Genomic DNA, 72,089 nt, shown 5'->3' with positions numbered 1-72,089 from the left:
ATGTGAAAGGCTGAAATCAGGCCCCCTACCACCATCTACGAGACAAGACCTTAGCACACTTGCCTCTCGACTTTCCAGACGAGGAGGCTTGATTTCAGTGGAATTTTCGTTTCCTTTCTCTTATCAGATCGTTCAGATAAGGGAACCATTGCTCACTTCTTTCATTAGGCTCTACAATGGATAGTATGTAGTAACGGACCCTACCAAGGATTTGATTACTTCCGTCCTTCCCCTTTTGCACACCCTATCCAAGAATTCTAAGGAATGTAGCTTTCAAACCAATGATGCAAGACAACTGGCTTTCTGCTCTGTTCTCGGGTGATTAAATTATGATTTTGCAGCCCCCTATAAACTTTTTTCCATATAAAACAATCAAACCGAACATTGTTTTATAAGTGTATGTGGTACAGTTACGGCTACCGGCCACTAGGTGTCATAACAGAGAGTTACGCAGGAGGGTGAGCTGGGTTTGTGTTCAGGCCCTTCAGCCCCTTTCACTTCAACAGCTTGGTGATCTCCTCTGAGTTTCCAAGAAAGCTTCCCAACGGAGCTTTATGGGAAGATGAACATATGTACTTATCACTCTGGACTATTTGCATTTATCTCAAATTGTTGAAATGTCTGTTCTCTGTTAATAAACCAGAAGCAAGAGGAGGCGTGTTTCAGGGCAGAAAAGAGATTTGACACCTTTCAATCGTTCATCCTTCAGGCAAGACTTGCCGTTACATTCAGTTTCATACTTCTGTTTTGGTAGCCTTGTATAATGTTGTAGTGTAGAAACTTAGTGTAAGTAAGCTTGTAAATTCAGTGTATAAAGAAAAAGTCTAGTTTCCAAAGTCTGTACCTCTAAGGCACATATAGGAATGTAAATCATCAGTAAAACATAAGTATGAAATGTGAGTTGAAGTGGAAACGATGTAATTATACCACATTTACCCCTTATCTTACTTTTAATAAAGCAACCCCCTTTTATCATAAAATGTCCTTCATCCTTTTTGAAACTCAAGTGAGATACGTGTATACGGTTGGATCCTTTGACTCGACTCCACATATTAGCTTTATTCTGCAATAAACGTCTATGTTCTTGTCTTACCTGTTGAAAAAGGCAAAAGTAGGCGAGCTCCAAACCCATATAGCGCAGCTAACCCTCCGCCCTGAGCTCCCGAACACAAATATGGCCCTCAGTTCCCTGTAGTTCACGTGCTGTCAGTGCAGCAATAAACTAATAGAACTGCCAACTGATCTAACTTCAAAACCAGATGATTATCACTTGTACTTTACAAAGTTGTGAATTCAAGATTTTTAATCTCACGTGATCTTTAAAATCTTAACTATAAATTTCATGAATAAAGTTTAAAGTTATAGATGTGGCAGCGCCTGGGTGGCTCCGTTGGTTAAGCGTCCAACTCCTGATTTTGGCTCAGGTCATGATCTCTTTCAGCTCATGTCATGACCTCATAGTTCGGGAGATCGAGCCCCACGTCGGGCTCTGCACTGACAGTGTGGAGCCTACTTGGGATTCTCTCTTCTTCTCTTTCTGCCCCCCAATAAATAAAGATTTTTAAAATGCTCTAAAAAAAAAATAAAGTCATAGATGTGGGTGAGGCTATAGATACAGATGATACTGATTAGGTGTAGATGTAATTTCTTCCAAAAAAAACCAAACAATTTGTAAGGGGAAAGATGAGAGAAAAATGGAGTTTAGTGGTTTTGATTATACACTCCAGTCAACCAGCCCTTTCATGGGAACTGCAAGAATGTAAAGTCTGAGGCTGGATCACAAAACAGCGCTGTTCAGTAATTACCGCCTAGAACTTGAAAAAGACTGCTCAGCTGTTTGCTACCTAAGATTCAACTTTGAGACTTTTACTAACACTCAGCCTACATAGAAAGAAAAAAAGAATTTGTGATTGGAATTATTCACAATGATTACCTTGGTAGTTTCTATGTTGCTCAAGGCTATTGGTTATATTGTTCTAAAGCACAAGAACTGAAGTATTCGTTCTCAAGTACTCAAGGAAAATATTAAATAAGAAAATTTTGAGTAATTCAATATACTTTAGTAAAGATGAGAAAGGAAAGAGGAGGATAATTAGTGTAACTATTGGTATTAGTTCTATCTCTTCAACCTGGCCTCCTCGGGGAATGAGGCATTCTACACAAGTGGGTAAAACATTACTTACTAAAAATTTTAGGGCAAATTTTATATTTAATGGAGAAAAATAGATGCTTCCCTTGAAGATCGCAAAGTACCTTCTATCACTGATCCTGTCTCACTCAGTACTGGAGGTCGTAGCCAACATTACAAGGAAAGAAAGAGAAATAGAGACAAAGAATAAAAAAGTCATCATCTACAGCTGATCACCTACCTAGAGAAATGGACATAATAAGAAAGTTTAGCAAGGTTGCTGGATACAGGATCAAATTACAATAAACTATGCTATGTCTTTATGTCAATCCTATCCAACTATATAGCTAATTGTATCCAAGTTACCATTCACAATGACAACAAAAATATAGATATCTAGAGATTAATTTAACCAGTAATATATAAGATCTCTAAGGAGAAGTTTGTAAAACTCCACGACATAAAAGATGATCGGAATAAACAGAAACACATTCCATGTTCTAAGCAAGGGCAACTTGTTATTATAAAGACATTAATTCTTCCCCAGAGTAATCTATTAATGGAATTCAAATTCTGACAGGATTTTTTTTAAGGAAGTCAACAGACTCACTCTGAAATTTAATAGCTAAACCTACCTTGAAAGTCCCAGGGAAATTTTGGGGTATTTACCAGAGATTGTCCCCTTTGGGGCCCTAAACTTTATCCCCACGGATTTGTTTTTTTCCCTTTTTTTCTTTCCCTGCCCCACGAATCCAATAAACACTTTGCTCAGCTTTTCCAGCCTCTCAGCTCCGTCTTCCACAATCAGCAGAGCCTGAGAGGGGAAATATGGCACCATAGTCTGAGCTCTCTGGGGGCCCCTTCGCTTTTGGATCTTGGCTCAGCAAATCCTCACCGTCACGATAACTCTCCGATCTAACAGATTAGTAATACTTTGTCCAGCTCTCAGAGGGAGGTTTGGTTTCATAGGAGAAATTCCTTTGTTCTTTTTGACACCTTTGCATCATTTCAAAAAGTGCTCTACAAACCCCAAGTATGTAACCTTGGGTTTTACTGTCTGCTGGGCACATTCCGATCGCTACCTGCTTCTTGTCATTGCTATAACATGGTTCTCATGATGGCACAGATTCTCTTACTGCTTGCTCCAAGGCACCCTTGCTCTTTTCTATTTCCATGGTTTAACTGGTGGAAAAACCATCTCTTGACATCTCATGCTGCTCAAGTCAACATTTTCTCCCTTCCATAATGTTTGATTTATAGACCCTTAACCTAGATTTCCAAATCCTGTTCACTCATTACTTCTTAAGATCATGAGGATTATGTGTATTTTGTTTACCACAGTTTCTCCAGTACCTGGCAAGGAGCCTAGATGAGTGATCAATTGTTGATATTCGATAACTATCTGCTGAGAATATACCTACGAGCGAAATAGCAACAAAAATGTATTGAGACCTACTTAGTGTGAGGTACTCTTCTTTAAAAAATAAAAAAAAAGGTTTATTTATTTTTGATAGAGGGTGAGGGAGCATGAATGGGGAGGGACAGAGAGAGGAGAGAGAGGGAATCCCAAGCAGGCTCTGTGCTGTCAGTGCAGAGTCCAACTCGGGGCTCAATCTCACAAACCGTGAGATCATGGTTTCAGCTGATCATGATTTCAGTCCAAATCAAGAGTTGGATGCTTAGCAGACTGAGCCACCCAGGCGCCCCTGTGGAAGGTATTCTTCTAAGCAATTTACAGTGAATCCTCCCAACAACCTTCCGAGGAAGGATATTCTCTTACCTCACTTTATAGGTAGGACGTAAAGACGTTCAACAACTTGACCTTGTTACTCAGCTAGCAAATGGTTGAGACAGGACTTCGATATAGTTATTGTGACTCCAAAGCTGGCCTTCTCTCTCTTTTCCCCCCCCCCAACTTTACTGAGCTGTAGTTGACACTTAACACTGTTAAAGTTTCAGGTGTGTAACATAACGACTTGCCATATGGTACATATCACAAAATGATCATCACGATAATTTCACCTAATGTATCCATCACCTTGGGAAGCCAGGCTTCTTTTTATTTTTTTATTTTTTATTTTTTATTTTTTAATTTGAGAGAGAGAGAGTGTGCACGCATGATCTGGGGAGAGGAGGTGAGGGGGTAAGGGACAGAGGGTAGAGGCAGAAAGAATGAGTCTTAAGCAGCCTCCATGCTCAGCCAGATGTGGGGCTCGATCTCATGACCCTGAGATCATGACCTGAGCCTGAATCAAGAGTTGGAGGCTTCATCAGCTGAGCCACCCAGGTGTCCCCAGGGAAGCCAGGCTTCTTAATTTCCTTTCTCAATATATGACCTCTTAGAAGGCGCTGGAGTTCTTTCTCCTCCTCCCTTCCTATACTCATTTCCGTTTCCTCCCTTTCTTATATAACGCTGGATATTTCCATGTCAATATGTATTTGCTTTTAAGATAAGAGCTTGAAGTTTTACCCTTACCCAAATCACAGGGGCCACCAAGACCGCAGGCAGTCCAGTGCCTGAGAATGGCTTTGTGAGAATCCCTTGCCTCTCATAGGTCCCCAGCATGTTGCACAACTCTGACCTGCTCACACCCTTTGATGAGTTATAACAGCAGGGCTGAGAACAGCCTTCTCAGACTTTGCTCCTGGATCTCATTTGGTTATGCTGCTGATCTGGGCCAGGGCCTGTATGGGACTCATGCTGCTGATCTGGGCAGGGCCTGTATGGGATTCTGCTTCTCATCAGCATCTGCTGCTTGCTGTGAATTCCCTGACTGGGGCCTGGGTGTGGTTTTCCTTCTGCCTGATTGTTCTTCCTCATGCAGGCCTTATCCTGGTGACCCATTGCTTGTCCTTTCTTGCCTTGGAATGCTCAGATTCAGAAGTTGGCCTTGCTTTTTATAATAAGATTATGTGCCCTATTTATGTTTGTGAACATCCTGGCCTTGAACCCATATGTCATCTCCAGGCCATGTGAACAAGTTAGGCTCTCAATTTTGGTCATTTAATATACCTCTGGGGCTTCCCTACAACCTGAGGCTGACTTGTTTACCCTAAGTTTTGCTCGTTTTCCCACTTATTAAAGAACAGCCCCTAGTGTATTCCCTCAACTCTTTCCTTTCTTCCTCTTCTTGCTCATATTTCTCAGCTTATCTCCACCCTGTGATCGCTGGTTTCATGAGAGAACCAGATGTGCATGTGAGAAACCTTCCTCATTTTTCCCCGAGAACTTCTGCAGAGGAGGTGTGACAAAGCCATTTACGCTAACAGTATGATGTGGTGTAGAGGTGGGGATAATGGAGGCTTGCCAGGTCTGACCTTGAAGAATATTCCAGAAAACTCCAGAAACTGTATGAAAGAGGCCACAGAAATAAAGGCAGAAGCAAACAAACAAATTGTGACCAGAAACTATTCGGTGGGAAATAACATAAATTAAAATAAGATCTAATCGACTCCATTCTGTATGCCTTTCTGTTGTACTGTGTGTGTGTGTGTGCGCGCGCATGTGTGTGTCCGAGAACCTGCTGGGACCATCTGTTAAATGTTTATTTCCATTGTTACTTCGGAGGTGCCAGAAAAGCCTGTGAAGGAAAGAAAGAGGAAAATAGCTTTTTAAGATCATTGGAAGATGATCAAGAAAGGGAAAAGCCAGGAGCCAAATTCAGCCTCAAGTTCTGTCCATCTTTTTATAACCAGAAAGTTCTAGAATAGGCAAGTCTACCTTTTCAAGGAATTATTACCTCCATCTCTGCTTGTTTCCTCGTTGTTGATACCACTCTTTCATGGTAGAGGAAGTGGAGTACTTAGGAGGGAGACATTTTGTCATTTGTCAATACTTCTTTGCAAGAACAGAGGAAATGGAGCAAAGGCAGGAAACAAACCATTTTACTTTACTTGTTAGCTCTTCTGGAAAATAGTTTGAGAATAAGGATGAAGTCTTCAGCCAAAATAAGGTACAAGAGCTTGTCTGTACAATTTAATTATTCATGCTTTCCCTTCCTACAATTAGTCTGGATAATCAAATACTGAGTGACCCAGAAAGACTGAAAGACAATGGAACATTTTCCAGTGGCCTCACATGCTCCTGAGGTTTAATCCTTCTTGCTGACAGCCAAGAATAGCTTCATCGTGGAAAAATTGAAGAAGAAAGTAATTAGCATCCCTGAACAAACCTTGAAGTTGGTGTTTACATTGGATTAAATTCATAAAAGGAAAAATTGGGTTTTTCTGCTCTCCGAACTATAAAAATTTGGGCAGACAATACTTAAAGTGCCAGCAGCTTCAGAGTCAATTACCTTAAACCTTGTTGCCAAAAACTAATTTTATTTGGTGAAAAGCAAAGTGAGAGTCTACTGGTTTGGCCCAAACCTCAAATTAGCTTGCAAATGACAAATTCTCATTTTTTTCCATCAAAATAAAATAGCTCCACTTAGACATTGTGTATTTCTAGGAGATTGAAACCAACATATAGAACTTACCTTTAAATACTGTAACCACTTAACAAAGGCCTGGGGGCACTTTTGGCTAGAATACAACAGAGCAGAGTCTGGTAAAAAGTCCATCTGTTTAAGGAAAGTTATAGTGAGATTTCTGTATTTTATGGAAAAAATTACTTTAGGTTCATCCTATGGAAGTAAAGGATTGTAGTGCTTTACATGAACTCTCATTTCATCCTCACAGCCCAATAAGGCAGGTATTTTTATCCATAGGTTATGGAAGGTAGAAATAGTAACTTTCCCATCGTCTTTTTTTTAATTTAAAAGTTCTTAATGTTTCCTTTTTTTGAGAGAGAGAGAGACAGAGCATGAGCAGGGGAAGGGCAGGAGAGAGAGACACAGAATCCAAAGCAGACTCCAGTGCCCAACGCAGGGCTCAAACCCACAAACCATGAGATCATGACCTAAGCCAAAGTCAGATGCTTAACTGACCAAGCCACCCAGGTGCCCCTCCTTTCCTAGAGTCTTAAAGGTGGTGATGAGTCCAGGACCTGCCTGCAGGTGGCTTAGCCTCAGAACTGTCTCTATTAAGCATAGGGGAAAAGTTTTTCCCCTCTAACATATTACAAAGTTTGCAAGATATAAGAAAACATTTAAATTATGGAATTAGAGCTTACCACCCACATAAAAATAAAGGTGATAGTTCTAATGATTGGTAGAATGCTCTCATCAAAAGCTCATAGACACTACTGATCACGAATTCCTCTTTTTTTTCAGAGAGATTGATTCTGGACTTGAGACAATATGCTTAAGCTTTTTGCGGATCATTTTGGCTTTGCAAAGACATGGCCTTTAGGATCATTTTGATTGTTCCACCAGGAGATATTCCATTTCCCTGTGGAAGAGAAAATAGCCAGATTGAGTTATAATAATTAACAAAAATCTCTTACATAAAATTTGTTGAGCATTGCCTCCACATCCTCTTAGTTTTTTCCTCCAATCCTTTAGATGCTCACACAAAAAAAGTACTGAGAAAATGACCAAGGCTTTAATCAATGCTAAAGCAAACCAAAGACTGATTTAAACAATTTCTGGAAATAATGTTTGATTTATAAAATCATTTTCATTGATAAGAGTTCTATTTGTGATATGTTTATACTTTTTATGCTAATATACTATATTTTAGAAATATTTAAAGCTGAAATGAAACTCATTTTCCTCATTATTACAACTTATATTTTCAACATCATTATGTTCTTATTCTCATATTATTTTCCCACAAAATGAGAAGGGATAGAAATCTAGCTCTCAAAAGAAATGCTCCAGAGGCGCTGGCTAGCTCAGTCAGAGGAGCATGAGACTCTTAGTCTTGGGGTTATGGGTTCGAGCCCCACGCTGGGTGTGGAGATTACTAAAAAATAAATAAACTTAAAAAAAATAAAGAAAGGAAAGCTCCAGGGCAAGATGAGTCATGTAGTAAAAATACACTGGAGGAAACCAATAGGTCCTAGTCTCACGCTACTATTTCCACTAGCTTCTGATATGGCTAAGTGGCTAATATCAGACCACCTCACCTAGGAATACGAATTATAAATTTAGGTAACATACAAATACAACAGCCATTTAAAGGCAATGAAGAGCAAATAGGCATAAACTCAAGGGGATTAAATTCTCGAAATAAGAGAACTGTACTGTCTATAATCCATATTTATTCAACTTTTCCCTGAGAGCATTCTTCAGACTGTAAGGCATGAATGGACACAACTCAATCAAGAAGTAGCCATTTTATTAGCCTAAGAAGTCAGAGATGGAATTAGGAGCTACTAGAGAGGTTAGAAATTGGGGAAGCAGATTCCAGGTAAAAGGGGAACCTATGACAGAGATAAGCCCTCAAATCTAAGCATACCCTACCTTTAAATACTTGGTTGACCCCGGAATAGAACATGTGCAAGGCATGACTCCAAGGATGCCTGAGGAAAAACAGTGGCTGGACACTGCAAAGAGCAGAGATTTTCGCAGCTGTCTGCTACAGAGAAGACAAAGGGGATTAAAGATCAGAAATGTTAAAGGAGCTTGAAAAACACTCAGAACATTTCAATGAAAAGCCAGAAGAGCCACACTGTCAACGTGAAATTCAAATCCCAGTTCGAAAGGATTTGCCTTGGAACTCGGAGAAAAAACTAAAATAGACCTACACTAATAAAGCCTAGAACCAAACTTCTACAAGTTCAAGATGACTGGCAAGCAATTTACCTGCCTGCTACAAAAAAAAAACTTGACATTCTTCAAAGGAAGATAATAGAATTCAGGATCTTTACAGTAATTTATCCAATATACCTGGTATGTAATAAACACTTAGTAGACATGAGAAGAAATAGGAAAATGTGACCCATAATTAAGAGAAATATCAACCAATACAAACAGTCCCACAGATGACCCAGATGTTGAAATTAGCAAAGACTTTAAAATAACTCTGATAAATATGTCTTAAAATTTACTGAAAAATATAATCATAATGCAAAGAGAGATGGGGACTTTTAGGAGAAAAATGGGAAGTATGAAAAAGGATCAAATGGAACCCCAAAATATAACATCTGAAATTAAAAGTATATTAGATGTTATTAACAGCAGGTTAGACACCATGGAAGTAAAGGATTAAGACCTTAAAAACCAATGCAGCCATTGTAAAAAAATATTGTATACAGGCAAAAAGATGTTACATAAGGAGGAACAAGGATGGGAAAATGTATGAATGATAACTGATTCTAATTAGAAATTGAACAAATTAAAAATTTATTTTAATTAGAACATAAATAGGCTTTCACACAATTCTATTGATATGAAAACATAACTGATGATATTTCAAACTAATTCCACTACATTTATTGTTATTTAATTTCAGTGGTTTTGAGATATTCTGGAGCAAAAAGGTTTATAATTGACTAAAAGCGACTGGAAGTAGTGCTGTTTCTTTTTTTTAATATCAAAAAGGAACATATAAGGTCAAAATGATACAAAATGGAGTAAAAAAATATTGCTACGTGTAACATATACTTTAAATTATTTTGAAATACACAGAAAAGTAAAGGTGGTAATGATCATTACATTAAGGTGGTGGGATTATAAGTGATTATTTTTCTCTTCTCAAATTTCCAAGTTTTATACCAATGGCCTATTCTTCCTTAATATTTCAGTATGTATTTCTGAAACACAATGACACTCTCATACATAACAATAGCACAACCCTCAAAATCAGGAATTTAATACTGATATGCTACCACCATATAATCCAAACATTTCTCTCAAATTTTGCTGATTGTTCTAAGAATGCCATTTATAGATCTACAATTAAGTCCAGATCCTGCATTGCATTTTTATCTCCTTGTACTCTTCAATCTTGAACAGTTTTTAGATGATTCTTTAATTTTCATGACCTTGAAGTTTTTTATACTTTATATGCTGAACTAATTTTAGACTAACAGAAAACTTTCAAAGAGTGCAGGAATTCCTATATGCTTTGCATTCAGATTCTTCAAATCTTAACCATTTTAACACATTTTCTTTATTTCTTTTTTCCAAAGTATTGCAGAGAAAAATGCAGCGATGATCACTCCTTACTTCTAAAAAATATCAGTATGAATTTCCTATTAACAAGGACTTTTCCTTATGATACCAAGGCACAATTATTAAACTCAGAAAATTAACATTGATAGAATACTTTTATCTAACCCACATTCAAATTTTGTCAACTAACCCACAAATGTTCTTTTTATCAAAAGAAAAAATGATGTCTGGTTCAGGATCCAACCCAAGATCACAGGTTGCATTTAGCTGTTACATCTGTTTAGTGTCCTTTAACCTGGGACAGTTCTATAGTCTTTTTATCTTTCACAATCTTGGAACTTTTATTTATTTATTTTTTAAAGTTTATTTTGAGAGGGAGAGGGGGAGAGAGAGAGAGAGAGAGAGAGAGAGAGAGAGAGAGAGAGAATGCATGAGCTGGGAAGGGGCAGATAGAGAGGGAGAGAGGATTCCATGCAGGAGCCCAACTCTGGGTTCAAACTCAGGAACTGTGAGATCAAGACCTGAGCTAAAACCAAGGGTCGGATACTTAACCAACTGACCCATCCAGGCACCCCTGGGAATTTTTGAACAGTACAGAAGCTATCTTGTAGATTTCCCTCCAAAAAATGGGAAACATCAGCAGAGAAATGAAAACAATGAAAAGAACCAAACGGAAGACTTGGAATATAATAACTGATATAAGAAAATCACTGGAGGAACTCATGAAAATAATGGAGGTGCAGAGGAAAATGTCAGTGAACTTGATGGCAGATCAATAAAAATGATCAAAAGGGAAGAATAGAGGGGAAAAAAAACACTGCAGAAAAGAACAGAGAAAATAGTGACAGAGCTTCAGGAACCTATGTGACATCATGAAAATGTGTAACATACATGACAATGGACTCCTAGACCGAGAAGAGGGATGTTGGGACAGAAAAAAATATTTGACAAAATAATAGCCAAATGCTTCCCTTATCTGGTGAAAGGCATAGGTTTATAGATTCAAGAAGTTTAGCAAACTCTGAACAGAATAAATTCAAAGAAAGCTTTGGCTAGACCTACCATAATCTAACCTGCTAGAAATAAAAAACACAGAAAAGCCCTGAAAACAGCTAAAGGAAAAGGATAGATCACATCAGGAGAAACAATGATCCAAATTACTGCAGTTTCTCATTAAAACCATGGAAATCATAAGACAGCAGAATAGCTTCTTTTCTGAAGGACAGCCTCAGAATTGTTAGTGTTTATAACCCTCATCTCAAAATTACACCCCTAGTAATTTGGTATAAATAAGTGATCAAAAAACACCTAAAATGCTCATTCTGGTATTGCTTAAAACAGCAAAAACTATATAAGTAAGTAAGTAAATAAATAAATAAATACATAAATAAATAATTGATAAATACTTCAAAAAAGGGATTAAATATATAATTGTACACCTTTATACAGTTCTATTCAGTCATTTAAAATTCTATTCATAGACTTATTGACATGGGCAGGTATCTACCATCTTGTCAAATTTGGAAATCAAGCTATTTAAAAGGTATGCATGGCATATTTTCCGAACTTACGTACACAAGTTCTCACCAAAGTAAGGAAGACAGTATCACAACTTTGTCTAAGGAAGAAAGAACAAAAGGTTTAACTGCCGTTGGTTTCAAATATTATTATTTTCAACATTATTTTATCTTAGTGTTAAAATTCTCAAATCATGACCAAGAAACTATGTCTTCCTGGTTTACATGAGTTCCTTTTAAAAAGAGGAACTTCAGGGGCACCTGGGTGGCTCAGTCGGTTAAGCATCTGACTTTGGCTCAGGTCATGATCTCACGCTTTGTGAGTTTGAGCCCCGCGACATTGGGCTCTGTGCTGACAGCTCAGAGCCTGGAGCCTGCTTTTGGTTCTGTGTCTCCCTCTGTCTCTGCCCCTCCTCCACTCACGTGCGCTCGCTCTCTCTCTCTCTCTCTCTCTCTCTCTCTCTCTCTCAAATATAAATAAACTTTAAAAAAAGAGGAACTTTAATTTTAAGAGGAACATTTAATATAACTGTGGTACATGGTTTAAAAGGGTCCTCGATGAACCGTGCCTCCCCAGGTCCACACCCCCTTCCCATGTCACTTTGCTATTCTTCCCGTTGAGAGGAGGCACACACTTCTCCTGAATCAAACTAGCCATGTGGCTTGCTTTGACCAACAGAATGAGAGGAAGTGGTGCTTTTGGGTTTTGGAGCCTATATCTTAGGTACCCTGCTAGCTTCTGCTTCTGCTTTTGGAATGAGCAGCCATGTAAAGGCTATCTTACTGGGAAGAGGAATCACATGAGGAGGGAGGCCCAGAGGGATAGAAGACCGAGGCGAATGGAGGCACCACATCTAATAGCCAGCCCCAACGCCCAGAATTGGAAGTAAAGTTTTTTGGGATCCTGGAGGTCTAGTGACATTGTCCCAGCTCATACCACATGAAACAAGGATGAGCCATTTCCACTGAGTGTTACCTGAGCTCCTAATCCACAGGATAGGTAGCAAAGGGTGGTTGTGGCACTCCCTCGTCATGCATAGGTAACTGAAACAATACCACTCAGTTACAACTCTCCACATCAACTTAAGGGTGCCCAGGTGGCTCAGTTGGCTAAGCTACAGACTCTTGATTTCAGCTCAAGTCATGAGCTCATGGTTCCTGGGATTGAGCCCTGCGTCAGGTTCTGTGCTGATAGTGTAGAGCCTGCTTGGGATTCTCTCTCTCCTTCTCTCTCTATCTGCCCCTTCCTCGCTCATGCTCTCTCTCAAAATAAATAAATAAAAACATTAAAAAAAATCTCAACACAGACTTAAATATTGCTTACAGCTAGAGAATAAGAAAATGTCAGGAACATAACATGGTGACCATTTTGAGTGAACATGCCAGAGCAAAACAGTCCCTATTAAAAAGAGAAAATTTGGGTATTCGAGCAAAGCTTGATGAATTTGCTTTCTAAGTAGGCATCACTCACCAAGATCCTATTATAAAAAACATTTTTCAAGCTTTTGATTCTGGCATTTAGAATTGTTATGTAGCATTAAATTCATTTCACAAAGGTATATTTGAAAATTCACAGCACCAGGGTAAATAATTTAAAACAATGTTCTGCTAAAATGACTATCAAAATTCCTGGCATTGAAAGCTTTGAATTAATTTAGAGACACCTGCTATGCAAACAAATTGCCAAAGGGATGTCAATGATTCTCAGTATACACATTGTTATTTAAATAAGTCTTGCTACCTTTGACAACTATGGAACCTTTCTCAATCCAAATACTAAGCAAGCAGTGTAGGTCTAGGTCATTCTATATAGCTGACATTTGAAAAATAGATACGATTCAAAAGCTATTTAATAAAACACAATTTGAAACAAAAGTGTGCATTTGAAATCATATTCATCCATTCTATTCCAGTATCAATAATCGGCATTCATTTCAGATATCAACCTAATAACAGTATTAGAAAGATTCTTCTTGAATATGTTAAAATAATTCCAAAAGTGATTTTAAAATGACTACTAAAGAAATCTCTGATTTTCTAAGATAAGCTCTTTCAAAATTTAAGACAGTAATAGTAACAGCACCCATAAGAATAATGTCACGTATTCTTGTAAAAATCTCCTCACACACATTATTTTATTAGAGCCCCATAACAGATGTGTATCGATTGTATAGATTAAGAAACAGAGGCCTTTGCATGTGAGAAAGGTGCTCACTGTTGCTGTAAAAAGAGTATCTTTTAAATCATACACCTAAGTTCTCTAAGAGTTAATTTCCTAACTCATGTATTATTATCAGTGAATGTCACAAAATTTATATACAGGTAGCACCATAACTCAGATAGGGAAATGGGGACACCACCCCGCTCCATGTCTATTGAAAGCATAAATTTCATGAGAATCTTTGAGACAGCTATCAAACTTCTGTCATTTTTCCAGATAACCAAAAAAAATTTAAAAAACAGCTCATTTTATAAGGGAAACTATCATTTTCTATGATACCTTACCCTAGATTAAATAAATAAACAAACAAAACAAAGACAGATATTGGACAAAATGGCACCCACAGAGAATCTGAAGTGTCCTATAATATTTTGTACCTTGGAAATGACTGCAAGTTAAAATGTTCCATTACATAAGAAAACTGCCCAATAATTGAGTGTGGGTTACATTTTATTGCCAGTTATCAGAATGAAGTCTATCAAGAAGTCAATTAACTAAAAATGTATTAACAACTGATACTGTGGCAGGTACCAAAAAATTTAGACTTCTAAAGAGAGTTATATTTAAATTGTAAAAATGGGGTGCCTGGGTGGCTCAGTTGGTTGAGCATCCGACTTCGGCTCAGGTGGTGATCTCACAGTTTGTGGAATCGAGCCCCACATCAGGCTCTGTGCTGACAGCTTGCTCAGAGCCTGCAGCGTGCTTCAGATTCTGTGTCTCCTTCTCTCTTTCTCTGCCCCTCCCCTGCTCGTGCTCTGTCTCTGTCTCTCAAAAATAAATAAATGTTAAAAAAAAATTAAAAAAAAATTAAAAAAAATAAATTGTAAAAATGATAAGTATTTATAAGAAAGATATCTGGGAGGTTAGCAAGTTAACTCTAGGAATCAGAAACAGCATATAACTAATAAAGCTAAAAAGAGCAGGCATGGTGGATGCTGGGGGAACAATGAAATAAAGTAAATCCTGAAAATGTTGATAAATAGATGGGCAGGGTTTATGAAGTCATTTCTAGTAAAACAATATAAGGAGGAAAGAAGAGCAAGAAAGGTTTGGAAGTTAGGGGAAACATAGAAATTGCATTTATTTGGAGGTAAAACTTTTGAAAATTCCTGTATGCTTTCATTAATGACTGAGGTATTTTCCTTCTCTTCTTTGAAGAGGGTTTGGAGACTATTTGAAGATGCAGTGGGAAATAAAAGTGCAAATTAAATGTTCAGTGAGTTGGGCATGTGAAACAGTCCACATCTGCTCCCTACTCACGCATCATCAACTCTGCACGTCTTTCTATATTCTTGATCTTTGTGAATGGTAAAACCATCCATCCAGTTTATAAACCAGAATCCCTCTCTATGCCCTTCTCATTGAATCTGTCACCAGATCCTATAAAGTGACTTCCCAATTTTTCTTGAAACTGCTCACTTTCCACCTCCTCAGTCCATACTCTGGACTCCTAATTGGAGGCCCTCGAGGCCCTTCCCTCCACCCCTCCCACTCCCAATCCCCAGCTAGCATGATCTTTCCAGCATGATCATACTAGCCTGACAGTTCTAAAACAAAGAGTTGATTATGGTATTCCGCTTAAGATCCCTCAGCGACACATCATAGCTTCAAAAATTATAAACTCATGGATCCTGCCTGCTTTTCTAGCTTCATCTTTATAACCTCACATTTACACAGTTTGTTCCAGGCGAACTGAACAATACATACTGTACTTCAGGACATGTTGTTTCCCACTGCCCACCAATTTACCTATGTAAATGTCACTTAACCTTTATTTTTAATTAAAAGTTTTTTTTGTTTTTATTTATTTATTTTGAGTGACAGAATGCAAGCAGGGGAGGGGCAAAGAGAGAAGGAGAAAGAGAGAATACCAAGCAGGCTCCACACTGCCAATGCAGAGCCCAACACAGGGCTCGAACCCACAAACCATGAGATCCCAACCTGAGCTGAGATCAAGAGTCAGACACTTAACTGACTGAGCCACCCAGGCACCCCTTGACTTTTAATCTTTGACTCATATGTGGTCATCTCCTCCAGAATACCTTCTTTAGTCCCTCACTCTCAAGTCTGTCTCTCTTCTTGGTTCCCGACGCATAGTTTCAGGTCTGAAACATGATCATGGCTTGAAGTGGGTTAGGGAAGCATTAGCCAGGCAATTGTTCAGTACACCAATCTTCAAGAAGACTTAACCTTAATCAGGAAGACTGCTGAGAGAGAAAATTTGTGTTTATCAATACTATACGTGGTTAAAAGGATTACTTTGATAGGCTCCTAGGAAATCAGAAGCCTGAGAAGACCCAAGAATATGCTTGAATAGTAATAAATGATTTCTAAACTGCCTTTCAAAGAGGGAGCATTTGGTTAGTTCCCATATTTTTACTTTGCTGGTTAGGGTGTGCAGGTTTGGAGTCAGAGCAAAGCTGTTTGGAACAATATAGGAGAGGGCATCCTCTGCCAACAAACATCCTTCCCTGCACTGTGCTTGTGGTGTGGTGGTCTGTGCAAAACTGTGGTTTCTTTCCAAAAGAAAAGTGGGTCAGATACTTAAGGAACATCAATTTCAAGGGAAAATAAAGACCTAATTAGCTTTCTCAGGACACACCATGTTTCTCTCTGGTCCTGCTCATAATATTTATCACATGATCTTGTAATAAGTTAAATGACTTATCGAAGTTCTCCATAAGTTTCCCAAGTGCTGAGACTATGACTTTTTTGTTTTGTAACAAGTCCCTAAAAGGAACACGTTCACCCAAATGTGCTATCTTGAAGTATAGTGAACTGACACCCAAAGATCAGAATTTAGCAGTGGGTCCAGACAGCAGGACTATCCAGAGAAGAATGACCTTGAGTCAAGCAGGTAAGAATACTATGTTCACTAAAGAGACTTTCTTTTCATGGGATAGACACAGAAGATTGTGAGGGAAAATATCCCTTAAAACTATACTTTCTTTGGTTTGACCTCATGTTTACCAAGTAAACTACTGACTGCCTATTTCCTACTTTCATGTAAGGGATGGAGGGTCCTGGATGGAGAAAACCAAATCTATGGTCCCTAGAAAAACGTGTCTACCATTATCAATCAATAAATTTGCATTCTAGTTTATACATTATTCTCCTAAAAGTGTGAGTAGTAGAATATAAGATCTCTAAATCTGATTGACTGTGTGTATGTGGACAAATCATAATTTCTGAACCTCTCATTCTGCTGACCACATCAACCTATCTGAGGTTTGGGGTAAATCAAATAAAATAATATGTGTGTAACCATTTTGAAAATTATAAAGTTCCCACATGTATTTTTTTCCTCTTCGACAAGAATGGCCTACATATGTCAAAGGATATTTTAACTTTGGTTATTTTTTCCCTAAAATTTTATTTCATTTTGGTACTACTTTTGCCCAGTAGAAATTTTATGCTCTTGACCTGATTTAAACTAATATTTTCCTTCTTTCCACTGCCAGTAAAATATTGTTATATTCAACTTTTCTCAGGAGCAAGACGATCTGTATTTCTTCATACTAGACTACCACATTGAAAAGAAAAAGGGGTACCTCTTGACCTGATGACTCTTCATCTGGAAAATATACAAAATACTGTGAAAAAACAAGCTATTAGGATCTTTTAGGATTAAGTTACATTGCTTTATTAGACAAGAAACCACACAGATGTGGAATTTACAAGAAATGATGTATTTTCTGGTAATGACCCATACTGATTTGGCAGTTGTTTAAATATTATGTCAACCAATTATATTTAAAATCTCAACCAGATCGGAGAGATAATCTGCTTGGAAATTGGAGAGGAAGAAAGTACTATCAAGGGCAAGTAAAACTGTTTTTTGAAAACTGCTACTTGACTTGAGCCTTGCAAAACTCAAAACAAATACGAATAATCTTAAATTTTGTCAAATCAGGATATTAAATCATTTATTTAAACCACTCGACCCAGTAGAAATGCTATTTTCTTGCATATATTTTCTGCTCTATTAGAGAACTGTGCTAAAATGAGCAGGTTCATAATCCCTTATCCAAAACCCATAGGGTAAATGTGTTTTGGAATTAAAACTTCTTCAGATTTTAGAAAAGTGATATTATATGTTTGCCATATAATCAGTGCAGTAGTAGTAAAAGGCTCTCTGAAAAAAAAGTGGGTGTTTGTTATACCTTTACTGAGTAAATGATGTATAGCAAAATTATAAACAATAATAAAATATATAATATTCTTTTCTGTAATTATATATGACCGATTTTCACAGAATGCTTTAGTTAATTTTTGTCTAACTCTTATATCCATAGCCAATCTATGGTTATGATTAATGAAGGCAGGTAATTCAGTCATGAGTGTTGGTTGGTATTTTCCTTAATTCTTAAGTCTTTTGTGGGGAGTTATAAGTTCTTTTTCTAGCATATATATACATATACACACATATATGCATACATGTACATGTACATACATATTAAATGCATTGCAAGCCTTACATGTCTGACTTCCACTGTAACTTCATCCCTATAAATTTTATGTTGTACTCATTATTGTCTAGTTTTCATTTTATTTTCAAATAGGTTGGATTAAATTGTTTCCTTACTTAAAAAAAAATGATGTAGAGGCACTACTTTAAGATCCATGAAACTTCTTCAAAGTCCTCAGCCTTTATTTCCCTATTCTAACACTTTTTGAAGTATGTCCTGCAAAATATTTATAATTTTCCTTTCAATTGACAAATCAATTTGAGAAGAAAGGGTTAAACATAGTTGAAACAGGTTTCCTTAAAACAGGAATAATGTGCCAATATGTGTACCAGGAAGGAATTTAGCATGTCTGACTCCATGTTGCATCTATTTCCCTTGCTGCTGTGATCTATACTTTAGAAACTTCTGCTTAGCCCTGCAAGTAGGCATGTTACAGCTAGGATTTGCAAAAAGTGCTTTTTACCCCAAATCTACTTCACCTGAGGAGAGAAGTACATACAGAAATGACTATGCTATGTTTAAGATTTACAGGAGTGACATGAACAGATTCCTGTATGCAAAGATCAACTGACTAAGGACAAAGAAGTTACTCAACCTTCTTCAAAGTCTACAGATATCAGTCACCTTTTGACTTCAACTCCCTCCTCCTTCCTTTACTTCCTAACATAAAACAGGATTGGGACGGCATCTGGGTGGCTTAGTCAGTTGGGGGTCCGACATTGATTGTGGCTCAGGTCATGATCTCTCAGTTTGTGGGATCCAACTCTGCGTTGGGCTCTGCCCTGACAGAGTTGTCTGCTTGGATTCTCTCTCTTCCTCTCTTTCTGCCCCTCCCCTGCTCACTCTGCCTCTCAAAATAAATTAACAAACATTAAAAAAAAAAAAAAGCTCAAACCTCAGGATACTGGAGATGTTTTTTGGGGGACAATAGTCTGCCATCTCCTCAGCTTTTCAAAACTGTTTGACTTTTAAAAGTAAGTATATGTATAGCTCTGTTTTTAAAAGCACAATTTAAAACTAATACAAGCCCCCATTGGTGGGAATAGGAAATGGTGTAGCTGCTATGAAAAACAATATGGCAGTTCCCCCCCCCAAATTATATAAATAGAATTACACCATCTAGCAACTCCATTTCTGGAAATACATTCAAGAAACTTGAAAGTGGTGTTTTGGAGAGGTATTTGTACCCATGTTTATAGCAGCTGTATCTACAATAGCCAAAATGTACAAGCAATGTAGGTGACCATCAGTGGATGAACAGACAGACAAAATGTGGTACAACGTGGATGGAAACTTGAGGACATTGTCCTAAGTGAGGTAAGCAGTTACAAAAGGACAAATACTGTATGATTCTATTTATATGAGATAACTAGAGTAGTCAAATCGTAGGAAGAGAAAGTAGAATGGTGGTTGCCAGGGCCTGGCAGGAAAGGGAAATGGGGAGGTGTTTAATGTGTATAGAGTTTCAGTTTTGCAAGACGAAAAGAGTTCTGGAGATTGGTTGCACAACAAGTGAATATACCTAACAGTCCTGTACACTTAAAAACAGAGATGTACACTTAAAAAAGGTTAATGTGGTAAGTTTGTTATCTGCATGTTCCCATGATTATAAATAATTTTTTGAAATACGAGTTTCTAGGGGCACCTGGGTGGCTCAGTCAGTTAAGCGTCTGACTTCAGCTCACAGTTTGATCTCACAGTTTGTGGGTTCGAGCCCCACGTTGGGCTCTGGGCTGGCAGCTCAGAGCCTGGAGCCTGCCTCGGATTCTGTGTCTCCCTCTCTCTCTGCCCCTCCCCCTTTCACGCTCTGTCTCTGTCTCTCAAAAATAAATAAACGTTAAAAAAATTTTTTTAATAAATAAATAATAATCATATAATACGAGTTTCTAGGTCTTACTCCTGACTTGATGGGCCAGAACCCAAGCCTGAACCTAAGGAATCAGTATTTTTAACAAGGACCCAAGTTAATTCTTTTTTTTATTACATACTTTTTAATTTTTTATTTACTTATTTATTTTTAATTTACACCCAAATTAGCATATAGTGCAATAATGATTTCAGGAATAGATTCCAGTGATTCATCCCCTGTGTATAACACCAAGTGCTCATCCCAACAAGTGTCTTTCATACCCAAGTTCATTCTGATGTTCATTATAGTTTGAAATCTACTGCCCTGGGAATAAACCACCTACCTTCCGAATATATCAGACTACCATTTTCAGTAATTCATTAGAGCATTCCTGATCAAGGGCATATACTCCCAGTTGAGGAATTAATTCCCAAGTCACTATAGAGCATTTATATAGAAATTATTTATATAGCAGTTTAACTCCAAAGAGGGTGCGCTTAGTTATTTACTAATCTCAGTGACATTGTTCTTCAAAGAGTGGGGCAAATTATAAGTATTATCCATCTATAACACATAGAGAAACTGAGGCAAAAGGAGATCAATTGTCCAGAAAAGACCAAATTTAAGTAAGACACAGTATCTTTTGGTAAACATTTACTAATCACTACATTGTGTTTACTACAGTAGAAATTTAAAGATGAATTTCCCTCTCCGCCAAGAGTTCATCTATCAGTACTGACTGACACCCCCCTAACCTATGGAGATGAGAAACTTCCTCTTGCCAGCTAATCTCACCCTGCAACACACCTCCACCTCTGAGCCCAAGGGCAGCTTATTTAGCCCTCTCTTTCCACAATTCCTAATTTATAGACCCAATTTTAAAATATTATGCAGTTTATCAATGTTTATAATCAATATTATTTTACCAGAGACTGGCAGTCATTAAAAATAGGTAAAAGAAATGTCAATCCAATTCTGAGACCCATGAAGGGAAAACAGGTATCCTTGACGAATTATGTTTTTGGAACCCAAATCAAAATAAAACCTTATATCAACTTCAGGTCCTACCAGATGAGTCGCCATTTTATTTGGCCAAAGAGAAGATATCTTAGGTAACAGGTGAGAATATTCAAGTTCTTTCTTCAAAGCACTAAAATTAAAACTTTAAATCTTACCCAAGAATTTGTTTTCCAAAATACTAGTTATTCAATAAGAACAAGAGACAATGAATGCTGTACACAAAACGCTTTGAAACACAGAAGTCCTCTAATTTTAAAGAAAAAGATGTACTATCACATGGATTACCACCCTGGGGCACATGTTGCCAAGTGTACCCAAAACAGTATTTTTTACATGGCTTTGAAAGAAACCCATTGTTGAGCACATAATTAAATTTTAATATTACTATGAGTACAAATAAGCCTAGTTTAACCTGAAATACAATTAAATAATTAAAAATCAACATGTGTTAATATTTGTGTCATAGAGTGCCAAGCAGATGCCTTTTCGTCAAAAGGTATTAACTTCATTAACTTCAAACTGTTCAAATGGCTTCTGGAGGTTTCTCTTATTTTAGCATTTCTCATGAACTCCGGAGAATGGATCTCAAAGTTTCCATTTTGAAAAAACAACAAAGCATTTGTTCAAAAAGCCTTGTAAGGATACCATTACACTTGCTATGAGATGATATTAAATTGACTAATTTTAGAACTCATTCACCAAATATGACAATTTATTTAAAACAATTCATTATGGATTTAAGTAAGTTAAATTATAAGCTCTCCTATTATTAATAAATGAAATTTAACCTGCCATTTTAACTCTGCATATTATAAGCCACTAAACTCTCAATAAAGTCTATTATGATAACCTAATTAGTGACACATCTGCACATGTAACTTCAGTGCAGTCACTCCTCAAGACGATTGTTATCACCACTTGGAAGAAGAAAGTCCTAAGAACTCAGAAATAAAAGAGTTTTAAAAGAAAAATAGCTAGATTGACTAATGCAGCCTTCTATTGGAAGCAAATTCAACTTTTTGATGTAGAGCTCTGGTGAAAAAAATGCCAATGGATCAGAGTATTGTTAGACATGCTGATTCGGTTTCCTGTCTTTGACAGGTCACTTTTGTATGACACTGGAAACTTTCTTGGCTCTGCTGTTTTGACTCAGAGGAGCTTATGCTAACTTTGATTTTGAAAGAGACTATTTGTTTTAAAGTTTGAAGAGATGAAACTACTGATTTTAATGATTGGAGCACACACTCAGGGTCCACGCAAATAAATATTTCATATGTAGATTTTATTCATGTTCCTGGACAGGGGCAAAAACTATACTATTTATGTTTTCATGGGTTTGAGGTTCACATGAAAACGGCCTTTAAAAAAAAACTAACATTAAGTAGTGTGAATTACATAAAGTTTATAAATTATTTAAAGGAGTGAAACAGTATTTGCATAAGTGATTCTTTTTAAAAGTGATTTGCTATTCCAATCTGACAAAAACCTCAAACGAAATAATTTATTGCCTTCTAAACTCTATTTTGATGGAAACATATTTTATGATTTTCTATTAATATGTAATATTAATTTTTCCTCATAAATATTATTTGCACTATAGTTATGGCATTATAAAATAATTTCAAAGATAGTTAAAGCTAGAAATTATAATCATAGCCAGAAGTTTGATAATAAATTTTCATTTCATAAAGCATTTTTATTTTAATAATGCCAAGATATGATATCGATTTTTACATGTTATTAGAAAGAAGCACAAACGTTTGAAAGTTCATATTCACTAACCTTCAACACAAATTTTACAAAAGTGTACCTACTGCATATAAGAACAGATAAAACTTAAACAATCTAGATGTCCACTAACTGGTAATGGATAGACGGTGGTATTCATACAATGGACTATTATACAGTAATAAAAATTAGTAACTGTGGCTCCATTCATCTGCATGGATGAATTTTAAAGTTTTTGAGCAAGAGAAAGTCATGTAAAAATACATGCAGTGTGAGTGTATTTACATAAAATTCAAAAAGAGGAAAAACTAAACAGTGAAAAGCTATAAAAACAAACCAGGGAATGATGAATAGAAAATTTAGGATATAGTTACCTCTGGGGGAGAGAAGTGCACGTGATCAAAGAGAAGACAGTGTGGCTATCAGAGATGTGAGTAATGTTCTACTTTCAAAGCAAGGTGGTGAGTACATGGGTATTTGTTTTATTATTCATTCTTAAACTGTGCATATACTTGACAAAGTGGAGAAAATGAGAGGCAAGAAAATGGTGACTGTACATGTAGACAACTCTTTTTGAAGAGCATTCATCTTGAGTATAAAGAAATAAAAGAGTAGATAGGAAGAAATATGAATGTTTACAGAGATTTTGCTTTGCTCTTGTGCTTTCTAAGATATGGAGAGCATCTGAATGACACAGAACATTTCCATCAAAGGGGAGAGAGGGGAGAAACAACAGGGATGACTAATTAGGCAAGGCACACTTGAAGAGGTTCGCCTCTGAACTGAGGGGGAGCACGACTAATCCAGCCAAAGGGCAGTAAGGAAGGATAGAAACAGGCACAGATTCATACAGTCTCTGTAAACGCAAGTCCATCATATATGGTAACTTGCTCCTCTTGAATGAGGCAAGGTTATCAGCTGAGAGGGAAAGGACAGAGCTGGCTTTGAGAAGTGAAGGCATGAGTAACAGGTTGGGGCAGTGAGAACAAACGGACTACAGATAAATAAATGCCAGCGTTCTCTTGCGCATTTCACCTTAATTCGTTTCCCTTCCCTCTGCCTGGAATGTATTTCCCCTTCCTTTTCACCTAGAAAATCTTCCCATCCTTCAAGACTCACCCCAGATTCTACGTCCTGGGTGAAACGTTTTCTGACTATTCCATGGCAACCCTTGCCTCTTTTAATCCTTACAACACTTAGCTGTATCACTAATATTTTACTTACTCATCAACTATCTTACAGTAACTCCTTTGTGTTGTACATGATTTTTTTGCCTCCCTAACTACGGTTCTCAAGGACATAAATCATGTCTTAAAAAAAAACAAACAAAAACTTTTGCCCTCCTTTTAGAAATAGTGCATTCTTATACACACAGCAAACATTTAGCTGCATTTTCTAAATATGCCATCTACTTAAACCAGATATTCTTAAAAAAAATAAGATATGCAAAAAAATAAGTAAACAAAGTAAGAACACATGAGTAAGTGAACTTTGAGTCCTCCATTATTTTGTCACTGCTTCTGATTTTCAATTTTTGGTTTTAGAGCTTTGTAGAAACAAGCCAGAGATCTAATGTTAACATAAAACTGGTTTGAATTTTTATATTTTTTAAACAAATTGTTTCTGCTCATTCAGCTAATTTTTTTTTTTTTTTTACAACTTTTAAGATGCTTCTTCATAGAGGTAGGTCTCTTAGGAAATGAAGCAGAACGTTATCAGCAAAGACAAATTATGTTAGGAATGCCATCTTGTGGCTGAGAGTAGTCCATTACACTATAGATCCTTTTAGTGGCAATCTTTAATTCAGAAATAAAATATCCAGGAAATTCACAAATATAAATCATGGTTAAAATTATAGTTACTACCAAGAAAAGAAAGCTAAATGTGTGTGTATGATTGTGTGTGATTTCAGTTGCCAAAAGAGACAATGTTCACTGTAAAGAGAAATAATAGGCAAATTATATAGGAATGGATTCCAAATAATACGGAAAAACTGCCACCTATAACTATAAGCATACTTCTATTAAGACGATTCAAATACTCTGAATTTTGGGAAAACTTTTCTCATGAAAGAGATAAGTAATTTTACTTCTATATCCACTACTAAGTAGTTCCGTTGATAATTACATCCTAGATTTTAATCATGTGTCTTGATTTTCAAACTGCATCACCCTAACTATAGCTATCCAAAGGGATGTGAAGGACAAAGCACTTATCTAATTTGGATCATGTAGGATACATACCATTAACTGTAGTCCAAAATGTGGAGTTTGAGGAGAGTTAAAAACACTGGCCCTATCTTAAGAGATGGGCTTACTACTTCTTCCATACAAGTTTGCCATTTGAATGATAAATTCTCTTTCTAGTCAATACAAACCTAGTAATGGTTACAGATGTATTACAAAACGACTGTTTAAATATTTTAATTGCCAGGGTGAATAGCAGACATTTTGGTCCATTTAAAAGTGGGATGAGGGAGTGGAAATTGACATATCCCTAATGAGTGCAAAGCACTGCACAACGGCACAAAGGTCCATGCACTATGCTACCCTTTTGTCACTTCTAGATGATAAGGTTCCAAGCAGCATGTGCAGGTACAATGTTCAGTCACCGAGATTAGGTTATTGAAATTCCAAAAGGTAACAGGCCTACGTATAGATGTATTTACAAAAAAAATGAAAATACTATTGTACTCCAAATCAATGTTTGTGATTTATTATCGCATGCTTATCACCAGAAAAAAATATTTTACTCAAAACATTTTTATATGAATTGATTTTGTATTAGTTTTTCCACATGATTCTTTAGGACGTCCACATCAGCTGCACAGACCTGGTACTCCATCTTCTCTTGCTGCTTCATTCTTTCTAATAAAGCTTCATGAGGTGGAGGTAATGCGTTGTATGAACTCAGTAAATAAAGCTGACTTGATGAAGTATGGTTGATTTCTTTAATCTTTAAAGCCTGCATGATAGCAGGTGCAAACTTTGAGTAATGAGCTGTAGATGAGACAATCACTGGGCAAGTTTTGTCTTGCATTCTGTCCGCAACCACTTTTGCAACCGCAGTGTGTGGATCCAGAATATACCCTGAAGTACTGTAGGTGGAATGAATAGCTGCAAGGCACTCTCTCTCAGAGCACCAGTCGGCTACAAAATCCTGCTGAAGTTTCTCGACTAGCATCTTGTCTATCTGGAAGTGCTGCTGCTCTTCTAGTTGATTAAATAATTTTGCCATTAACCCTCCATCTTTATTAGCCATCATGTGTAAATGTCGTTCCAGGTTTGAAGCTTTAAGAATATCTATTGATGGTGAAAAGGTAGGAGTTATTTTTCTTTCCCTCAGATCATAATGTCCTGTTTTTATAAAATCAGTCAGAACATGGTTCTGATTAGAGGCACAAATAAATTTTCGAATAGGGATTCCCATCATTTTGGCATACACTGCTGCTAAAATGTTACCAAAGTTTCCTGTGGGAATACAGACATCCACTGGGCTTCCAAAAGAAATAAATCCTTGGCTAACAAGATCAAGATATGCAGAAGCATGATAAACTACTTGGGGAAGCAGTCGGCCCCAGTTGATGGAATTAGCTGAACTTAAGATAGTTCCATGTTCCATAATAAGAAAGCCAGTAAAGTCAGAATCTTTAAAAATTCTTTTTATAGCTGTCTGGCAAAAATCAAAATCTGACTTGACACCCACTGCCCACCCATTTTCTTTCTGGCTGCCAATTATTTGTGCTTTTTGAAAATCACTTACTCCATTTTCAGGGAAAAATGTGGCCACGGCTATTCTTTGCTTGTGATTCTTATTAATACGACTAAAACCATTTAAGACTGCGCTGCCCGTGTCTCCTGACGTAGCTACAAGTATCATATAATTGCAGCTTGGTGGAATACAGTGTGCAAACAGATGAGGCAGAAGCTGTAAAGACAAATCTTTAAATGATCCTGTTGGTCCATGGAACAGCTCCAGGATGAACTGGTTGCCTGAAAGGTGCCTGACAGGGGCGATTTTTGAGCAGGCAAAGTTTTCCCCATAAGCAGTTTCAATCATTTCTCCCAATCTGGCAGCAGGTATGTCAGCAGGATGTATACACTTTTCCAATAGTATTTGTGCTCTTTCTATGTAGGTTGCTCCTACTAGGCTTTTCCACTCCCTACAGTTTAATTTTGGAAACTCCTTCTCAGGAACGAAGAGTCCACCATCAGAAGCTAACCCCTCAATCACTGCTTCACTAAAGAATTTTGTTGAGACCTTCTGCTTGCAGTCTTTAGGCCAATTGTGTCTTGTTGAAATGAACGTTTCTGAGTCCACATCTTGGTATCTTTTAACTGCATTAAGCACTTTGTCAGCTACCTCCTCTGGGGAAGCCCCACTTTCACAAAAAACACGGGTATCGTACCATTTCTTATAATACTGTCTTCTAAATTTAAGTAAGTCTTTCATAGATGTGCCAGCATTCTGACCTACAATCCTATCTACTTTCATGAATTTTAAACGACTGACTAGATCTATTAGAGGTACGTCCAGGTATACAATTATCCCATTTTTCTTCAGATGCCACATGCTAGCATCATGCATTGGATTGGACCCAGTAAGGGAAATCACACTTCCAGATGCAGAGAAGTTTAACACAGCTTTTCCTTCCTCTTCTAAAAATTGCTCATTACCAACATCCTGTAATTTTTCAGACACACTCATATTCCAGGTTTTTTCAAGGATATCATCATCCACGTCTATGACACAACAACCTAGTTTCTGACCTATTATTCTGCCTACTGTTGTTTTCCCAGCACCAGGAGGTCCCATCAGGATAATATTTTTGTCTCCGACAAGAGAGTGGGTTGAGTGCCATGACTTCCTGAATTCTGCAAGTGCAAAGGTTCTTGAAAGAAACAGCTGCACATGTTTATCCGTTCTAACATGTACACTAGGAAAACATTTCTGGGCTATTTGTTTCAGATGCGGACACCGGTTAAAGTGGAGCATTCTCTTTTCACTTTTCTGCCCAAGTCAACCTAAAAACTGGCTTTAGCCCTTTTCAAAACATAAAAACAAAAAAGACATTTGGTTACTAATTTCAACGGACTTAAAGTCCCAACAGGACTGAAAATAACCATGTCCACTGTACATAAACTGTTTAGAAATCTTTCAAATGTATGGGACATTTAAAAAGCACTTAAACCCAAATTCTCAAATATTACAGATATCCTCTTAATAATCTTTTCGATCTCAAGACTGAATCATCAAAACTTTAGAAATTTGTAACTATAAGCAACACTTTATCCAGAAAATGCCTTATCATAGAGGCTTTAAAACACACACACACACACACACACACACACACACACAAAATCAGAGTAGTAGTTCTTTTCCTGTAATGAAAATTGTTTCTTGGTTTACAACCCATATAAACAAGGATTATTTGGAATGCTATTTACTTGCAATTCACAAAAGCTGAATATTCTTCATATTTCTCTTTAGTCGTATGAACATGCAGACAGACTTATAAGTTTCTTATAAAACTCACAACAGGAAAGCAGGCTAAAATATTTGCTTACAAAACACTTAAATAACTTCCCAAATGATAGGGCAAAGGTATGACATTTTTTTGTCTTATGTGTCTTTTATAGGCATATTGTAAAAGATCATTCTTACATACTTTTCATATTGAAGACTTTTAAAAAGCTAAAATGAAAGGTATAATATTATGCAAACAGTTAAGAAAAAATTGATAATTAACAGCACAGTCAAAGGCTATGTATCTATAACCTTATCTGCATGAAACTGTCACTTTTGTTTCTGTCCTCTAAACGTGATCAGTGGAGAGACTTAACTCAAATTCCAGACTCTACAGTGATAGCAAAAAAAAAAAAAAAAAAAAAGCCTCAGGAATGCTTCCAGTGATGAGAGAAAATAATTATTCTGGCATGCAGAGCAGCTCTGCAATTCCCCACGCTAGTCAGATCCCTGTCTTTGGAAATATACTCACCATTAAAACATGAATGTAAGCCATACAAGTCAAATTCTTAGTCGTGTGCAAAATGCAATTTAGGAACTGCTGCAATGTTCATGTAAATTCACTACAGGAGTTCTACATACATGTAGCGGGGCTTTTCACACGTTCCACAACTAAGCCATATTAAATATTAGGTGGTATGTTTAACTATGTTCTGAAAACTTTCAATCATTTACTACTCTGATTATCTGTAATACTGTGTTCTGTAATTAAACATTTAAACCACTTTAAACTAACACCGAATTTAACTTACAAGTTAAATTAGAACTGTCAAGGGAAGGATTACATTTCCTTATTTGGCTTTTCAGCTTGTATGTGCTGACTTGTAATTTCCACTGACTTGTAAATATATGACACACAGGAACCAATCTTAGATGAAGAGTTTGTTGATGCTGAGGCAAAGTCAATCTTAGCAAAAAAACGGAGTCTATAATAGAAAAATTTTCAAGTTAATCATCACTGCATATAATATTATAAAATTCCACACATAGACTGGTCTATTATTAAAATATCTACCTAAAAATTTTAAAGTATAGGCAAATAATCAATTGACCCCTTTCCTGTTTCCCCAAATCTATTATTAAAAGATTAAGATACTTTTTTTCAATATCTGTGTCTTACAAAAGAAATTTTATTAAACCGTACTGAAGGAATTTTTTCCACCAAGCAATATGAAAGAGTAATATTACCAAATAATAACAAATGTACAATCTTTCACAATGACACCTAAAATTTTCATTTCTTAACTGGATGTTTAGTGATGACAGAAAAATTTAAATCTGTGGCCTAAAGCTATAAAATGAGTGTTTGAATTTCTCTTGTCGGTTGTTTTATCCATCTGAATCACTACATGATTTGTACGTAATGATAACCTACAGTAAAAAGTGCAAATACAGTGTCGGCCACATACAGGTACCTCCTGGCTACTTAACTGAGCTTATAATAAATTCAAAGCACATCTCACAGTGGCTGGCACGTAAGAATATTCTCATATATGGTAATATTAATTACTGCCATGCAGCAACAGTGGACCAAAATCATTTAATTTGAATCAGAATACCTAGACTCAAGGCTAAGTATATTTTTTTTACGGTCTGGTTAGTTTATAAACCTTCAGACAAAATAATGGTACTTATCCATGAATCAAGAACTGTTTTGCTATGCAGTCTAATTCTCTTCCTGTAGTAAACCAAGGACCAGAGAACGGTACACTTGAGCCATTTCAGCAATCTCTTTTATTGAACTGTATTCTAGTAAAGTACTTAACACTAGTTATTTTTCCTGGAGGAGAGAACACTAGGTATTTTGAAGGCACTTTATAAAATAACCTGATTAACCTCCTATTCAGGAGGCTTTGGCTTATAACATCACAGTGTGTGTTCTTTTTTTTACTTCCCAATGTGTAATTTTCTGATGTCCGTATTAGCAATCATTCTAATATTACCTGAGTAGCTGGTTTGTTTTTATGAACATCAAATCTTTTAACTGATCTCCACTTTGTGTTGGTTACTACAATGCTCACCATCAACTATTAAAAGTAGAAGACTGTAACACAAACATTATGCATCATTCACCTTATCTTTTGTAACCTGAGTTTTCCTTTACTTTATATGAATTAAAAATAGAAAATTATGGCAGTTCAATTTAATTCTGTATCAGTATTATTTACCAATAAAAAGCTTCCTGAGAAATAGCAGAAGGGAGTTGTTAAGGGCTATAATATGTAAACAAATAGTATTACTGTTAAAGAAAAATAAAGACGATGAATTCTATTTTAAGTAACATACTGAATTTTGTTTTAAAACATTTTAGCCTCAAATTAATTTTAGGGCTTCAACATCCATTGTAAGCAAACCAAAAGACAAGATGAATAATACCCACACTATGTAACTTCCATCTGGAAATTAGGTTTACTTAAGAGTAATATAGTCAATTCTTGTTATTCATGGTAGTTATATTCTATAAAGTCACCGTGAGTACGAAATTAGTGAATATTGAATATTCTCATTGCTCCTAGGGGAAATACAGGGTTAGGTTCCTGTGAGTCTCTAGTCACCTTTTTGCCAACTGATCAATATATAACCTTGTTTTATGTCTCTGTTTAGACATTTTATATATTTTTTGACATTTTATATATTTTTTATATTTTTAATATGAAATTTGTACATATATATGCTTGATTCAATACCATTGAACAGCCAATAGTACTCTAACTTATGCCTGAATGAAGCCTATCTAACGCACATTTTATCTGTAGGTGCATCATAGCCTTATTGCCTTAGGAACACTAAGCACACTTCAGCCCTCTGGCGGCCATTGTAAACATCAAAATCACTAACTAGAGGCACAGAAATGTGAAAAATGTGGCACTAAATAGAATGGGAGAAGGACACTTGTTGGCCGTATTTGAGCTGAAACCAGAAGGCAGACAGCATCACCTTGCTTGACCTCAGCTTGGAGCACGCGCATCAGGAGACTCCTATCTTTCGCCACAGTGCGTGTGTCCATGAACAAATGCACAGGTTCTGCAGGGAATTACCTTGGGGTTATAAATAAATTCTAGCGAGCAGAATTCACAAATGTCGAACCTGTGAAAAGTGAGGATCAACTGCCTATCATCCTCCTTTATGACTCAAAGCCATGTTGTGACACTGAAAAGGCAATTTTCCTTTAGCCACAAAACAATTTCCAATTAAATGGAAGTCAACTACAAGAGTCAGAAAACAAAAGCGATATTTAGACCAAATCACTTGGCTATAAAGTACTCAGGTTTTACTATCCCAATATCCTGAAGTATTTTTTGCAGAGCCACGTTCCTCATGAAAATATTTTAGTCCTACTAACTCCTCAGAGGATGGAAGACCAGCACATTATACAGTAATACTTTTTAAGTAGGTTTTCCTACTAATCACTTAGAGTGGGGCTTTTTGATCCACTAATTCCATTGGTTACTTTCTAGACATAATAGACACCTGCCATTCAAACAGACAAATGAAAAGGCAGTAATGTGTCAGTGTCACAGCAAGAACTTTAAAATACAAAAACACAATGTCCCCATGGACATAATGATTCACGTACTCTTTGATCTCAAGACACAAAATTTAACAATTTTACTGTGGCAAGCTGATCAAAACTGAATAAAGAATTCAAGGGAAAAAAAGTAAAGAAATCACTTTTTAAATCACTTTCAAATTATTTCCCATAAATGCTAATAAGCTTACATTTTTTAAACCAAAAACCATATTAATTTTCAGCAACCTATGTACAGTGAAGTTTTCCTAAGGTCACACTAGATGACTGCTCATCAATTAAAATCATACCCATTATCAATTTTTACTTCCAGAATGGTTGAGAAGAATTTTTCAATTCCATTATAAAATTACCTAGTTTCCAATTCCTCTGGGAAATCATCAAAATCCTATTTAGTCAGGATGATTTAGCATTTCTCACTCATTTAAAACATAGTATTCCAAAATAAAACATAAGACACAGCACTTTAAAAATTATTTTATGATGAGAACTGGCTATAGTTCAATAAACTTCTGAAAATATTCATGTCTTGAGTATGCTTGTCACCCTATATTAATGCAATCTAAATTTCTCAGAAGAATGACTAATCCAGTCCATTGTCTTAAGACATCCTGATTTTTAAAAATTCTTAAAAATGACTGCATTTTTACAGCAATAAATCGTTTCTCAATACATAATTTAAAAAATGCAAATATACTGAGACATAAACTAATCACAGGGGGTAAAATTCCGCTCTGGAACACTGAGCAAAAATCTTCTCATAACAAGCCTTTGTATCAGTCAACTCCTAACTTACCTAGAAATAGCAAGGTGGAAAGGGTGGAAGGAACATACACTCCGGTGCCATGTTGTAATCACAGGGCTCTTATAATCAAAAGTAGAATTTACAAGTTCAACCCTCATCCTTGCCCCTATTTAGTATCAAAGCTGATTAAGCCTTTCCTGTGGCTACTCTTTTGCTGTTGGATATCCTCTTTTTTTTTTTTTAATTTTTTTTTTCAATGTTTATTTATTTTTGGGACAGAGAGAGACAGAGTATGAACGGGGGAGGGGCAGAGAGAGAGGGAGACACAGAATCGAAACAGGCTCCAGGCTCTGAGCCATCAGCCCAGAGCCCAATGCGGGGCTCGAACTCCCGGACCGCGAGATCGTGACCTGGCTGAAGTCGGACGCTCAACCGACTGCGCCACCTAGGCGCCCCGTTGGATATCCTCTTAGTGGTCGTGAGTATTTAATTCAAGACTTCCTAAGTATCCTTTTAAACTCTGTAACTTAGAAATATTACAAAGAGTATCTCTTACACAGGGTTTATTTTCCTCCTCCTTGTCTTATTTATATTCCCACCTATGCCCATTTTATTCATCTAAGTAAATTAGATTAATCTTTAGCAAAAAAACTCAAATTTGTATGTACAAGCATTTATAGCAGGGGTCTGTGCAAACCACAACCCACAGGCCAAATCTGTGCAAAACCTGGATAATCACCCTTTTTGTAAATTAAGTTTTATGGGAACACAACTTTGCTTATTTATTTGTTCACCTGTTTATTATTGTCTTTGGCTGTTTTTGAGCTACAACAGTGGAGTTGAGCAGTTTTGACCAAAACCATTCAGCATGCAAAGGCCTAAAATATTACATAGCCCTTTATGGAAAAGGTTCATGACCTCTGACAATATATCAATACTAATTCCTAGCGGGCATATTGGACACAGATATTTTCTTTAACAGTATTGCTTTTTTATGTTTTTTTTTTTGAGGGAATTATAAAAAAATAGAAATATATTCTTTGTAAATATGTTTTCAAAAGGCAAGCAGAATTATAGACCAAGGATCTAAGGGAAAAAAGTTCCTTTCTAAATGATTTAACAATTTCATCAAGACTGTAAACTAAATATACTATAGTGAGATCATAAATTGTTTGGTATTTTTAAAACCACAATAAATACATTGTCATCAGTGAAATTACTGTATTTGGTAACACCAAAGAGTCAGGACTGTAGCTAAGGTCGGTTGGTACTAACTGGAGGTAACAGGCTTTACACTTACTGGCTCTTTTAGGAACTGAATAACAAAAAACATCCCAAAGTGTTTCTTCATTAGAATATTTATAAGCTTTAGGCCAATGACCATCCATTGGCTAATAGTGTTATCATTAGGAGTCTCTTTATACATGCTAAGCAAAAAGAACCCCCCCCCCCAAAAAAAACATAAAGGGGAAAGGAAAAGGACAAAGTGGTATACAGACACAGAAAAAAAAGTTTTAAAAAGTAGAAAATCTGATGTGAACAGGAGCATCATTTCCAACGTGTCACCCATCTGAAATAAAATGTTAAACACACGGGATAAAGATAAAAATCTGATTAACTGGATAAGAAAAAACTAAATGTATTCTTAGCTAATGAAATTCACTAAAAGTCCCAAATGATCAGCACCTACATATTCTGCATAGCCTTTTAAGTAGTAATTAAAAGGTTAATGAAGCAATCGTGCTGTTTTTCTCTCTCCACCGAGCACCCTGGCAGTGAGCCGACCCATACTGGTGTTGTCTTTTATCTCTGACCGTCTTTATTCCCTGTGGGCAGTGGCCTCTGTAAGTTTGGTTCCAACCAAATAACTTATTTCCCAAACCTTGCCAAAATGCCTTTTAGAGACTCGGGGTGGCAAAGGCTTCTATATGAATTTCTTTCAGCAATCTTACGTGAATAGGCTTATGGAAGACCAGGCGGTTCAAAACGGAATAAAACCTTTTCTGAGAAGACAAGATCAAAAAAGGGACAGCAACCAATCAAACAAACAAAATAAGCAAAAATTCAAGGGCCCCTTTAAAAAAGCTTCTCCTTCTGGTTTAGGCTGCTCTTTTTAAAAACAGCCAGTCCACACGTCGGTGGAGTAATACCTAAGAGGAGGGACCCGACTAAGAGGTAAACGGGCGGAGCAGAGAAGCAGCGAGGCGCAGGAGAAAGAGGGAGGACGCAGAGGACCGCAGCGCGACAGGTGGATGGGCGTAAGGCGGGACGTGGGCGCGCACTCCCGCAGGTGGCGAGCAGGGCAGCCGAGCGAGCTCCGGGCAGCCCAGGCAGAAGCAGCGGGGAAAATGCGCGCAGACACAGTTGAGATCACAACGGAGTAGCGGAAAGGGGAAGAAACGAAAAGGGGAAAGGCATGCGATGGGAACGGACCGGTTTCTACAGTTTCCCTTTCTTTCTCCTCAAATCACTCACCAAGAAAATCACACTGAGAAGACTAGGGGGAAAGGAAAGAAAATGGGAAGGAGCGTCCAGGAGCCGCCACTGCCGCCTCGGGACGGACTCCCACACCTCGGGGCCTCTCCCCGGCTCGCCCACGGCCCAGGCCCGAGGCCCTCGCTAGGCCTGATCCGCCCCCAGCCCCGCGCTGCGGTCTCTGCGCCTGCGTCCGTCAGGGAGGGCCTGCGCGCCGGCGCGCCACACCCACGCCCCGAGCAACCTCACGCCGAACACGTGACTAGCAGTCCGCGCTCCACCTATGGGAGTCCTCCCTGCTCCTCAGGCTCCTCCCCACCCCGTCCAGCTCTTGGCAAAGGCCCTACGTCAGCCTGGCCTCAGCGGCTCGCCCCACCGCCGCCGAGATTGGCGCCTGCGCACGAGAGCCTTATTGTGTGACGCCTGCGCAGGAGCTACGCTTCCCTACGGTCTGCAGTTGAGTGTGTCTTCCTCTCCAAATATGCAGACAGAAACGAGCAGTGTGTTTAAGTAAGGGGACGCCATTCAACTCATTATTCCCAAAGGCACATATAAACGGTGGTTTCCATATTGAACTTCTCAAGCGGAAGAACTGCAGAGGGAAGAAAAATCTAGTTTACAGGGCTGCTTTCTACTTCCACGTAGCCTAGCAACTGTTTCCCAGGCAACCACGCCGTCAACAACGCGAAGCAACCCCTAGAGAATTAGAAGGGCTATTTTATTTTCTTCCCAAGAGAGGACTGCTAACAGGTCAAAGGGGAATTAGGTGAAAGAGAGAAACCTTAGTTCCGTGAGAAGTCAAGAGTAGGAAAGGAAACGGGAACCAGTGAAGAAAGGGACAGACATACTGGTATAGTGAGAAAAAAGTTGACCATATTTAAGGAGTCATTTTGGTGGCCATGGATACAACTTGCTTTTCTGAGAGCATTTATAACCTCATACCCAGTGACCGGAAGGAGCCTCCCCAGCCTCCTAGGTATGTGGGTAAACAAAAGATTATCACTTGAAACAAGAATAAGGAATAATGATGCCATTTCAAGATTAACTAAGCAACATACGACTTTTAAAAAGAAATTACATATATTTTTGTCTTAATGAAGTAGACTTGGATGCCAGCTTTTTAAGGAAGTGGCTGCAAAACCTGGGTATTTAACATCTATCTCACAATTCACGGAGAGGACGGTCCAGTGCTGTGAGAGGGCCATTTTATTGTTAGCCACCTGTTAATATAGTATGTAATTGTTTTGTAATTTAATTGTTCGTACATGATGTGGCATACAAAATAGCGTGAAATTTCTTGTTACTGAAAAAAGAAAATCACAGTTTTATTGTCCTGTGTTAGGATACTTCCTACTTGGTTTCAGGGGTTCGTTGTTTTATTTCTGACTGCACTACTGCTCCCTCTCTAAAGGGATAGTAGTTATTTCTGAGATTGTTGTCAAATATACATTCCTGTTTGTTTCTGAGGCTCAGTTTTTTGACTGGTAAGACAAAATAGATTCGTTTCTAGTCTTTTTCAGATCTGATAGTTGGATAGAAAGAAGAATAGATGGGTAGAGACCCAAAAATATATAATTGAGTTAAAAATTTTACATGGGTGTTAGGACCCCTTAAGTTCCCCCACATTTCAAAAAGGTAACCCTGAAGTAAATATCTCAGTTAGTCTCCTGTGTATAAACTTAGAACTTATGTAAATCTATGGAGAGAAAAGAAGGTAACTAGTGCAGAAGATCTTATTCCTCCTAGAATTCGAAATATTTGCTGTTCTTTACCTTTCTTCTTTTCCTGATGCATGTCAAAACCACATTGAAAGTGCGATGGGCTTTAAAAAAAAAAAGACTCTGCAACTAACTGGTTTGGGAATCATGAATAAATTTTCATTTATTTTCTTATCTATAAGACAAACTAAATGATCCGGATCATCTTTAAGGTTCCTTTCAGATCTAATGGTCAATTATTTATACTAGTAATTCCTTGGGGTATATAACATCAACAAGTGGGCAAACCCTTCCATTGTAAGCCCAAGAATCTGGTTTCAATAAGAGCAGTACCTATATTATTTTCCATTAGTTTCTCAGAATCTAGCAGAGAATGGAAAGAGGAATGTAAAGTAAGATGTGATGGACTTGTAGAATTTATGACGAATGTTCAAATTAACTATTGCTGAATGAACTTTTGGTCAAAAAATCCGGTATGTTGTACAAGATAAAGTTCCTCTTCTCTGAAACCCACTGGTAGGCTGTATTTTCTAGAGAGTACTGAACTTGAAAGTTAAGATATTTTATTAGATAGGTGTTCTGTTCATTGATAAATTAAAAAGAGGCATCTTTACTGCATATAAGTAATGTTTTTCAAGAAATTTTATAGGAACAGTCTAGTCTGTTCATTTGACAAGCAATAACTGAGCCCCTATTTATGTGTATAACATTGCCTTTGGAGAATGTTCTTGGGAAATGTTGGAAGTGATAGCACAAACTCCTTGGTTGACTCTGAAGGAATAAGTAAGAAAAAGGAACTTAGGGTGAAGGGAATAGAAGGTATCAATTGTGGTGCCAGAGAACTCTCTGTTAGGGTGAGACTGTCCACAACATCCTACACTGTCTGCAACAACCTGGGGAGGTTTTACTTTGATAAAGGTGCCATACAGGCAAACCACTAATATGTAAAAACAGAGCATAATAACACATTTAACAAATTCCTCCTCACCACACTGACACTAACTTGCCCTGACCCAATCCCCCTGTTAGTGGTGTTACGGAACCAGGCTGGAACACTGGCGGAAAAACCAAGCGGCATTCAGAGATCTTGGTGGATCGGAGATTTATTTAACACCGGTGGGCTCAGGGGAGACCATTTCTCCAAAGATCTGAGCCCTGAATGCAAGCAGGAAGCGTAATTTATAGTTGTCTGCCTCCGTATTTGGGGGGGGGGGGGGAGGGGGGTTGAGTGCATGGCAAACAGGGCAAGAAGAACCTGGAAGAGGGGTTTCTAAGCCAGAGACCAGAGCTTGTTTTAGTCCTCGTGGCCATCTTATGGTGTAAAACTTTATTCATTTTCCCAACAGTGGTAAGAATTAATCGTAAGAAGGAAACATAGGGGCACCTGGGTGGCTCAGTTAGTGAAGCCTCTGACTCCTGATTTTGGCTCAGGTCATTATTTCACGGTTTTGTGGGTTCCAGCCCTGCGCTGGGCTCTGCACACTGACCATGAGGAGCCTGCTTGGGATTCTCCCTCTCTCCCTTTCTCTCTGCCCCTCCCCGTCTTGTGCTCTTTTTGTCTCTCTCTCGAAGGAAGGAAGGAAAGGCAGGAAGGCAGGGAGGCAGGGAGGCAGGAAAGAAAGGAAGGAAGGAAGGAAGGAAGGAAGGAAGGAAGGAAGGAAGGAAGGAAGGAAGGAAGGAAGGAAAAGGAAGGAAGAGAAAGAAAGAAAGAAAGAAAGAAAGAAAGAAAGAAAGAAAGAGAAAGAAAGAAAGAAATCTATTTGCATTACTGAGTTACAAACCCAGCTTCAAGAAAGCTCACTGTGGCTCTTTGCAAGACTAGCAAGATTACTGTCCAGCTTTCACATCCTCTTGCAGTTGAACTTAATGAGCTGGGATTTAAGATCTAACAATGTTAAAGTCAATGGGAAGCCATGAATCAGTTTTCAAAATTTCAATTGCTCATGACACATGAGATGGTTTCAAAGATGTTTACCAAATTTGTCACCCTTCTGTTGATGGCTCCAGTTACTTAAAATCTCCAACCATTCTCTCTTTCCCTTTTGTTTAAGGTAATATTCCAGATATGTACCAAAAAGTTTATGGAACCATTATCTTTAACACAATACCTCCATTAATGAATTCATTAGCATTTTGACACTCATGTCCCACCATTGCCTCACATTGAAATGCCCACATGACTTATAGCTAAGGTCAGTCTCTCTCATCCTATAATTAATGTAACTGATTTTTTAAAAATCTAAACTCATCATTGATCTACGGAGATAGTTTTGCACTTTAAATCTTTCATACACTGTCTCAACCGTCCCTCCCAGCTTTGTGTCATTTGTAAATCTAATAAGTATGTCTTGTATATCTCCATCTGTCATTGAATAGGGCAAATATTTTGCTTAGTAGACTAAAGGACACTTCTTTCTAGGCTGACAGCCATTCAATGTTTGAGGGTTCAGTCAGTCATCCATGTGCATACATTAATCAATTCATATCTCTCTTATCAGTAAGGATAAGAGTCTCTGCTAACATAAAGGTGTATATTATGTCTAAGGTATTTGCCTGATTTATGAGTCAAATAATCTTTTTTAAAAAATGATATTCATTTCAGGGAATTGAAACTCCAAATGGCTCATTTAATCGTTGCTTCTCTACAGGTTTTTAGATGCTCTCTAAAATTTACATCAGATTTACCAGCATGGAGTTTCTGGATGCATGCTTATTTAATGTGGGAATATTTAATGTCTAAGCACTCACTAGTTGGCTGTTTGGTTTCTTTTAAGGCTTTCTGGTTTTCACTGGCATCAACTGTGACATGGAGTCTGAATTTCATTTTCAGAGCTTTTCATTTTTCTTGGACTATCTTTCATTTTCTTTATTTTCCATACTACTGTATTTTCTGAGGTTTTATAACATCTCTTCGTTTAAAGTCTAGTTATGTATCTGACTTTGCTAAGTAGTCTTGACTATTATGAAATCTTAGATAACATATTTATTTTCTCCTGAGGTTCTTATCTACTTTGCTGACAATTTGTATCCAATAATTCAACTGGGGAAAGCAGTAGTCCTTTTAAATGAACTTATATTCAAAGAAAGCCAGGAATATTCCAAAGTGCTTGTTTATAGAATTTTATGTTAAAATTCTCATTGCTGCCATATGTGGTCTCAGAGTTTTATGATTAGTGTTAGAAATTGTTATTCAGATTTTAATATAGCTGTCCAGTCTCTGCAGACTTCCACAATAATAACATTTTTCTTCATCTCTTGTAAAGAAAAGAAACTTTGCATGTACTAATATGGAAAGAAATCACATTATATTAAGTTTTAAAAAACAAGGTATATTTCATACATAAATAGAAACATAGAAAACGAAATTTATTTGGAAAATGGATTGAGGAGATAGAGTAAAACTAGATTTTTATTCCTTTTTAAAATTGATATATAATTAGTATATAGCATTATGATAGTTTCATCATTTTTTATTTTTGTAATTTGGAAAAATAAAAAATTATTCATAAAGTATAAAATATATTGTTTTGTATAACAAATGGGTAAGCTTTCAGCTCACAAAATAATGTATTGAATCACAAGATAGCAAATTAAAAAGAAGTGAGAGCATATACACTCTTTTCTTACCACAGGGGAAGTTATTTTATTAATCAAGAGATATCTGCCAATTCCAACTTCTGTAGGAAACTTAAGGCACAAATTTAGATTGAACATTATTTTATAAAGGTATCTAATAAACTCATTCTTTTTAGACCATAATTAATCCCCAACCATTGAATTCAAGATTGAGGAAAGGCCTCTAAAAGCAAGAAACAATTTAATGTTTTTCCAAGCAAACTTATCAGCATACATAAGAAAATAATACAAGTGGGTGCCTGGGTGGCTCAGTTGGTTGAGCATCAGACTTCAGCTGAGGTCATGATCTCACAGTTTGTGAGTTCAATCCCCACATCAATCTCACTACTGTCAGCACAGAGCCTTCTTCAGATCCTCTGTGCTCCTCTCTCCGTCCCTCCCCTGCTTGCACTCTCTCTCTCTCTCAAAAATAAATAGACCTTAAAAAGAGAGAGAGAGAATACAAGTTGTTAAAAGTGGCATAGCTAAACTTCTGCTCCCAATCAAGGATGAAATTTATCGTCTCACCTTAAACAACTAAAACATCTGAAAACAAAGTGTAAAACAATAGTTTTTCATACACTGGCCAATAGACAGCACAGAGCAGTCACCCCTAAGAAAGGAGAAACAAGCCGTACAATTGCCCCAACATTCTCCCTAGAGAGTTTCCAGGCCAAAGCTCAAGTAAGAGGAATTTAAACAAAACTCAGCAGTTCCCTTCTAGACATAAAGGATACCATGCCTAAAATGAAAATAGTCTACTAGGTGGGATTAACAGTAGCTAAAACACTGAAGAAAATATTGTTGACCTTGAAGACACAGTAATAGAACAATACAAAATGAAACAAGAAAAAAAAAGCTGAAAAGGAAAACCGTGAATCAGTGAATTGTAGACAACATCAAGCAGCCTAACATAAGTATAATTAGAATTACATAAGAAGAGAAGAGAGATGGGTAAACAAAAAATATTTGAGTAATGTCCAAAATTTTGACAAATTTAATGAAATTTCTAAATACACAAATCCAAAAACCACAATGAATGCCAAGCAGGAAGAAGAAAAAGAAGGAGAAGGAGGAGGGGAAGAAGACCATACCAAGGGACATTACAATCAAATTTCTTAAAACCAGTGATAAAGGGAAAAGTCTTAAAAACAGCCAAAGATACAAGAAACATTAAATACAAAGAAGAGAGCAAATATCTCATCAGAAACAATGGAATCAGATGTTAAAAAGTCCTTAATGCACAAGAAAGGATACAAGTTGGAAATTTGGATCTGCATAATGAAATAAATAACACTGGAAATGGCAAATACATGGGTAAATATTAGAAATTATTTTTTTCTCTTTAAATTTCTTTAAAATATAGTTGGCTTTTTAAGGGGAAAAATCACAATGAATTATGGGTTTTATAGCACATGGAAGTAAAATATATTACAACACTAGGACAAAGGTGGGATGATGGGTAAATGCAAGTATTCTTTTGTTAAGGTTTTTACACTCTATATGAAATGGTATAATGTTACTTGAAGGTAGACTATAAGTTAAACATGTATATGATAAACTTCAGAACTTACATAAAATAAAACAAAGTCAAAAAATAAAAATAAGGCAAATAAAAAGAAGAAGAATGAACAAAGTGGTATGTAGAAAACAAATAGCAAGATGGAAAATTTAAACACAGATGGAGTTTTATTCATTTTTTATTTTTACTTTTTAAATTTTTTGTTTATTTTTATATTTTCTTTTTTTCTTTTTTTGAGGGAGGAGGGGCCGAGGGAAAAGGAAAGAGAAACTCTTTAAAAACATGTTTTTAATGCTTATTTTTATTTTTGATAGAGAGAGAGAGAGAGAGAGAGACAGAATGTGAGCAGGGGAGGGGCAGAGACAGAGGGAGACACAGAATCCAAAGCAGGCTCCAGGCTCTGTGCTGACAGCTCAAAGCCTGACATGGAGCTCAAACTCACGGACCATGAAATCACGACCTGAGCTGAAGTTGGACACTTCACCAACTGAGCCACCCGGGCACCCTTGGAGAGAGAAAATCTTAAGCAGGCTCCACGTCTAGCATAGAGCCTGACTCCAGGCTCAATCTCACGACTGTGAGACCATGACCTAAGCCAAAATCAAGAGTCAGAGGATTAACTGACTGAGCCACTCAGTCCCCCGCAAATGTATTTTTAAAATTACATCAGATATGAATGGTCTGAACACCAAATAAAGGAGATTTTTAGAAAGGTTAAAGTTTCTATGCTTTCCATAAGAAAACTCCTTTAAAAATAAAGTCACAAAATAAGTAAAAAGTCAAAGATCAGAAAACACTGTGCTGCCACAAATCAAAGGAGTGCTGAAATAATTTTATTAATATGACATAGAGTAGATTTTTGAGTACAGAGTTTTAAAGGGGATAAAGAACATTACTTTATAATGATGAAGTGGTCAGTTCAAGAAGATATGATAATTTTATTTATTTTTTAAATGTTTTTATTTATTTATTTGTGAGAGAGTGAGAAAGAGAGAGAGAGAGCACAAGTAGGAGAGGGGAAGAGAGAGAGAAAGGGACAGAGAGAGAATCCCAAGCAGGCTCCACACCATCAGCACAGAATCTGATACAGGGCTTGATCTCATGAACCAAGAAATCATGACCTGAGCTGAAACCTAGAGTCAGATGTTTAACCACTTGAGCCACCCAGGCACCCTGATATGATCATGTTCTGTTCTCATGGAATTTATAGTGGGGAGAGAAAGGACACAGTTCACCAATATCAGGAATGGGAGAGGAGACCTCACCATTGATGCTACACACATTCACATGATAACAAGGAAATACTGTAATCTTTACACTGGCACCTCTCAGGGCCAAACTTCCATCTAGGGTACCTGATAGACAGGGCTCAGATAATTATGCTTTATGTCTATCTCTGAATGAATATAGACTTATATACATTAAAATGTATATCCTTTATTAAACTGTAAGCAATTTTTACTAGAAATATAAATGCTACAATTTTTTTTTTTTTTTACTTTTAGGTACGTATCCATTTTTAAGGCCTCTATTAAAGATAACACGCAAAAATGTAAAGCTGCAATGAAGACTATGGGGCCACCAAAAGTTGAACTACCTTCTCCAAAGAATTTCCTGAAGAAACATTCAATGGAAAAAACTCTACCACCCAGTAGGTTTCATCACTCTTTTTAATATTAAAAGTGCTAACAGCGGGGTACCTAGGTGGCTCAGTCAGTTAAGCAGTTGACTTTGGCTCAGGTCATGATCTCACGGTTTGTGAGCTGGAGCCCCACACCTGGCTCCATGCTGACAGAATGGAGCCTGCTTGGGATTCTCTCTCCCTCCCTCCCTTTCTGCCCCTCCCCCACTTACCCTTTCTCTCTCTCAAAATAAATAAATAAACTTGAAAAAAAGTGCTAACAGATAATTTAACTAGAATTATCTTACTGCCTATGAATATTAAATGTTCATAGGTGATTGGTTTACCTCATATTTAACAGAAACTGAGAGGCTAGGAGAAAGTAGAAGTAGAGAATTCAGTGGAAAAAGAAGGTGGAGAATGCTGAGTTATACCCCAAATAGCCTTTCCCTGTTATGGTGCATACATCTGAATGACATCTTGGACTATTTAATGAAGCCCTACCGCTAGCACCACATGCCTCACCATCCTAGTCCCTAGCCGTATGACTTCAGTAACAAATGACAATTATAAGAAGAGTCCTAAGCCCCAATGAGAATATGGCCTAGCATCTAAACCCTGTCTGGTCTTCCCTGCAAGAGATGAGAATCACAACTGTTATACCAGCTGAAGCAACTATCAGGCATGGGCTTTAACTCTCCCAGATCTCTAAGACCATTAGGACAGCAAATAAGTCAGGTGTAATGGAGGACCCTTCGTGAATGTGTGGTAGACAGAGCCAGCTTCTCGGGCATTCGCATGGGGAGGGCCACATGCTGAGGAGCTTGGTTTAATGCTTTGCTTTTGCCATCTTGAAATTCTTGATGTTTGATCAAGGTGCCCCATGTTGTCTTTTTGTACTAGGCATTGAAAATTATGTAATAATGGTCATCGAGCATATAGATTTTAGGAAGAAGGCTATCTGGAAAATGGGTGTATGCATGGAAGAAGCTTCTTCCCATCCTGGGTGTATCTTTCCTGATGTTTTAAGACAATAGAGAGGAGAGAGAAATTAGTCTCTCTCTTTTAAAAAGTTAGCCTTTTTTTGTCACCTGGCATCAAGAAAATAATTCAACACCTGAAGTCCAGCTAGGGTGGATCTTTTGACAAAAGTGGAACTATTTCTCCCTATGGCAATATTTGCTATCCCACAATCCTCTTGCAAAACCCATGTGCCATGACAAAGGATGAGGACATTATCAGGAAAGAGGGAAAAAAGCACATCTAAACATCCACGCATAAGTTCATGTCTTCAAAAGTCTATTTTGTGTCTTTGTCAAGAGGAGTCTTGGTATTTTGTGACTCACAACCACTTGTGAACACTGGAAAATTGTAAAATGAAATTAGTTTATGTCAATGATATTAGTTGGGTTCTCATGTATCCTCTGTAAGGTTAAGCACATTATACAATACACTGCCAAACTATATAAATCCTAAACATCAAATAAGGAAAAAAGGGAAGAAGTCTATCTCTCCCATTATAACAGGACAACACAAGCACAAAATTATATCTGCCTTATGAATAATCAAGAAAGCTGGGGTGTTGTAAGAGTTCAATACAATGAGTTAAAGGTTATATATATGTATATATATATATATATATATATGTGTATATATATATATATATATGCATGCCAAGGCTGCTGCTAGTCTCTTTTTTTTTTTTTAATTTTTTTTTTCAACGTTTATTTATTTTTGGGACAGAGAGAGACAGAGCATGAACGGGGGAGGGGCAGAGAGAGGGAGACACAGAATCAGAAACAGGCTCCAGGCTCTGAGCCATCAGCCCAGAGTCTGACGCGGGGCTCGAACTCCCGGACCGCGAGATCGTGACCTGGCTGAAGTCGGACGCTTAACCGACTGCGCCACCCAGGCGCCCCTCTAGTCTCTTTTTGAATATTCTGCCATTTCAAACACAATAGTTTTGATGCCAGAAATTTGTTAGACACACTGAAAACAGATACATGAACATTTCTCTAAATTCAATTGATAGAACATTGACATGACTACAAGGCTGTGTTGACATTGCCATTTTGACATAACATTAAAAAGCCAAACCATTTGGTTTTCAGATTTATTATCCCAACTGCCAAATAATTTGTGAAAAGACATCTTCATCCCATTTTCCAAGCCTCACCCCATTGCCAACCCCTCCTCCTGGGATGAGAGAAAAGATGATGTTTAGGTAGGTTAAGGGAAAGAAGGTGGCCAGTGTTAGGCTCCATCCACTGGACAATCATAACCAACCAAGCGTTGTCATTTGCTCTAATTCCTCACCTAAGAATGAATTATCAGTCTTTCTGAACTGTTTCCTCACGTTCTAAGAATTTAGTTTACCTCTTATATACATTTATAAAACTACATATTCCCTTATAGCTACAGGAGCCATTTGCATGCACTTTCAACTCATAATTAAATTTGGCCAATGAATAATTTCAGTGTGAACATCTAGAGGAGAGATACCTCTGATTTTTTAGGCAAAAATTATGCAAATATGATTTGGTTAAGTGTATCTGGCAGAAAGAAACTCTTTGGGTTGTAACAACGAGTCCTTATTCTCTGCTCCAGGCTTTATAGGAACTCCAAATGAAATCTCTAACAATGCTCACAACATCTCAGTAATGTATTACATAGGAAGATACTATTTTGGTAGATCAGAAACAGTAAACAACTTTCACATATGGTTCAAGCAAATATATATATTATATTCTACATATTAAATTTAATTTTTCTTTCCCCACTATAAACTCCATGAGAACAGAACATGAGAGTTCTCTCCATAAGAACTTTGTCTCTTTTGTTTACTATTGTATCTACAGTTCCCAGATCATTAACTGGGGACATGGTATTTGCTCAACAAAAATATGCTGCCTGAATTCATGAATAAACAAATTTTCCAAAAACTCCTTTATAATATTTCTAGGTGTGTAGAATTATATCAGAAGTATTAGTTTGCTGGAGCTGCCATAACAAAGAATCACAGATTGAGGAGCTTGAACAGAAATGTATTTGGTCACAATTCTGAGTGCCAGAGTCCAAGATCAGGGTGTTGTCCGAGTTGGTTTCTTCTGAGGCCTCTGTTCTTCGCTTGCAGATGGCTGTGTTTTCATTTCTTTTCATATGGTCTTCCTTCTGTGTGTGTCTGTGTCCAAATTTCTTCCTCTTCTAAGGACGTCCATTACATTGGGTTAGGACCCACTCTAGAGTGACCTCATTTTAACTTAGGTACCTCTTTAAAACCCTGTGTCCAAAGGGTTTTACCTCTGGTACTGGTGTTAGGGCTTCAACATATGAATATTGGGAGGGACACAATTCAGCCCATCATGAGAGGTTAATCCAGTCCTTAGACTTTCTAATAATATCTTTTTTCCTGCTAATACAAGTCACATAAACTCATAAAAAAAAGTTCAAACAGTGCAGAAATGAATAAAGCCAAAGTACCTAGTAATTGTGTGGAGTTAAGATTTGAATAAGGTTTTGTCAAGACGTCTGTTGCCTTCAGTTCTTGGAAATAAATTGTAATTATTTTACATTCTTTTCTGAAAAACCATTTTGATGTGGCTGTATCAAAATAGATGAGATGGAATGGTCAAGTTGAAGAGGCTGTGTAAAAATGGCCAATTTCATCTGCTGCTAATGAAGAGAATGTGGTAGGGAGAAATAAATAAGATGAATTCTGTATAGTAGTAATTTTAGGAAGTGAGATGCAATCAGGGAGGAGCGAATAGGAAAGTTCAACTGTGTTGGTAATTTTTGTTAAGCTGCATGTTGGGTACATAGTTATTACATGATCTTCATACCTTATAGTAACAAGAGTTCTGGTGAAAAAAAAATCCATACAGTCTTGGATTTTCATCAAGTTTGATGTATTGGTGATTTTGCAATAACTTTCCTTTGAATAAGCAATTATTAGCAATATTGGTAGTACTCAGAAAAGAGTTTTAATGTTTCTTTGAATTTTTTCCAGTGAGAAAGCTGAACATTTGTTGTTGAGATCTTTATTAGAAAATATTTTCACAATAACTAGTAAAAATATATTGGTTAGCTAGCATATGATTTGGGGGGCTTATCTCCTTTCCTTAGGTTAGTATATTGTTCTTCAGCATGTTAATTGATTATGTTGCACTTAATATTTTGCATTTATGATTACTGATTTTTTACCCAAAATATTTGAATATATTATTAATAAAACTCTAATATCCTCATGGTAAAATATCTAGATATTATAAACAGTGTTGAATAGCAATGTTTATAATTTAATATTAACAAGGGTATGTTATATTTAACAGAAAAAAAGTTTGATCGGAATGAGCCCAGAAAGCCTCCTGTGCCACTGAGAACTGATCATCCAGTCATGGGAATACGAAGCGAAACAAATTTTATAAACACAAATGCAGCCGATGTCATTCTGGGAGTGACTAAGAAGCCTAAACCAATTTATGTTGACAAAAAAACTGGAGATAAGCATGATCTTGAAACGTCAGGACTATTTCCAAAATACATCAATAAAAAGGTAACCTTATAATATATTACTGGGCCTAAAATTCAAATAATTTAAGAATGATGTTCATAATGATCATCTATATTATCACTAACAGTGCTCTCACTGGGAAAATTATCTAGATTGCCAATTATCATTCCTCTGAAGTCTGTGCTTGATCCAATTATATGTGATGAAATTATGAAGAATTTGGAAAGAATAACACCATGTTGCCTAGCAGAGGAAAACTCGGGTTGTTCCCTTAATTTCAATTATTAATATATTTACCAATTCTAACAGTCTCTGAAAGATGTTAATTTTTAGTGAGGTAGAAATTTCATGAAAAGCATAGTCATTACTATGAATCATTACTAAGAAATAGCTTTTCAGAAAGTCCTAAGGGACACCTGGGTGGTTCAGTTGGCTAAGCATCTGACTCTCGATTTTGGCTCAGGTCATGATCTCATGGCTCCTGAGTTCATGAACTCTCTTGGGATTCTTTCTTTCCCTTTCTGCCCCTCCCCTGCTTGTACTCTTTCTCTCACTCTCTCAAAATAAGTAAATAAACTTAAAAAAAAAAATAAAGTCCTAAGATTTAGTCATTAGGCTGCAGGATCTTGGTAGCAGAATGAGGAAAAATGAAGAGGAAAATAATTTTAGAGCCATCTCTCCTATCAGTGTACAATTTCAGCTTGAATGTGCTTGGAGTAAAGGAGACCTTGAAAGTACTATACAATAATCTAGTCCTTTGGGGACCTTCATCTCTATCTGAAAAGGTGCTCATCGTAGAGGCATACAATTTCATTGGTGAAAATTATAGGAGCCTGAGTTCATTTAAATATAGAAGACCTTTAAAATTTGAAAAGCTTACAAAAATACCTTATACAAAACCTATTTCACTTTGTATACTTACAGAGTACAAAGTTGCTTAGAACACACATAGGAAAATATGAGTGCACAATCCTAAAGAATAGTAATATGTAATAATGAGTCATGGCAAAAAAAAAAAAAAGAAGAAAGGAAGGACAGAAGGAAGAAAGGAAGGAAGAGGAAAAATAGAAAAGAAATTGCAACGAAATTGCAAAGAAATTGTATGAAGGGCTTGCACTGAGGTAGTCCAATGATCTACCATGATAAATCCAATGCCTGTTCAAAGCTGAAACAGGAACTTCGAGGCTGTCGTCAGAGCACACCACCTATTCTCTCAGAAACTCTTACCACTCCATAAGCTAAGACACTTCTGGAAGACCTCAGTAGGTATCGAGGGGTTGGCAGCACATGCTCATAAAGTTATGTCAGACTTCTTTGAGTACTTCCTCCTTCTGTGTCCTGGAGGCTGCTCATATTCCTTGTCCCATGGGGCGTGGACAAGCAGAAATTTCAGTCTCCTGGCTGACTCTTCAGAGCCATTTCCAAGCCATTATTTCTCCACGATGACATAAAAACCCTTCTCCTTTGCTGGTTATGCCACCAGTGACCACTTTGTGCCCCTCTTCTGACTGCCTTCTGCCCCAGCTGTCCACTTCAATGCATCTTCTTCCCTGAACGGAAAATTGAGAGTATTCCACATGGAGACAGAAAAATGTGAAGTTAATCTACCTGTGCTTGTTTACCAAGCCATGTAAATGCTCTGCACCGATGGTGTTGCTGGCCAAGCCTTCAGGGCTCATGAAGGACTTCTCAACTTACTTCCCACTGATCAGAGTTCAGTTTTAAAAATCTGTGAATGATAAGTGAGATAGTAAGCCTTTTGAAGGGAAATGCCATTTTTTAAAGTTTATTTATTTATTTTGAGAGAGAGAGAGAGAGAGAGAGGCAAGGAGGGGAAGAGAGGAGGAGAGAGAGAGAATCCCATGCAGGCTCCGCACTGTCAGCACAGAGCCCAATGCAGGGCCCAAACTCACAAACCAGGAGATCATGACCTGAGAGGAAACCAAGAGTCAGACGCTTAACCGAATGAGCCACCCAGGCGCCCTGGGCAATGCCAGTTTTTAAAAAGTGAGTGAACCTCATGTTTTAGGTCCAAATGGAATGTTATATGCCCATTCGTGCCATGAGAAACCATTGGTGAAAACAAACCGAGGTATACAGCAATAATAGGAAGACAGTGTTTCCAGTTCTCCCTCTGTGATCTTTAAGAAGTCATTAGATTTATCCCAGGATTGTAGTGAGGGTTAAATGATATAAAACCTGTCAAGCACTTGACACAGTATCTGGCACCTAATAAAAGTTCAATAGAGAATGGGTATTATTAATTATTAACATTAATGGTATGCATTAGCCCTCAGCAACCCAGCACACGGGAGCATTTCAGATCACTGAAGCTTTTACCCATCTGTGAGAGAGCTCTTTTTCCTAAAATGTCTTACCTTATTCCCTTTATTAAACAGAATATGCCGAAAATAATGTTGTGGTGACTCAGAATCATTATTATGAACATCAGGATCTGTACCGAGCTTTAATGAGGTGTTGCCCTAAGTGTTTCCGGAAACGAATTGGACTGTTTACCACTGCACTAATTTACCAGAATGCTATGGTATAGCATTTATTTGTATAGTGTTTTGCAACTTTCCAGAACACATTTATAGCTAGGATTTCTACCCCCTTTTTTTTTAGCCAGGGTGGGTTAAGTTACACTTTGATGACAGACAATCCCCAATTTCAGCAGCTAAAAACCAACTAAATTTTATTGTTTGCTTACACTCCATGTCCACTGAGAGTTGGCAGCTGTGCTTCTCGGGTTTAAAAGATGAGAATCAACAAGTTCCCAATGAGAAAAGAGAAAATAAAATTGAATTTTGTCAATTTTCCATGTTCTGAGCAAAGACTTTAAATCTGTAACATTTCTTTTTCTCCCAATCACTAGTTGGTATGTATACATATGTAAGTTGCATTCAGGATATTGATTTTTTTTTTTTCTGAAAAATCCTTATAAGGATTACGGTGTCACACCTGAGTATATATGTAAGCGAAATGAGGAAGTAAAGAAAGCCCAAGAAGAATATGATAACTATATCCAGGAAAACCTTAGGAAAGCGGCTATGAAAAGGATTTCTGATGAAGAAAGGGAGGCAGTTCTTCAGGTAAGTATCCCGTAATTTATATTCATATGTAACACTTTAGAACATCTGTGAAAGAAAGGTCCATTGTCGATGATTCTTAAAGCCTGCCCCTTGACTCTAAAATCAGAACGCTTTCATTTGGTTATGGTGACAACTACATGCGGCACACTGGGTTCTTTGGGGAGAGCAAAAGTTGTAATATAAGAATTATTGAATAATGTTTTGTTTACAATTTTGTGAGCTGTTGTTTTTTCCTGGGATAGTTAGTGTCGTAGGGAAGCCCACCTTCTCCTTCAATGAACATGCAGAAGTAAGGCAAAAAAGCATTTTTATTTTCATTCTCATGTCCCTGAATTTTTCAAAAATAATATCCATAAAATAGATATTTTTCACTAGATGGAGCTCTAGAATAATTGAAACAGTTCCTAGACCAAATTTTTTTTTCTTTCCTGTAAGCCAAATGTCCAAATTTTAAAATAACCAGCTGTGAGGTTTTTAATATATTTTCCTTATTTTGAATACAATAGACATAAAGATATATGACCTTATGTGTTTAGTGCAAGAAGCATTTAAAATATTGAGAGATGTGAGCAGGGTTGCTCCATATCTTAGGAGATTATTTATTAAGCACCTAATTGTTCTCTTCTAAAGTCATGCTATCTTGGGGCACCTGGGTAGGTCAGTCAGTTAAGCGTCTGACTTCGGCTCAGGTCATGATCTTGTGGTTTGTGAGTTTGAGACCCGCGTCAGGCTCTGTAATGACAGCTCAGAGCCTGGAGCCTGCTTCGAATTCTGTGTCTCCCTCTCTCTCTCTGCTCCTCCCCTGTTCATGCTCTCTCTCTCTCTCTCTCTCAAAAATAAATAAACATGAAAAAAAATTTTAAACTAAATAAGTAAATAAATAAAGTCATGCTATCTCTTCTAGAGATAAAAATAGTACTTTATTCTTTGTTTTGTTAGTTTTGAAAGATTTCTACAAATCCATTTCTAATGACCTTTTAAAAACATTAAAAAAATTTTCCTACATTAACTTCTGTTGAAAATGGATTTGTATGCTGTTATAAATTCTTAACATTTTATCAATGTCATAATAGTAAACATTTACTAAATTCCTGCTTTGCATATAGTATCATGCTAAGCCTCATGGATGATAAAAAGGGCATGAGATAAAATTCTACTATAGATAATGTTATAATATAATAAGAGGTGATATGTATATATGTAGATGTGTGTGTGTGTGTGTGTGTGTGTGTGTGTGTGTGTGTGTGTGTGTGTGTAGAAATCATAAGTTTTGTTAGGTTCCATGACAGAGTATCTATCCACTGAAGTATGTAGGTACATGTCTTTATCTGGGCCTTCAACTGCACAAGAAGAGGCTATTCCAGACAGCAGAAGTGGTCTAAAGGCAAGGACAGTGTCTCTTTGTTGACAGCCTTTGTTGAGTACCTTACTCAGTACCCAGTATAAACACAGATGTTTAACACAGGTGTGCTGGAAAGAAGAAAGGAAGAAGGTAGGCAAGAAGACTGGAAGACAGGGAGGTGGGACTTTGCATGTCATTTTCACAAAGACTACTGGTTTTTGGTCCATTCTCTCTCTCACTTTCTTTTTCTCTCTTTCTCTTTCTCCTTCTCCAACCCCATCTCTCCGTAGTTCAGATTCTATCATCTTTAGAAAGTACATGCTTTTGTGAAAGCCAGGTTTTTATATCTAACCGATGCTGGAAAATAGGAAAAGGCACCAATAGATAGATCATCTGGACAGAAAATCAATAGGAAAACCTTAGCCTTAAATAACACTTATTAGACCAGATGGACTTAACAGATATATACAGAACATTCCATCCAAAAGCACCAGAATATACATTCTTCTCAAGTGCACATGGAACATTTTTCAGGATAGACCATATCTTATGCCATAAAACAAGTTTCAGTAAATTTAAGAAGATGGAAATCATATCAAGCATCTTTTCTAACCACAATGGTATAAAAGTAGAATCAATTACAAGATGAAAACTAGAAAAATAACACACATATGGAGACTGAATAATATGCTAATGAACAACTAATGGATCAATAAAGAAATCAAAGGAGAAATAAAAAATACTTTCAGACAAATGAACATAGAAATACAACTAAAATATATGGGATGGCAGTCTAAGAGGGAACTTTATAACAATTAAAATCTCAAATAAGCCATCTAACTTTATACCTAAGCTAGAAAAGAACAAACTAGAAAAAGAAGAACTAGAAAAAGAAGAACAAAATAAACCCAAAGTTCTAGAAGGAAGGAAATAATAAAGATCAGAGTGGAAATAAATGAAATAGAAACTAAAAAGACTAGAAAAGATCAATTAAATTAAGCACAGTTTCTCTAAAAAGATAAATTAACCTTTAGTTAGATTCACTAAGAAAAAAAGAGGACTTGGGGCGCCTGGGTGGCTCAGTCGGTTAAGCGTCCGACTTCGGCTCAGGTCACGATCTCGCGGTCTATGAATTCGAACCCCGCGTCGGGCTCTGGGCTGAGGGCTCAGAGCCTGGAGCCTGCTTCCGATTCTGTGTCTCCCTCTCTCTCTGCCCCTCCCCGTTCATGCTCTGTCACCTTCTGTCTCAAAAATAAATAAACGTTAAAAAAAATTTTTTTTAAAAAGAAAAAAGAGGACTTAAATAAATAAAATCAGAAATGAAAGAGAAAAAGTTACAACTGATGCCACAGAAATACAAATGATCATAAAAGACTACTATGAACAGTTCTATGCCAACATTTTGGACAACCTAGAAGAAATGGATAAATTCCTAAAAACATACAGTCTTCAAAGACTGAATCATGAAGAAGTAGACAATCTGCATAGACCAAGTGCTAGTAAGTAGATTTAATCAGTTATCAGAAAACTCCCAACAAATAAAAGTCCAGGGCCAGATGGCTTCACTGGTGAATTCTACCAAACATTCAAAGATTTAACATCTATCCTCCTCAAACTCTTCCAAAACGTCAAAGATGAAGGAATGCTTCCAAATTCATTTATAAGGCCAGCATTACCCTGATACCAAAACCAGACAAGAACACCACACACAGTCACAAACCATAGACCAATATCCCTGTTGAACATAGATGCAAGAAACCTCAACAAAATATTAGCAAATCAATTTCAATAATACATCAAAAGTATCATTTGCCATGATCAAGTGAGATTTATTTCAGGGATGAAAAGTTGGTTCAATACCTGCAAATCAATCAACATGATAGACCATATTAATAAAATGAAGGATAAAAACCATATGATTATTTCAAAGATGCATAAAAAGTATTTGACAAAATTCACCATCAATTTAATTATAAAAATTCTCAATGAAGTAGGCATAGATGGAATGTACTTCAGCATTATAAAGGCCATGTGTGACAAGACCACATGCTGAACAGTGAAAAGACAAGGATGCTCTCACCACTTTCATTCAACAGAGCATTGGAAGTCCTAGACAGAGCGATTAGGCAGGGAAAAGAAATAAAAGCCATCCAAACTGGAAAAGAAGTAAAACCCACTAATTATGGATGACATGATTTTTCTGCCAAAAATCTGTTAGAACTAATAAATGAATTTAGTAAAGTTGCACAGCACAAAATCAAGATCTGTTTTGTTTTTATATACTAACAACAAACTTTCAGAAACAGAAATTAAGAAAATAATTCCATTTACAATCACAATAAAAAGAATACAATACCTAGGAATAAATTTAACCAAGGAAATGAAAGATCTTTGCACTGAGAACTTGTAAGACACTGATGAAAGAAATTGAAGAAGACAAAATAAATTGAAAGGTATTTCATGCTCATGGATTGAAAGAATTAATATTGTTAAAATGTCTATATTACTCAAAGCAATCTAGAGATTCAATGCAATCCCTATCAAAATTTCAAAGAACAAAGTTGGAAGAATCACACTCCCTGATTTCAAACCATATTATTAGGATATAGTAAAAAACAGTATGGTATGGGCATGAAAACAGACACATATATCAATGGAACAGAACAGAGAGCCCAGAAATAAGTCCATGCATATATGGTCAATTAATTTATGACAAAGGGGCAAGGATATACAATGAAAAAAGGACAATCTCTTTTAAAAGAGTGTTGGGAAAACTGGACAGCCACATGCAAAAGAATGAAACTGGACCATTATCTTTCACCATATGGAAAAATTAACTCAACAAAGATTAAAGATTTGAACATAAGACCTGAAGCCATAAAACTCCTAGAAGAAAATATAGGTAGTAATTTCCTTGATATCAGTCTTGGCAATGATTTTTTTGGATCTGACTCTAAAGGCAAGGGCAACAAAAGCAGAAATGAGCAGCTGGGACTACATCAAACTAGAAAGCTTCTGCACAGGGAGGGAAATCATCAACAAAATGAAAAGGCAACCACCTGAATGGGAGAAGATATTTGCAAATCATATATCTGGTAAGAGGTCAATATCCAGAATATATAAAGAACTCATACAACTCAACAACAACAGTAACAACAACAACTAAAACCCAAACAATCCAATTAAAAAATGGGCAGAGGATCTGAATAGATACTTTCCCAAAGAAGACATGCAAATGGCCAACTGGTACATGAAAAGATGCCCGACATCACTAATCATCAGGGAAATGCAAAGTAAAAACCACAATTAAATATTGCCTCACATCTGTCAGAATGACTATTACCAAAAAGACAATGAAAAGTGTTCATGATGATGTAGAGAAAAGGGAAACCTCATGCCATGTTGGAGGGAATGTAAATTGGTGCAGTTACTATAGAAAACATTAGGGAGGTTATTCAAAATTTAAAAATAAGACTATCAAATGATTCAGTGATTCCGCTTCTGGGTATTTATCCAAAGAAACTGAAAACACTAAGTTGAAAAGATATATACCCCCCTATATTCACTGCAATATTATTTACAATAGCCAAGATATAAAAGCAATCTAATTGTCCATATGTGTGTGTGTGTTATGCTAAGTGAAATAAATCACACAGAAAAAGACATACTATATGATTTCACTTACATGTGGAATCTAAAAAACAAATCAAAACAAAACAAAATTCATAAGAGTGGTGGTTGCCAGAAGGTAATGCGGTTGGGGGTGGGTGAAATGGGTGAAGGAAATCAAGAGATACAAATTTCCAGTTATAAAATAAATAAGTATGAGGATGTAATGTACAGCATGATGACTATAGTCAGTAATATTGTGTAACACGTTTGAAAGTTGCTAAAAGAGTAAATCTTAAAAGTCTTCAGTACCAGAAAACATATTTTGTAACTTTCTACAGTGACAGGGTAGCTAGGCTCATATAGTTGTATGTTCTTGAGTCAGCCACATTCTGCTCATTCTTCATAAAATAATAGTCTCACTATACCTGCAAGGGGTCATCTAGTCTAATGATTCCACACTTCTCATTTTACAGATGAGGATATAAAATGCAAATATATTGAGTTTTGTTATCTATTCATTCATTTGAACACCTACCACGTTCCAGGCACTGTATCCAGGCCAGGGGGTACTATTGTGAGCAAGACAACTGCAATCTTTACTGACAGTGAACTTAGAGTTTGGTTTACATTTGCCCTTGGTCACAAAATTATCGAGTAGCTAAAAAGGGACTAAAACCTACATCAACCACTTCATAGGTCAGTGTTTCCCCACTACGTCATACACACATGCATAGGAAGTAACAAAAGGAATCTCTGTCAGTCGGAGATCCAACAGGAAATACAAGGGACCTTCAGCCAGGATTCAGGATTCTGAATTTATGAAGGAACTATTTACAGAAGTGAAGCAGGGCTAAGGGAGCAAACAAAAAACACCAAAGCACCTCAGGACTGAGGACAGTGGGAATCCATCACCACCCTAGGCTTAACAGCAGAGGCAAGAAAGTGTTACCAGAGCATGATAAGATCTGGAGCCTGGAAAAGGGGCCACCTATCAGGATTGCAATTACAGACAGATGAGCCAGAACTAGCGTCCAGGTAGTCAAGGGAGAGGAAGAAGAAATGCCCCAACCTCTCTCTCCTCCCACCAGTGCTGATTCCAGAGGCTGGAGGGCAAAAGAGCTGGAGGTATTGTGGGGAGCCCGCCCACAAGAATGAACTCTGACTCCCACCCCACAACACCATGGCGCTCATCACAGAGCAGGACAAGAAGGTGGAGAATGGATGGGGGTGTTGTGGGCACAAAAGAAACATGGAACCGGAGCCACTTATTTATTTTATGACTGCTTCTTCCTAGTTGAAGTTTTCCCCAAATTAATGATAAAAAAAATGAAGAAAGAAAAATTAATAAAAAAAATCACTGCAATGAATAAAAGATGTTTTAGATGCAGTACCAAAAGTCAGTTTTAAAAACAGCAAAGAGGCTATTTCAATATAATATGAAATATGAGTTACATCTAGTTCCCATCTCTGGCTGTTGACTTTGATCCAAACATTTTTGTACACACTGGAAGATAAAGCAAACTATCCTTTAAAAGATAAAGGCTACAGAGAAAAAGTGTAGCTGCTGTGACCACAAGTAATGTGGAAATATCACTCAAGTAGCTAGAAAAACCTTTGATATTTGAAAGTGTATAAATGCATGGATTTCCTCTCTGCAGTAGACACCCCTGTGGAGCACTGTGGAAACATATTTTTCATTTCATAATAAAAGACTATGAAAAAAGAATTCTGAGGTCATCTTTTTGGAATACATCTCATACACTATTAAGGACTATACGCTAACCCATCCCCCTCTTTTTAAAATTTAACCCGGATATCTTCCCTCTATCTTTTCTTTAAACCCTTTATCTAGGCTCACTCAATGAGGGTTCAAAATCCGTTGCCCTTTCCCCCAGCCAACCTATTCTAGTTCTCATCATCATTTTAACCTAAGCATAGAAATAAGCCATTGAAATTTTATTATCCCCCAAAAGTTTTTACAAGATTAAATTTGTACAATGAGGGCTTATTATGAAGGTGTGATTATAAGGCACTTCTAATCTTTTCCACAACCTAAATATATAGCCATGGATTTCAAGGACTGTATTTTCAAGACAATATTTTAAATTCTATGTTCAGTTTGACTGTTTTTGTGTAAATAAAATGATTTGTGCATCAATAGTGAATAATAGTGTTAATTTTTCAAATTTCAGAGCACGAATTCGATTAGAGGTTTTGGCCCATTTTGTCAATGAGATCTCTAGTGCACTGTCATAAGGGACTATGCAGAGATGAAATTACCTTTATTGCTCCTAAAAGATCCCTAATTTTGAATTCATAGATTACTGAGAATATAAAGCATTAACTCATTAACTACATTATTGAATTAGCATGTGTGTTACATTTAATGACGTCTCAGTCATTTCTAGTATACATTAATGGGAAGTATAGATCCTTTGACTATATGAAGAGTTCTTTATAATACATGGAAAAAATACATAAAAGATCATCTCTTGTTAAATTGAGTTTTGGCATTTATGCAATTCCATTTAATCACATATAAGCAAACATGCCATGCAAGCCCAAATCAAGCCTTTTCATGAATGAAGATAATGGCTTAAAAAAAAGTTAAAGAAAAAAAACCTAAAATTTTTACAATAAACAATTTCCTATTCAAAAATATGTTTTGCCTGGTGAGGAGGTGTGGGGGTGGGGGTGGATATCACTTTTAAATTGTTTTTACCAAAACATTTGCTATGAGTTTAGTTTCATACTACTTGTAACTCTGCACATTCATAGTTGATGGTAAAAACAAGTACAGTAACATTAAAAACAGAGCAAATAAATACTCCCTCTGGGAATTGAACACACAATCGAGGACAGGACTTGGCCTCTGTATAATATGTTTTGTTACTTAGCCAAGTACTTGATAAATACTTATCATCCTGTAACGTTATCTTCCTCTGTTTTCTTTATCAATTTGCATTTTTCTTCACTAGTATACTTTTTTTTTTTTACCATTGACATTACTTTTGCAGCTACTTTAATATTTACGGTGTTCGTCACATTTGCAGGGGCTGAAGAAGAACTGGGAAGAGGTACATAAGGAGTTCCAGTCCCTCTCTGTGTTCATCGATTCCATACCGAAGAAGATTCGCAAGCAGAAGCTGGAAGAAGAAATGAAGCAGCTGGAACATGACATCGGTGTCATTGAAAAGCACAGAATTATTTACATTGCCAATAAGTAATAACGGATTTCTAAAATAGAGTCATTTTCACATAGGAAAAAGCCCTCTGGAAAACATAAACATGAAACTTTGCTTTTCAAAAAGGAAAATACTCTGAAAGAGAATAAAAATAGTTTTTACCGAAATGCTTAGGCAATGTTTAAAGGATAATTGAATTATTCTACTTACATGAGGGAGAATTCTGTTTTTACCAGCGTTACGTTTTCTAAGCATGAAGTTTGATGTTGTGTGTTCCAACATGTAGTATAATCCATTATTATTATGTACTTGTTTCACATAAATATTAATTTCCGGGCCCCAAAGAATAAAGCCAGCACTAGGAACTTCCGATTTTTTCTACACTGCACGATACAAAGCACACAACATTAAAAACTTAAGTATTTTGAATTGGAAATAGTGGCATATGCTTTCTTGCTTCTCCAGTGTTCTTGGCGTATTTTTTCAGAACCGCCCACGTTTAGCAGTGTATATTCTAGGATAGCCTATGTCATTTCCAACCATTCCCAACTGCAAATATTTTCAATGTCTATAATGCTATATATGCCGAAGGGGCTTATATTTCAAGGAAGAAAAATGAAGAAGGCAGCATAAAATCAAGAACACAATTTACAAAATGCATCACTGAGGATAATCAAAGAGAATAACTTTCTTCCAAGCATACCAACTTTTAAAAACTTTTCTATTCACTGTAAGTGCTTTACTCCATAATTCATTATATGTGTTGCACTGAAATGGGATGTTGCTTTTTCTTTTTGGTCCTATGTATCTATTTTTTGAATTCTAATGTTTCTATTTGTAAGATTAATTTATTAAGCAATAAATTTATGTGAGTAGAGCTGTCTTCAACTCTATGGCTATAAGGAAAGTCTAAAAGGAAAAGATTTTTTTTATGAAACTTTAGAGAAATTCAGTAATACATATGAAATAGAAAATATCAGAGAATAACAACATCTGCTACTAACACTGATTTTAATCTTATGGAAAATAGAAAAAAATATGGCAACCTTTTGAGACTTTTCCCAAACAGAATTTGAGAGCATGGTACAAAAGCTTACTTTAAATAAAATGGTTATACACAAATGTTTTTGAAAACTCACTTTAGGCTTTTTTCATATCTTTTTATGAACATCATTTCTTTATTTCTTTATCACCTTCAAGCAGATCTAAAATTAAAGATAGCAATTATCCAGAATGGGTGGTTGCCTCTTAGGGTAAGCTAATAGCTATAACAATAAACCCCCAAATGTATAATAATAACATAATAGAAACTCATTTCTTGCTCACATAACAGTACTGTGCTGTGAATACATGAGCAGAAACTCTTTTGCACACAGTTGCTCAAGAACCCAGACCTAGGGAGTGGGTAGGCTCTGTTCTATCCAGAGTTGGGAGACTCATGGACAGGCCAAACCTAGAAAAGATACACACCATTTCTGTTTGCATTTTCTAAGTCAGTTACACTAATTGCACCAACTACCTCCAAATCTTATTTGCCTGATAAAAATTTCTCATTTACATTATTGTCCTATGTTAATGAGGAGGGTATGTCCTCTGTTTTCATGCAGTCAGTTAGGGACTCAAGTCTCCTTTCGTCTAGTGGCTCTGCTCAGTACAGCCATCCTTCTCCGTGACACTTAAGGATAAGATGTAGAATTTTATTTGTGAGATGATTCCTATACATACTAAATTTTAAATAATTCAAAGTCAGTAGCAATGCAAAGAAATCCGAATTATTTCAGCTTTATCATGGTTATGTTTTGGGGCCATGAATGAGAGTTGCCTTAAGTGATATCCCTGTGGTTCTAATGGATGATTTTTCTCTCGATTTCTGTAAATTCCTACTAAAGAATACATACTTTTCCCCAGGCCCACAATGTTGTGCTAGATTGACTTTATTGCCTTTCTCACTCACAGGCTTCCTAGGGAAAACTTCCTATCCGTTGTTCCTGAGACATTATCCTAAACCACCCTACCATGGGATCCCAAACTTGAAAAGCTCCAGTGCAAGCTTCCCATATCCACATCCAAACACACACACACACACACACACACACACACACACACACACACACACACACACCTGGGTCATCCTACCAGGCAGGGGAGGGACAGACACCTGACTCAGGCGTTTGGTCAGTGACTGGTCAGATTCTCTTTCTTGAGAACGTGAATTAAGAGACACAAGACCACAGGCATTTGGGAGAAGGCACTCGAGCCTAAAAGGTCAAGCTTCATGCCTGCAGCTAGTTTGACTTGGTTTCTATTCCTATTCAAAAGAGCTCTGAATAGAATAAACATCTGATATGGTCTGGCCCCTTGCCTGTGATTTCTTCCAATTGGTTCCTTGAAATGCTACCCCCACCCCACTGTGACAGGCGTTCCTTTAATACTGAAGTATAGAAGCATCCCAAAATTTTGCACAGTGTTTTTCTCTACCCTTTTTTTCTCCACCTGCCTATCTGCCTGGAAGATCTCTGCTCTTCAAGAGTTGGATCACATTACATTTCTGTGACATCCCTTTTTGATGCCTCAGACTCTGTCCTCCTATTCTAGCATTGCTCACATCATATTGTGCATATGTGGTTATCTGCTGCTTCCCACAAAACGGCAAGCTTCTGGGGGAGAAGGGACTGTAGCTCATCATCTGCATTCCTTAGAATCTGCATAATAACTGGTAGCTAGAAGGTGCTCAGAAAAGTCTTTGTTGAATAAATTAATGATGCCCAAGCATATATATTAATGACCCTTTGGTATCATTAATTATCATGACAAAAATCAGACTTAGAAGATAGGGATTACTAAACAAAGCAGTTAATACAACAGCAGTTTGCTGCATTATCAAGTCAGGGGAAGGCAATTTCACGTAGTGCTTATGAACTTAAGCATTGGAGTTGGGTGGACTCAGGTTCACATCCCAGCTCAACACTTACTAACTGTGCTAAAATCTTTTTAAGCTATGTTTTCCTCGGGCACCTGGCTGGCTCAGAGAGTTGAGCACCCAACTCTTGATCTCAGCTCAGGTCATGATCTCACGGTTCATGAGATGGGGCCCTGCGCTGGGCTTTGCACTGACAATGTGGAGCCTGCATGGGATTCTCTCTCTCCTCCTCTCTCTTCCCATCTCCCCTTCTCTCTCAAAATAAATAAATAAACTTAAAGAAAAAGATACGTTTTCCTAATCTATACGATGGGGTCGATAACCCATAGCCATGCTTTGCGGAGCTGTGATGAGAACAGAATGAAACAATACGTGTATAAAAGCATAGTCCCTGGCATGTAGAAGGATAATACATTTATTGCTAAGATTTATTATTAAGAATCCTTCAATTCTGTAGTACTTCTGTCCAATTGGTTCTGGGTCCATTAGTATACTGTCAATAGCATTTCCCAAGCTTATAAAATCCAGTTGCTGGGAAGGACCTAACTGAACATTTTAGAAGTCCTGAAATTAGCCTAGTCTGGCTAATCTCTTTAGTGGCACATGCAGATGGTAACTGTATTTGGAAACTGCTATCTTTAATAACTGGCAAAAATTTGGCAATACTTCCTGAATTACTCAACACAGATATTCCCCCTCAAAAAGATAAGCTTAAATCGTAAGGCTGCCAAGCATCACTAAGGAAAAAGGTTTGCAAGGCTATCTCTAACAAAACCTCATGGGTTATATTTATTAGTGAATTAATGTGACCCAGGGCCTGACCCCAAGTCTGAGGTCCCACAGGTTCACTGTTCTCAGGACCTCAGAGACTGATACACATGAATGAAAAGGTACATGAGTCTGAGTTGTCATCTGAAAATCAATTTTTTTTACTGTAATCAAACACATAACAAAATTCATCATCTTGACCATTTTGAAGCGTGCAGTTCAGTTGTATTAAGTACATTCAATATGTTGTACAACCATCACCAGCATCCTTCTCCATTAATATTTTCATCTTATGAAACAAACTCTATAGCCATTAAAGAAGAACTCCCCATTCAGTCCCTTTCCCCCACCCCCTGACAACTGCCATTCTACTTTCTGTCTCTATGACACTTAAAAATAGTCTGAAGAATTAATAGAAGTTGGGAGAGGTGGGGAAGAGAAAGATTGTGGGAGGAAAAGAATTCCAAGCAGAGAGAATAAAATGTGTAAAGAATCTGGGGCAGGAAACCCTCAACCCTTAGGAGGAAGGCAGCCATTGGAGCTGGAGTGTACAGAGAAGGGAGAAAGATTCAAGCTGAAGATGAAGAGGGAAGTGATGGGCATTAGTGTGTTCTAAGTAGGGAAGTGGCATGATCCAGTCCATTTTTAAATGATCACTTGCTACATGGATTAAAGTAGAATGAATGAATGAATGAATGAATGAATGAATGAGGGAGACTAGGAGATTATCCTAATCCTGCAGGTAAAGAAAATTGTGGTATAAAATCAGTGCTGTGGTAGTGAAGACAAAGTGTAGCTGTTGGCTTCAAAGAAATATATAACAAATAAAAATATAACTTTGTGATGGGTTGAAAGAGGAGGAAGAGGGAGATTTCAAGGATGACCACCAAATTTATGGTTTTAGCAGCCAGTCAGTGGAGGTGCCATTTTCTGAGTTGGGGAAATGCAAAGGTGAACCGGATTGGGGAGGATAGGTAAAGAGATCATGAATACAATTTTAGACCTCTTGTATTTATGACAATCTTGTGATTTCTAGTTGGAGATAAATGATGACAATGGTGATGATAGACAGAATTTTACACATGTATTTGTGACAATCCTGTGACATCTAGTTGGAGATAGATGAGATAGATAGATGATAGATAGATAGATAGATAGATAGATAGATAGATAGATAGATAGATAGATAATTTGAGTCAGAAAAGAGATCTGGGACAGAACTATAAATCTGGGGATTCATCAGCATGAATGAAATCTTGGGACAAAGTATTGAGTGAGAAGACAAATACATGTCAATGACTCTACCATGTAGAAGTCAGATGGGAGAGCAGGAAGGAGCAAGTAGATGACAGAATGAGTGGCCTGTGAGGTTAGAAGAAAACCAGGAAGCCAAGAAAATTCAAAAAAGGAGCACCCTTTTATTAAGGGAGAGCCTTGACAATGGGAATGAAATTCTCAACATCCCAGCTGAGAGGCTTCCCTCTCCTCTGCTCTGAGCAGGATACTGGTCAACTCCTACATTGGCTCCTCTCTTCCTCTTTTATATTTGCAGTTCAAGCTCTTATGCTGAAATCCTTTTATCTCTCTAGATATGTTAATGTCATTGGCCAATGTCACAACATTAGCAGGTGACTTACGTGTCTACTAATACAACCCACATTAATAGTTTGACCACCAAAGCAAAGGATACTTTCCAACAGCTCAAGGAAATTTTTCAGTAGGTAAGAAGGCCAATGCTAGTTAATATCATAATCAACTCTTAAGAGGGAAATCTAACTTCTCTCATTTCCACATTCCTAGGAACCCATAGAATATGATTTGTTCATAAACACTGGTGATTCCAAGCAGAAGACAAGCATAGAAGGGACAAAAAAAGGGCAAGATAATTTTTCTGGAGGGTTTGTTTCTTCCTGACTGAGATGTGTTATGGTGAAAAAAAAATCAGCAAGTTTGGCTCTGACAGTAAGTTATGCAGTCTTTGGGAAATCACTTAGTGTCCCTCAACTTTAGTCTTCTCATCTGTAAAGCAACGAAACTGAAGTCAATTTTGTTCAACCCTCCCTCTGGTTCTAATGGTCTGTCATTCTAAAAATACATGACGATTAAAAAAAAAGTAAATGACCGTTTTCAATTTAGCTTAAGCAGAAGTTTGGTCTCTAAATTCATCAGGACACAAAAAAGCACTAGAAGACCCAGAGCCAATGATTTGCAACAACACTTATCAGCCCAATCTGCCATTTGCCATACTGGAAAGAGTGTTAAGTAAAGCAAAACTCTCACTAGTTTTTTGGTCTTTTTAAATGTAAGCTTTCTTAATAATAGTCATTTGAGGTTTTCAACCACAGGGTGTTCATTCCTCTAAGGATTTTAAATAGACGGTCTCTCTAGGACACTAGTGCAGCAAGAAAGAAGGAAAGGAGGGGAGAACAAAAAGAAGGAGGGAGGGGAACAGGGACAGAAGGAGAAAATTTTTAAAAGAAATGGAGTATGTCCTATTAACTAGAAAGAGTGGTTCCCATTAGAAAAGAACATTCTCTTTGACTGTATCACCGACTCTGTGCTCTTAGAACAATGTGGCAAAAAAATTTTAAAAAGGAATTTTGTCTTCATGATAAAAGATTGATTGATTCATTCATTGGTGAGTGACATCAAAGGTGGCAGCATTTTTTCTTCATAATGTACTTGGTGAGAAATAACTGAAATTAGCAACAGACTAAGTTAATGCTAATTATCCCTGGAAACTGAGCATACTTTTAACAAGATTGGTGTAAAAAAGCCATGAGCATATTAATTTTTTTAAGTTGCATATGCAGATATGGCCTTTAGAATCAGACTTATTATTCCACAGGATGCTGCCTATATAAAGAAATGAGGATGGATGGGTGATATATATATGATATATATATTTCATATATATATATGATATATATACACACATATGCAAACACACACACACATAGACTTTTTAAATGCCTTAACTTAGGCACTCAAATGTAGTCTATGAAGCAAGCATATACACTTATCTAAAAGTTGTTATTGATATGGAAATGTTACTATCTATGGAATTCTTTTTTTTAAATTTTTTTCCAATGTTTATTTTTGAGAGACAGAGAAAGAGTGTGAGTGGGGGAGGGGCAGAGAGAGAAGGAGACACAGAATCTGAAGCAGGATCCAGGCTCTGAGGTGTCAGCACAGAGCCCGATGTGGGGTTTGAACTCACGAACCATGAGCTCATGACCTGAGCCGAAGTCGGACACCCAACTGACTGACACACCCAGGCGCCCCTCTATGGAATTCTTTTGGAGTAAAAACTATCTATCCCACCCATGAACCTCTGCCACCAAATTCTCTTTTCCTGAAACAGCCAATGTTATCAGTTTTTATGTACCTTTCAGAAATATTTTATAAAAAGAAGTGAATATATGTATGTATATGTATACATAAGACATACATAACTGTACATACATATAGACATATGTGTATATATGTATAAAACATATATATATATACATATTCCTTTCATTTTGTTACCTCAAAGGAGAGGATGAAATACCCTCTTCAGTTAGTAATATTGTAGAGCTCATTTTTTATCAATACATAATGTTCTTCATTTCTTTTTTGTGGATGTGTGGTATTAAATTGTATGGGTCTATATAATTTGTTTCATCAGGACTCTATTGACAGACATTTAATATTTCACTTAAGTTGTTTTCAATATTTGCTATTAAAAGCAATGCTGCAGTGAATGACTTTGAACATACATCATTTCACACATTTGGCTATATTTGCAGGGAATCCTTCCCAGGAGAGAAATAAAGAGGTCAAAAGGTATGTGCACTTGTAATTTTATTAGGAACTATTTTCTACTTTGCTGTGTGTGTGTTTGTGTGTGTGTGTGTGTGTGTGAATAAGTGATGTATATACAAGGACCAATGATTTACCCAAATGGAAGTTGGGGAAAGTAAGTCTCCCACATACCTATTTCCCACAGTCACTGAATCCCCCACTGAATCCCCCAGAAGAAACCATTGTGACCAGTGTCTTGTGTAAGTTTCCAAATAATATTCTATGCAGATATGTATCTATAATATAAAAACAATCATATATGTATCTATAGGAGAATTATGACAATTTGACAGATATGCACTTTTCTTCTGTTAGTTTGTGGGGATCAGAAGACTCTTGCCAAGAGAGGTTTTTGTTTTTGTTTTTGTTTTTGTTTTTTAAAGTCACAGACAGTTAATCTTTCTACAATGAGATTAGGAGGGAAAAAAAATGAAGAACCCACTGGTAGCAGTAGGAAGCAAGAGCCTTCTAGGGTCTGGCATTTGATGAGATAGATATTCAGTTATTGTGCATTTCCGTTGATTTTACATGGCGGAACATATGGCAGAGATTTGGGAACATGCATGCCTGAAACCAGATTACTGTTACGCTCCCTAACTATGTTGCTTGCAGGGCTGTTGTTCCCACAGTAGTTGGCTGTGCCCACGAAAAATGGGGTGCTGGTCTGTTCCCACAGATTGTTATCCTACTCCTCATGGTAAGGAGGGCACTGCCATGTGTTCTCAGCCAGAGTCTCTTGTCCAAGGTTCCTGGTTTGGTTGACAACATCCTCCTGTTCAATACAACTTTTATCATCACAGTTTGAGATATGGTGGCCAATTTCAGCCTGAGCAACAAGCATTGAAGGGAGAAGTGGCCAATTTGTTTGCGACATCAGGTTATTTCTTTCTGCACTTGATAAGATGATAAGGAAACCTGCAGGCCCCGATCTAGTGGTTTTTGTCATAGGGACATTGTAATAGCTTTTCAGGGTCCAGGGAATCGATGTAAGTTTCTTCCATGTTGGAAATGAAGGAGCTAAATCCAAGTGCTTTTCCCTAGAACTAGACTGCGATGAAATGGACAAATTACATGAAGCAGTCAAGTTTGGGGGCTGGATGTATCTCCTAAAGCAACTGGTTAAACGCTTAACAGAGCTGAGGTATCCGTAAAACAATTGTTTTTCTTCCTCGTGGAGACGCGCCCTTCTTACAGTCGCTTTCTCCCCATACTGGCGCCCCTGCTTCTGGCTTCAGACATTAAGGGGCGGAGACACCCCACTTCCTGCGGCGCTGGTCTTGGCTTTGCGGGAGCCTGGGCCTCCTGGAGCCTCCTTCCCCTTTGAGGGGCACACCACCCTAGGCCCTTCCCACTCTTTAGGTTCCTGTTTGTTTGTTTGTTTGTTTGTTTAATGTTTATTTATTCATTTTAGAGAAGGGGGCGGGGGGGGGGGCGAGGGCGGGCACAGTGAATCCCAAGCAGGCTCCATGCTATCAGCACAGAGCCGGAACTGGGGCTTGAACTCAGTAAGCATTAAATCACCTGAGTGGAGATCAAGAGTCGATGCTTAATGGACTGAGCCACCCAGGTGCTCCAGGAATAACTTTTTTGTTGTCTTGTCATTCTTTATCAGCCCACACACCAACAACATTGTGGATTCCATCAGGAAAGCTATGGTTCTACTGACCTTTACTATGCCTATATATACATTCTGGATGGAAGAGGGGCCATGGATAAGGGTTGAATTTTCTAATCTGTATTCGCTGCAAACATCTGAGATCTTTCATCTTCCCAGTGATAGAGGCTGTGATGGGTCTACTGCTCCCTTTGTTTTGTGTTTTTCTCTTTCTTTACTGGGTTTTCTTAAACACTAGAAGGCTACACATTTGGATTTTAAATTGCAAGCTGCATTCGAAGAATCTCTCCTTAACACAACTCTGTTCACTTCCATCTCTCTGTGCAAACTGCATGGCCCTTGCCGGAGCTCTTTTCTCCCATTATATCTTGCTAAAAGCAACAAAGAGCAGTCAACCCACTGTAATATTCTCAGTTTATCCAAACAGTTCCCTTCGAGGGGGTAGATAAGCAGATGATTTCTTCTCTATGACAGTTCAAGTGACAATTTTACCAAATACTTTAGCCATGGAATAACAAGGTCAACAGCTTTCCAGTCTGCCCAAGAATCTTGCCTATCATCTGTATGTCATAAAGTTCAATCACTATTAAGAGGAATCAGACCTTTGTAAGGTACAGAAAGCCTGTCAAGTCTTACCTTTCATAGAATTCTGTTCCAATGATGTGGCTGTATCACCTAAGTGCCCATAAGCACCAGAGTTTGCTATCACATGCTCAAGGACCCCTGTTCACCAATAGAGTTAATCAAGACAAAGGTAACTGTCCAAAGCTTCTCATCAGCAAGGAAACCAACAGAACAGAGGCACTTAGCAGCTGTCTACTTTCCTTTCTATTCCCTGGCTTTTGTGAGGCCAATACAGAGGACAAACCCTAATCTTGTGCAATTCCCACACATGAACTGTGCTGGTTTGGACTAATGCAGGTTTCTTTTATCTTTCCTGGCTTTGAGGAGACATCAAATTTTCTTCTGGATGAGCTCTGTGGCTCTGCATAGCCAGCAGGCTTAGGCGTCAGGCCCAGAGCACCCTGGAGGCCACATGTGGCTTCATCTGGACAAATACTTTAAAACAAATTCCCTGGCTTTTCTTCAGAGTTACAGAGATGACAGGCAAGTGCCACCCACGTAGTAAGACAGTGTCCAGCACTAACCTGAGGGCCTTCTAGGGTATGGGTAGTATAAACAAGTGAGATGGGTGAGTTAAGCCTGAAATTATAACATTATCTTAGAATTTGGATCACCATCTTACTATAGCATTGAACTGCTGTAGTTCTTTTGTAACGCATCTAAAGTTGTTTTTTTTTTTATCACTTTGACACACCCTTTGGAGAATTAAAATACGGTAGTAAAGCCTAAAAGACTCCGTTGCTTCTAAGTATATTTTATAAAATAAAAAGTAAAATAAAGAATGTGCCAAGATTCTAAGTGTTCAAAATTTCTAATTACTTTAGTATGAGCCAGGAAATTGATGGAAACTGACGCTTATGCTTTTAAACCTTTAAATAAAATGGAGAATTCTAAAAAAGTAAAATGTAAGCCAAGGGCTTTAAGCAGAATATGCTCTTTGTAAAAGATGCGTTATTCTATCAGCATTTACTCTTATGTTTCTAGTATTATCTCATAAGTTTAAGTATATTTTAAGTAATAACCTGGCATTGATTCATCATCTGGTATTTGAGGATTTTTTTTAGACTTTAAATGTCATGTAAATTCAATTCAATTCAGTTATAATGAGTCTTTAGATTGATACTTTATTATTACAATCATTTTAATACACACATTGAGACCAATTTTCTGAAAAATGTTAGATTTTAAAACTATTTTAATTTGTTAGGTTCTTTCACAGCTCACATCAGAATTCATGTGTGCTAGATAGTTTATTCAAATGTTTAAGAGAAAACTAAATCTAAAATTATTATATTTGCTAACTAGTATTTTTCTGGGGGTCTTATGTTGTATGATCTTTCACTCCACCCCCACCTCACATATTGAACTTCTGTTTTTTTTTTTAATGTTTATTTATTTATTTATTTAGAGAGAGCCAGACTGCATGGGGAAGGGTTAGAGAGAGAGGGAGAGAGAGAATCCCAGTGCAGAGCCTGATGTGGGGCCCGATCCCACAAACCATGAGATCAGGTTATCATGATCTGAGCTGAACTCAAGAGTCAGATGCTTAACCAACGGCCACCCAGGTGCCCCTGAACTTCTGCTTTTCTACTGCGTATTCTCAAGATCAGATTTTCCTTATTCATCCTTCTCCCATGCCCATATCTCATTAAATCTATCATCATAGATATATCATTGTACATACCATGAGAAAAAAAACCTTAACATACTGTCACAATGCTTTCTTATCACTCAGAATTTTTGTTTTATAGGAAAAGAACACTTTTCAACTTAAAATGCATATTTCTCCATGTAGTCTTATGTGAAATAGAAAGATCAAGGTTAAGGTAACCCTAAAATGTCTTTGCATTCAGAGCTGCACTCCAATCCAGCTCATTTTGGAAGCATCCAGAACTGTAACCCCATTGGACACTTCCCATTGCTCACGGAACCCTATGAAGCTGCTTACGTGGTGCTATTACGTTTGCCCTCTTTTTCAGGATAAATTCTTATGAACCATGCTGTAAGAATCCTCTCTGATATTGGTTAGCACAGCTGCCAGCTGAGAGTTGGGGTGATGCCCTTCTGGGAAATTAGAGCAGAATATAAAAGCGATGGGCACTAAGTGCCTATTTTGATGGTCTGTTTATCAAACCTGGTTTGATCATTGGATGTGCAAAAATTTTTCCTTATATTACAGTTCGTATCCTTTCCCTCTAACGTCAGTCTAGTAAATCCACAGTCTGTTGGATTTGACTCCCAACTGATGCTCAATTGATGTAGCTCAGACATTTGTGTGGAAATTTACTACAGTGACTCCTCTTCCATCTAATAGGGAAAAAGTTTTGTTCCTATGGTAACTGTTTCAGAGCAACGCATACTTACTATACTTCTAAAATATGCAGCCCATCCTTATGGGAGTACACATCATCTTGAAAGATTTTTTACCCCTTCAACAAACATTGATTTTTTTTTCCTTTTCACCTGATTTCAGAATAACATAAAGCTTTGTTTGTAAGAACTGCTAAGGAAGAGCTTCAGGAAATAAGAACTATGGATGAGACTGGCCCCTGGCAGCTGTCGTGTGAGAGCAGAAACACAGTCCTCAAGTGATTTCTGGGAACCCACGACCAGTCCCTCCATAGCTGTATTTCTACCAGACTCTCTATTTTCCATGCATCATCATGTTTGCTGTGTTTGGGATGTTGCTATGCAAAACGATATAAAAGAGTGGATTTTTTTTCCTGAGGCAATTAAGTTTAGCAAATGCTACTTTAGCATGATGCAAAAGTTCCTTAGAAAAATTTTAGAACTCCTTGGGGAATGATCTAAGAATGTTCATGATAAGAAAGGATAAATTTCAATAATGGCCTAAAATGTCATTCTGCATGATAAAATTCATCAGTTCCAGGG

The 72,089-nt window shown here is 37.2% G+C and overlaps 2 protein-coding genes and 1 pseudogene across 9 annotated transcripts; 1 reads left to right on the top strand and 2 right to left on the bottom strand.

Annotated features, from left to right (window-relative positions):
• Positions 1–25,631: 25,631 nt before the first annotated feature.
• Positions 25,632–35,348, bottom strand: THNSL1 (threonine synthase like 1). Of its 5 annotated transcripts, none has more exons than XM_053225406.1 (4): positions 35,208–35,348; positions 31,396–31,608; positions 29,211–29,384; positions 25,632–27,975 (listed from the first exon to the last, which is right to left on the bottom strand). In XM_053225406.1, exon 4 carries the CDS (start codon positions 27,925–27,927, stop codon positions 25,696–25,698), a length of 2,232 nt encoding a protein of 743 aa, XP_053081381.1. In that variant the 5' UTR covers positions 27,928–27,975; positions 29,211–29,384; positions 31,396–31,608; positions 35,208–35,348; the 3' UTR covers positions 25,632–25,695. The 5 variants fall into 5 exon arrangements, with proteins under 5 accessions (XP_053081381.1, XP_053081383.1, XP_026929467.1 ...); XM_053225408.1 differs by having other exon boundaries at positions 31,497–31,608; XM_027073666.2 differs by having other exon boundaries at positions 31,546–31,608.
• Positions 35,349–35,407: 59 nt separating this feature from the next.
• Positions 35,408–60,562, top strand: ENKUR (enkurin, TRPC channel interacting protein). Of its 4 annotated transcripts, none has more exons than XR_008299957.1 (5): positions 35,408–35,717; positions 43,568–43,713; positions 48,012–48,235; positions 48,346–48,455; positions 51,139–51,276. XR_008299957.1 is itself a non-coding variant. In XM_027073668.2 (5 exons), the coding sequence occupies exons 1-5, from the start codon at positions 35,491–35,493 to the stop codon at positions 59,464–59,466; spliced, it is 918 nt and encodes a 305-aa protein (XP_026929469.1). In that variant the 5' UTR covers positions 35,408–35,490; the 3' UTR covers positions 59,467–60,562. The 4 variants fall into 4 exon arrangements, 3 of the variants coding, with proteins under 3 accessions (XP_026929469.1, XP_014921785.1, XP_014921786.1); XM_027073668.2 differs by lacking the exon at positions 48,346–48,455 and adding an exon at positions 59,293–60,562 and having other exon boundaries at positions 51,139–51,285; XM_015066299.3 differs by lacking the exons at positions 35,408–35,717; positions 48,346–48,455 and adding exons at positions 35,730–36,183; positions 59,293–60,562 and having other exon boundaries at positions 51,139–51,285.
• A 6,058-nt stretch (positions 60,563–66,620) lies between these two features.
• Positions 66,621–68,294, bottom strand: LOC106969752 (gametocyte-specific factor 1-like; annotated as a pseudogene).
• Positions 68,295–72,089: the final 3,795 nt, after the last annotated feature.

Source organism: Acinonyx jubatus, chromosome B4 (genome assembly GCF_027475565.1).
Source record: "Acinonyx jubatus isolate Ajub_Pintada_27869175 chromosome B4, VMU_Ajub_asm_v1.0, whole genome shotgun sequence".
NCBI classification, from domain to species: Eukaryota; Metazoa; Chordata; class Mammalia; order Carnivora; family Felidae; genus Acinonyx; species Acinonyx jubatus.
The sequence above is the reverse complement of the archived record's forward strand: the minus strand, read 5'-3'. Positions and strand labels throughout refer to the sequence as shown.

Coding starts and splice junctions, on each gene's coding strand:
- THNSL1 (XM_053225406.1), bottom strand. CDS start 27,927: ATGCTCCACTTTAACCGGTGTCCGCATCTGAAACAAATAGCCCAGAAA.
- ENKUR (XM_027073668.2), top strand. CDS start 35,491: ATGGGAGTCCTCCCTGCTCCTCAGGCTCCTCCCCACCCCGTCCAGCTC. Junction 43,714..48,011: donor GGAAAAAACTCTACCACCCA/GTAGGTTTCATC, acceptor TATATTTAACAG/AAAAAAAGTTTGATCGGAAT. Junction 51,286..59,292: donor AAAGGGAGGCAGTTCTTCAG/GTAAGTATCCCG, acceptor TCACATTTGCAG/GGGCTGAAGAAGAACTGGGA.